The sequence below is a fragment of the Falco punctatus genome, assembly GCF_963210335.1.
Source record: "Falco punctatus genome assembly, chromosome: 5".
NCBI lineage: Eukaryota > Metazoa > Chordata > Aves > Falconiformes > Falconidae > Falco > Falco punctatus.
Genome location: NC_137584.1, coordinates 76,042,274 through 76,103,221, shown reverse-complemented (window position 1 = coordinate 76,103,221; position 60,948 = coordinate 76,042,274). Strand labels below are relative to the sequence as shown.

The window sequence follows — 60,948 nt, the reverse complement described above, 5'->3', positions numbered from 1 at the left end:
AACATATGAAAAGTATTTTTACTGTGAATTTATCTGAACTCTGGACTAAGTGGCCCAGAGAGGTTGGTGGAGTCTCCATCCTTGAAGATACTCAGAGGCTGACAAGACATGGCCCTGAGGAACGTGCTGAAGATGACAGTAAGGCAGATGGACTGAGCGACCTTGAGTCACCCTTTCCAATGTTAACTAGTCTGTGATTCTGTGAACCCTTTGGGCTCAGTCCAGTTGACCACACACATGACCTAACAGCTTTTGAGATAAATAAGGTATCCTGCCCAGCCTGTATGCACTTGTGTGGAGATGATGTGTTACATTTTCCAGTCTCACTCTGATTCCTTAGATACTCTAGTCCATAAATACATAAAACTGTGAAAAGAGCAGCTGCCTTGCATCTAGTTACATCTTGGTACCTGGGCCAATACAAGCCAATGTATTGGTGGCACATACACAAAAACTTTATCACCTTATAAAACTCAACTTCTGCATCTAAAGCCTTGGACTGGACATGTAATGGCAAGAGGATGAGTCCTGTTACTGTTATGACCTAGAGCTATCTAGTTTTCACAGGGTTTTTTTTTTGTTAATTAATGCATTTAACACAAATGTTAATGAACCACTGAGCTTTTGCCAATTGATATACAGTGTGAAGTCAGTAATAAAACTACACAGAAAATTACAAATGGTCAATAGAGAGCATATTAGTGGAATTGGACTCTCTGTGAATAAACTGCTGGAAATATGCCGAGATACTATCTCCTTACTTGGAAAATTTGGATCTGGGAAATAAGTGGAGAAAATTTCCCTTGAAAGTTGCTTGTGATGTGAAAATAAAAATGAAAGGCAAACAAACAACCCTTTATTTACCAGCAAAAATAATGTTGCACAATGAACTAGGGGAAAATGCATCAGGAAAACAGCTTAAAAAGCAAAATAACAATTTTGATTCAGATTGAAAGGGATTAGGATGAAGGTTCTCACCCTTTACCGCTATCAATGAAAACTGAAAGTAGAAATGCCATATGACAAAACCACTTTTGTAAACTGCATCAGAAGAATATAATGTTTCTGGTGGTACCAAGTGTTTTGAGTAAGCAAAAAATCCTCCATGCTTGCTTAATGAGCCCAGTATACTATGATAGCAAAAGAAGGTTCTGTGGATCCTGCCTTGTCATTTTGGAGCAGAATGAGGAGAGAAATGTGACTGACCTTTGCCTGTTTTATATTAATACCACAGCATTAGTTTTTAGTTCCCTTTAATCTGCCTTTCACTGAGCCCCTAAACATAACTACGACTTTGCACAGGTCTCTAAAATTAGACATAGAAGTCAGGTACCTATTTAGACCGGTTGTTTAGAGCATCTCCATTGACTGTAAAGGTAGACTAGTTTGACTAAATGCCTAACTTTTAATTAGAAAGGAAAAAAAAAAAAAAGGAAAAAAATACTAAACTCACCTTCAGTTAAAGTTAGAGAAACTTTTCATCACCATTAGTTCAGCTCAGAATTTAATTGGTGTCCTTGAAGAAAGGGTTGTAGCAATCACAGCTGTGGTCCATCCTGCCCTGTGGTTTTACAGGTTCAATTCATCCAACAGACTGGACAATATTTTCAATTGGTTACTCAGCTGGCATTACAGCCTATGCTCTAGGTTCTCAGCTGTTATTAACCTGCTTAGCTAGGTTCAAGGTTGTTGTCTTAAGAATCAAATCACCTCAAAAAAGGTCATTGCAGAGACACATGCAAGATTCTACACATGAAGAGTGTTCCTCATGACAACCAACAAGCCCCTGGCAAAACTACACCAGAGGGAAACCAAGAAATCACAGATAAAGTTCTGAATCATTTGGTTGGTTGGTTGGTTGGTTGGTTGGTTGGTTGGGTTTTTTTGCTTGGACTGATCTCCAGTCCTGAGGAAAACTGTCATGGTCTGGTCGTACCTGTACAATTCAACTTTAGCCACAAACCAGACAGCGAATGGTCCCTAGCCTGTGCTGGAAAGGTGTTTCCACCAAGTAACCAAGGAAGCGCTGGGTTCACTGCCGTATGGTGTTTCCTGCCAGACACACAGGCAGCAGGACCAGATGATCTAGATGCTCTTTCAGCTATTTCAAGCAACAAAAACAACATTTGGGGCAGTGAATATATTTCAGTCTATATTTATTGGTACGTGTTTGCAGCTTAGACATCATCTTATTAACTGCCTGTCAGAATTTTTGCTGGATTCTATTCAGTACTCATTAATTTAGGACAGTAGGAGAAGGTTTTTTACTATCCAGTCTCAGCTGTTGTTAATAACTACTGGGTAGCCTCTCTCAGAAGTCTGATCTCAGCTTTCATAAGCAGCTTCTTGCCACTTACCTACTACTTTATAAAGTATATGATTATGTTTCATTATATAAAATGTTCCTATCAGTTATTTCTGATGCATAGATAATCTCAAAACCTTGTGCAAAGTATAGTAAAAGACAGCCTGTTCTGAGGAAGATTATAAAAAACTTTCCATAAAATATCTGCACATAATTTAGATCAGACAAACATGCTACTGCCACTGTCAACCAGGATAATGGTAAGAGGGCAAAATATGAAGCCAAAGCCAGAAGAAACCAATGACTTATCAGCTTTTGAAGAAAACTACACATCTGTTCTATTTTATAATGCTAAAGTAAGTGTTACAGAACTATGATATGGATCTCCCGTAGGTTCTATGTCATATCTGTCAGCTCCATATTTCAGGGTTTCTTGCCAGGATTGAAGAAAACCTCAATGAGCTGGACATACCCAGGCTCCAAGGTGTTCATGTGGAAGGCCACATCTACTGGAGCTGACCCTAAGATCAAGGTCCCACCTCACAGAGAAACTAAATGTGTATATTATTCAAGTGGAGACAATGATTGTCAAGCAAGATGATCTGTTAAAAGACTAATCTAAAAATTAAAATAGTAATAGCAGTAGTAGTAGTAGTAATATACCGGGAAGACTATGGCCAATGTGTTTATATACAAAAATGCTAAAAGATTTCTTCTAATGATGAGGGATGAGAAACAAAAGTCTGATTTGCTAAATAACATTTAAAGATAATAATATAATGTGTGTCTATTATTTACAATGGGGGACAATGGGCTTTCTTTTACCTCCTTTAAATGCCAGTTCAAAGACAACCTCCTAGTTTCTTCCTTTCACCTAGATACAGAATACACCAAAAGCGAGATAATTCCTTTTATTTTCCAATATCACACTGCATCCTTGACTTCTGGTACTCAGTACCTTGGGGCTATTTTAGTGACCCTGTGCGGCCTTTACTTGAGTCAGTAACAAAACCCACGTTGACCTCAATAGTGCCAGGATTAATTCCAGACACCTCTGTTTATTAGCAATATTTTTACCCCTTATTCTGTAGGATTTCTTCTTGTACTCCCCACAAAGTGAAGTATGCAGACTCATACAGCCTGACTTTTTCCCTCCAAAAAGAGGTGGTTGCATCCAGACTGCATAATAGGAAAGGTCTCTGACATGTGCAACGCCATTTTCCCCCATGCTTGGGAGACTGCTACTTAGCCCAAGCCAAAATTTTGCCATGAGCTGTTCTGGCATTGTAAGAGATTACAAGGCAGTGCTCAAGCTGTTTACTGTCTTAATAGCCCTTCATGATTCCCCAAAATTCCCATTCTCAAAAGTGATGACCACAAAACTGGATTCTCTTCAGCCCCTGAAACCCACATGTGTATTCAATATCTCCCACCTCACCAAAAACCTGTCCTACAACCACACTGTATGACCACAACACTGAGCAGCACTCAGCCTCCTTCCAGGAGGAATACGGTGTTTCCCAATCATCCATATATAATTACTGATCCACCAATTTCCATTTGTAGCACTTGTACATTCAGATGTGTGTTATCCATGCAGAGTTTTCATGAGGGCTTATTTCTATATTTCACTTTTTGCTCTGCAGACAATGTGTAAGATCAGTATAAGTGATTATCCTGATTTCATATCCATGCTGAGGGGCCAAGGAATGGAAATGTTCCACAGTCTTCCAGGTGTTTTTTTTTTTCCTTACATCTAACACCTGTTCTCAGTACTCCATTTGAAATCATGGAAAGCCATGTTTGCATTTGACTTTTAGGGTCACAAAACTTGAAGAATAAGAAAAAAACCCTCCTGTTTGTTGTGTGATATTTTTCATTTTAAAGTTCTTAAAATTTCTTAAAAATAAGAACAAGAGGATAACTTTGTCTGTGGTTGCTCATTATATTAGAATATGACAATTTGAGGAGTTTTCAAAGAAATGATCAGCTGTCTGAAAAATAAGTCTTTCTTTGTTTATAATTTGTTGAAACACAGAAGCTAATTTGGTCCTAAAATTTTAAAAATATTAACTGAAAAATCCACATAAATAAATGCTTAACAGAATCCACATAAATAAATGCTTAACAGTCTGGTATCAGTTCTGTTCCCCCTAATGAATTATCCGACTGAGGACTCAATTAATGAAAAAAATTAAAGGAGGATAATATAATTAATACTAATCGATATGATTAGTGGCTGTCAAATGAACTTGTTTTTCTTCCTTTTAATGAGATTATAAATTTGATTGACTTCTAGAACACATTTAACTTGCAACCACAGGGATGTTGATTACAATTACAACAATTAGGCAAAATGCTAAATGCATTAAATGGATCTAAAGTTATCTATTTGAACCTGAAATGGATGTAGAAAAGACAATAATGACTAAGCATGTACATTCCTAATAGAGTTTCAGGTTTCAGTTCCTGCCCTGACATTAGTTTATATTCTCATCAATGAGAGTGTATAACATCACTGATGATAACATCTGTAAGTGGCTGAAAGATCATGGGAAAATCGAAAAGGAAAAATGTACCATGACCTGGATTGTTCAAGAAGCTGGATGTCAGCAAACAGCTTATTAATAGAGGGAAAACAAATTTGTATACCTAAGAAGAAAACACGTATCTTTTCCCTATGAGACGGTGGAGTCTGCTCTGGAAAGTGGTGACTCTGAAAGAAAATTGTTGGTCATAGGTGACAATCCACTAAGTATGAGCTTGAACTTGAGGGTAGAAGGGCAAGAGTGTCTTGTGTCTAAATAAACGAAAGGATATATAATGTACTTATTCATGAAGGTCATGTGGCATCTGCCACAGATGTGAAGTGATGGCAGGTGGAACATCATGCTCCTTTCTGATCTGTCCCTTTCAAGAAAGATGTTGGTAAACTGGATAAAGTGATGTGACATCAATGATGTCACGCCAAAGCATTGCCTGAAGCTTTGCAGAAAATGACCTAGGGCTCCTGGTAGACACCAAGTTGGAGGTCAGCCAACAATGTGCTCTTCCCACAAAAGTGGCAAAATGGTATCCTGGGCCACGTTAGGAGGAGTGTTGGAAGCAGGTGGGAGATGATCCTTCCCTTCTACTCAGCATGGGTGAGATCACACCTGGAGTGCTGTGTCCAGTTCTGGGCTCCCCAGTCCAAAACAGACATGAACATACTGGAGAGAGTCCAATGAAGGGCCACTGAATGAGTCTGGAGTATCTCCCATGGGGAAAGGCTGAAAGGGTTGTGACAGTTCAGCCTGGAGAAGAGAAGTCTCTGAGGGGGATCATATCAATGTATATAAATACCTGAAGGGAGGGTGCAAGGAGGATGGATCCAGGCTCTTTTCAGTGGTGCCCAGTGCCAGGACCAGAGGCCACAGGCACACACAGGAGGTTCCCTCTGGATGTCAGGAAACACTTTTTTTCTGTGGGGGTGGCCAAGCACTGGCACAGGTTGTCCAGGAAGGTTGTGTAGTCTCCCTCTCTGAAGATATTCAGAAGTCATCTGGACATGGTCCTGGGCAGCTGGGTCTTAGTGGCCCTGCATGAGGAGATGACCTCCAGAAGTCCCGTCCAATTTCAACCATTCCTGGATTCTGTGATTCTTTGAAGTATAAAATAATCTATCATATAATAAAAGACACAACAAGCTTAATTTATTCATCTTAATGACAAGGTGATGCAGAGAACTGAAAAGGGTTTACAGATACACCCAGCCAGAAGATTTTACTGGTTTAAGATTCAAGTTCAACAAAACCCAGAACAGGAAAACAGATTTGTATCTTTATCAGAGATAGTGATTAAGAAAGGAACAATTAATGAAGTTAGGCAAAGATTTTACATCCATGGCTTTAAAAAGTAAAACGAAGGCAGTATTATTAATTCTTCTACAAGGTACACTCCAGCTCATTCAAATTAATCCACGGAGATTTTCTGGCCCGTGTTCTGCAGTTAGTTACATTAACTGAGCAATTGCAGCTTTTGTTTCCATGAAGCTGTGACTGTCCCCCACTTCCTGGTCTATCTGTGGGTATTTTCATGACTTACACAAGACAGATCGGCTGCTCTACTTTATACTAATTCCATATTCAGAAAATGCACAAATTGAAACCCCTAGGGAATGAGAGAAGCTGACCAAACAGGCATCGCCATTCATCCGCACAAGAGATCCTACAGAGGGATTTTGATGAACCGGGGAACTTCGCTGAATGCTGTTCTTGCTGCTGCAACATTGATCCTTTTATTTTTTGTCAGCCAACCATCTTCCTGATGTTCACACCTCTAGGATGTGATCCGGTTCCTTTTAATTAATTGTGTGATAAGGGCTGATGATTAAAAGAGAACAAGGCAAGCCAGAACAGAGCTGCGGTAAAGAATCTGGTCTGGCCCAAGGTCATGCACATGGGAGCAATACAAGGAGGGCTGGGAGAGGGAACCATTCTGAATTCCAGTCACCTCTCCACTACACGAATTAAGGTCCCTTCTTTTACATCCCATGTGTTTTAAAGGATATTTCTGGGTTATGTTTTCATTGAAGTCTAACAGATTCATCATAAACTTAGAAACAACCCTAGTTATCAGATTTAAATATATACATTGATATATATGTCTTAAAACATGTTGAAACAAGGTTGGTCATTCAGGGAATGGTGAAACTGCTCTTCTGATTTCATCAGGTGATAAAACTCAGCCCCTGAAACAAAAGTAGGTGGAAACTTTTAATTTTATAGTTGAAGGTGAAAATTACCATGTGGAACTTCAGTAATGAAGACCAGGGTTGGCAAAATGGAGCAGCGATTCTGTGAGCCTTTTTTTATGGAACACTGTTATTACCTTTTTGGGAAGGTATTCTGAAACAAATCTGATTACCAAAGTGTGGGTACTTGAAAGTTTTTGCAACATAGGTTCCCTTCTGGTAGCCAAATCAAATGATTAGACATTAATTTCAAAACTCCAGGTGGGAGAGAGGCTAAAATTTGAATTTTCAACTTTCTTATTTTGATGTTGGAGAACAAAATGTTTAATTTCAGAGCTATTAAAACGATTCATTTACACCTGCTCATTCCCATGCCCTTTAGGAAGGAAACATTGATTTTTATTGTGTTTGTGCATTTATAATAATGAAAGCAATGATATACAATTACCTTAGGTTTACAACTCTAAATTGCATGTTAATATTAATATTAATATAATATTCTGTCTCCAGAATGAACATCACATGGAAAGCAGTGAGGATGCAGTTAACCTAATTCAAACAAGTTTGTGCCTAATTTTTTGGACTGTACCTGAACTACGTGGCATGAGTCTAACTGGCACAGAATAGCTTGTATCCATATTATTAAATCCCGTCTCTAAGCCAGGATGGTCACATCCAGTCTGCCTGCTGGGAATAGTGTCTGGTCTTTGCCGGCTCCCAAACTGTGCCTGGAAGCTGCCCAAATTTGCTGACATGGGCCAAAACCATGCCAGGATGCTGTGAACTGTGTATCAATAGGGAAACTGAGCATCCAGAAATGTCCCTTGTCACTGTTTTATTTATTAACCTAGGGGGAAGGGAAGGGAAGGGAAGGGAAGGGAAGGGAAGGGAAGGGAAGGGAAGGGAAGGGAAGGGAAGGGAAGGGAAGGGAAGGGAAGGGAAGGGAAGGGAAGGGAAGGGAAGGGAAGGGAAGGGAAGGGAAGGGAAGGGAAGGGAAGGGAAGGGAAGGGAAGGGAAGGGAAGGGAAGGGAAGGGAAGGGAAGGGAAGGGAAGGGAAGGGAAGGGAAGGGAAGGGAAGGGAAGGGAAAGACTTAAGCCCTTAAAACCACAATTAATGAGAATTGTAACTTTGGACCCCACTATTACTTGGGCTGAAGTCCCTGATGGCCACAGCACAGTATAGGAGCAAACTGAAGGAAGCATCCAGGGAATGGTGTGACTCTGCATATGTTATGAGTAATTTGGGGAGCCTGAAATACATTTCCCCTATAGATACAGTTTGCTCAATTCGCTATGTCTCCTTTCATGCACCCAGAATTCTTTTAACTCCCTAAAGCATTGCCTATGGTCGTATATCTGAGTGCCTACTGCCAGAAAGCAAATTAAGAGAGTGGAGGAATTAAAAAGAAAGGGAGGGAGGGTGATACTGGAGGGAAAAAAATATTCTCAAATCAGATAACATGCCAGATCTTTAATTCTTCTTCTCTTTCCTTAAAACTGATTAACTCTGTCCTGCCACAAAATTTAAATGCTCTATCTTGATCATAGATAATTTGCTCTACAGGCTGTGACTTAAAACCTGAGGAGTGCATTTCCTTGTGTAAATACAACTTAAAGATTATTTTTCAGCCAAATCACATTCAAACAATTTGTATCCACATAAACACAGCTGAATTAAATTAAATGAATAAAAATGGAATCTCCTAACCTTCTGTCGTATTAAGCATTCCATAAAACGGAGACCTCCCTTTAACGGCTGCAGTTTGCCTGTCCTTGATTATGTGACTCTGGTTAAATACAGGGGGCTTTGTTTGGGAATAGGAACAATAAAGAAATAAAAAGTATATGCTTTATTCACATGAACAGGCTGGTTCCAAATGTAAGCATCAATATTGCAGTTGAGGAAACTGAAAGATATCCTTATACATTTAGTTTGAAATTTTTAAGGACACAAGTTTAACAACCTTTCAGTGTGTTTTGTTTGGCTTCTAGGAGGAAGTGGGTTTAGAAAGGACTAATTCACTTTCAAAAGGTGGATGGAAGAGGAAGGATAATGCTGCAGCTGTGACAGCAACTCTCGGGACTCCCCAGACTCCCCTTCGTGTTACGAAGGATAAATCATCCAGTGGCAGATCGCTCCTAAAGACTTCAATGTTGCATCACCTAAGTCCTGCTTTTCCTGTCAATCATGGAAAGACATGAAGTTAGCACTCAGGATTCCTGTTTAAAAAGCAAAGGGAGTTTTGGGTCCTAAGACAAGGAGACACAAGCCAGGAATGTGGAGTAACCCAAGCTCATATGAAGGGATGGTAAGACATGAGCAAGCCTTTGCACTCCCTGCCTTAGGAAGCCAAGCACCTAATTAAAGTTCACTGCCCTTGTCTTAAGTTGAGCACCTACCTCAGACCAAATCAAAAATTAAGAGATAGTGGCATGATAAAAAAGGCCTGAAATGCTCTTCATTCCTATCCTTGGAGATCTGATCATCATTCCTGCTCTAAAGAGTTTGGAGCATGTAGAACAGTTCTGAAGAGGGGATGCCAAAGCTGCATCTAGGTGTTTGGTGAGGCATCCCACCACATTATTTCAAGGCCCATGTCCTTGTTGACATCGTGTACCCAGGTTTCTTGTGAAAAAACAGGTAATACAGAGGGATAAAACTCCGAGACATGAGTAGGGTACATAATTAAACTTGGATATCAGAGTTCTCCTCAGTATCGTAATACAGACAACACTTGGCAAGGGTCCCTTTTCCAAATAGCCTACAGGCTGTGCAAGGCTTAGTCTGGGAGAACTAGACTGGGAAAAACTGGACATGAGCCAGCAATGTGCAGTCACAACCTGGAGAGCCAACCGTATCCTGGGCTGTATAAATTGGGACTCCTGCTATCAAAGGCTGGTGGCTGAGTGAGTACCATAGATAGATGAGTGATAACTGACCTTATTTTTTGTCATGATTAGATGAATCAGTGTGTTCAGTTTTGGGCCCCTCACTCCAAGAAAGACATTGAGGTGCTTCAGTGTGTCCAGAGAAGGGCAATGAGGCTGGTGAAGGGTCTGGAGCACAAGGCTGATGAGGAGCGGCTGAGGGAACTGGGATTGTGAAAGGAGGTGGTAGCGAGGTGGGTGGTGGTCTTTTTTCCCAAAGTAACAAGTAACAGAACAAGAGGAAACAGCCTCAGGTTGTGCCAGGAGAGGTTTAGATTGGATATTAGGAAAAAAATTCTTCACTGAAAGGGTTATCAAGCATTGGAACAGGCTGCCCAGGGAGGTGGTGGACTCACCATCCCTAGAGGTATTTACAAGATGTGTAAATGTGGTGCTTAGGGACATGGTTTAGTGATGGACTTGGCACTGTTAGGTTTATGGTTGGACTTGATGATCTTAAGGGTCTTTTCCAGCCTAAATGATTCTATGATTCTATGAAATCCAAAACTTTAATTGTTTCACCAAACAGGGAACAGGGTTCTCCTCAACATGACTATCTTTCAGACTGTATCAGTGTGGCTCAGCTGGCTACGAGTGCATATATTTGTTATTACTAACTCAAAACAAACTTTGATGTTTTGTATCATGCTGTTTGATTTGGAGCTATCTGCTTCTTCATATTTGAGAATACTCTCATCCTAAAAAAAAATACCAAATTGCTGAGATGTTGTTTTTAAATTTCTTCTCTAGCCACCTACTCTTTTCTTTTAATTTTTCTCCTCTCTGCAATTTTCCAGCCGTTTGATGATTTCACAGTTGCTGCCAAAAATAAACAGCAGAGTGTCCTCTCTCTCTGCTGGAAATATTTACCAAGGGTGACTTCAGTGTCTCCTTGTGGTAAGGACTGAAATTTCTATAGGGTTGCCCCTGATTGTCCTAAATTCCTTGCTGTCACTCATCCCTTGCAATTCCTCACCATCCCAAGAGACCCAGATGCAGAAGGGAAAGACAAAGAGAAAACCCAAAGGTTTTCTGCAAAGGCAGCAGAAATACCCTCCAGAAAACAGACTAAATATCTTCAAACATACTAAGAATTACTTGCTAACAGGACCCAGGTCTTCCTAGAAAAAAGTTGTCTAAAGCATTCCTTGAGTTTAACAGACGTCATTATAAACATGCTCTTAAAAATGGGAGAGAGACAGAGGCAACAAGCTGGCTAGTGGGATTTCTGTTTGGTGACTCTTGGGTTGGTGGTTCATTGCTGAGGCTCTCTGCTGCAGGGCTTTTTTACTCTCTTCCTCTCATAGAAATGGTCAGGAATCACCGGGAAGACTCCACTTGACTTCAGGAAGATATTTCTGCCTCTTCTTTTCACAGGTGGGTGGTACGGATGGTTGAAACGGTCATGCCAGCCCTTTCTAGCCTGCTTGCTCCTACGCATGGTTACTAGGATGTTTCAGAGCCCTTCTTAGGGAAGGCTTTTCAGGTGGAGTTACTGTCTCTGCCCTGTCCTCTCTGGCTGCAAGCCATGGTGCTGGGACTTCAGCAGCCCCAGGGCAGTGGGAAGTGGGTCCTGATGCCCAGAGGTGACTCCTGCACCCTGATCCTGGCTTTGGGAACAGCCTGAAAGTGACTGTGGCAAAGGGTGTCCCAGGGAGGTCACCACTGATAGGAAAGCCTGCAGACTCTTCCCCACAATGCTATTAAATGTGGCAAACCGTTTGGGCCTGTCCATAGGGGCTCAGCACATGGTTGAGCTTTCCTGGCTTGCTACAAACTGCTCCTGGCATCTATGAGAGCAGGCAGCAGCAAGAGGGCTTGGTGACGTCCCTCTATGAAGAATGAGTACTTGTAGTTTTGGGAAAATGTGAAATGATAGGGACAGACTTTTTAACAGGGCCTATAGCAATAGGAGAAGGGGGAATGGTTTTAAACTGAAAGAAGGTAGATTCAGACTAGATATAAGGAAGAAATTTCTTATGATGAGGGTAGTGAAACAACTGGCACAGGTTGCCCAGAGAGGTGGGAGATGCCCCATCCCTGGGAACATTCAAGGTCAGGTTGGACGGGGATCTGAGCAACCAGATCTGTTGGAAGATGTCCCTGCTCGTTGCCAGGGGGGTTGGACTAGGTGACCTTTAAAGGTCCTTTCCAACCCAAACCGTTCTATGGAAAACCCTGGTTATGTCTGCAGATGTAATAGGGAAACTAGATTTTCCAGCAAACAATATAGGAAGCTGGATTTATTTTAAGAAATGAGTTTTGCTACTATCCAGAAAGAAAAGTTATAAAATGAAAGCAATGATTTTTGTAGAACCGTGAATAAATATTATTTATTTATTTATTTATTTAGCAAATTTTAAGCTACATTTTGAGATAACAGTGATGTTAGATGATTTGTTTTGCCGCCTGTGAATCAAAATGCAAAGAAGCTTCATAATAAAAAAATCCTGAATTCTGAAATACACGTGAGAACATATGTAAGAAAAGTGTCAGGGAAAAAAAAGAAAAAAAAATTTAAAAAAAAGGTAGCTGACAAGAAACGGTATCAAACGTCCAAAAGACTGCATTTTCCAGTTCCAAGTGCCAGCAAGCCGGCCTGCCATGCGGGCGAGCAGCGGGCAGCAGAGGGCGCTGGGATAAATGGGATTTATTTTAAACTCGAACGAGCGCTGGGTTTTCTGCGGGCTGGATGCAGAGGGGGGTATGCTTTATTATATAAACCACGCTGGGTTTGAAAGTCAGAGCCGGATTGAAAGCCCGTTTCCGAAAGCAGGATCTTGACTAGGTGCAGGCAAAGCTTAAAAAAAAAAAAAAAGAAAAACATCATCTAGGAAACATCGTATGACATGAGAGAAGCATAACTTGTTGAATTAAGATTGGGTTTGGGGCTGTGTTTTTTTCTGACTTCTCACCGAAGTGGCCATCACGGTGCTGCAGGTCCTCTCCCTCCCAGGGCCCTTAACAGCCAGCTCGTTGAGATGAGTCGGATGTTTCACCCAGGCTACAACACCGCCTTTAAAAGCGGTGGCTACCGGATTTGTTTTAATTATGGCGTGGAGGTTCAAACACTGAGCGGACTGTTGGGGAGGGGGGTATACAAAATCGGTGTAAATGAGAACCTGCTGCTTTATCCTACCGGCAGAAACACTGACACCGGCATCACCGCTAGCGGGGGCGGTGTGTGGCTGTGTGTACCCGCCCTGTGCCGGGGGAGGGGGGGGGGGGGGGGGGGGGGGCGGTGCGAAGGGAGCTGCTGCGGGAGGGCAGCCCCATCAGGGGGCGCCGCCGCCCCGCTCAACGCCGCCGCGGCCGCGGGGCCAGGGCCCGGCCCCGCTGCGGCTGCCCGGCGGGGGGCTCCCCCGGCACAGCCGGGCCGCGCTGGAAAGCTATCTTTTTTATCATTATTGCTATTAATATTCTTTTTTAAAAAACATAAAATATTCCTTTGCAATCGCGGCTGCCAGGCTGCCCCGCTCACCGCTGAAAACAACAAGGCTTTCGGGTTTTTCCCGTCCTTTTGCAATCTCCCAAACTGCCAAAAAACCTCTGCTTCCCCACCATACCACCTTTCTTTCTTTTTTTTTTTTTTTTTTTAATCTGTTTAGGTTTGAAAGTGTAGCTTGTAATGGTCAGTTCTGAGTATGCGCCTCGCATTTTTGGACCCCAGGGTTTATTGCACATTTCAGGTATAAATTGGTGCGAGGCTTCCTGTTAGAAATTACTAAATTGGACTTCAGGAGGCTGCGGGGGTGGGGGGTGCAAAACAAGCCCCCGGAACGCGAAGGACCTTTGTTCAGTTTAATTTCCTAAATGATCGCTTGAGACACGTTTTTCACGTTTCGCAAGTGCGAGCGAAACGCAGTAATAGTGGGATTTGAAAGTAAGAATTTACTGTCTATGCCATTCTGTTAGCAAAGAGTGTCTATGCCATTCTGTTAGCAAAGAGTCAGCGGTAGGCAAGTTTAATTTAGCTTTTTTTTCTTTTTCTTTTCTTTTTCCCCCCCTCCTCTCCCCTCCCCCAGCACAGAGAGCATATCTAATTCAGGGTGCCACGGAATTGTAAAGCATGAGCTGTCACGAAGCACATTCACTCTGCCCTGTGCCAGCCTCCCAGGACATGACTCAAAAGACTTTACTGATGGCAAAGTGTTTTTTTTCTAAGAGGGCCATACAGATTTTTAGGCTCATGAGAGTATGTGTGGGGTGGCTGCATGGGCATCTCTGCACCTCCACATGCAAACAGCATGCATCCTTTCTCCTTTTTCAGCGTTTTTTACACGAGTGCTTTGGTTGAAATCATCTATCCAACCCACTTAAAAGATGTGCCCTTTTCTGCTCCTCCTCTGCGCAGCGGTGTCTGTGATGAGAAAAAAAAAAACTCCTGTCTGCTTCAACAACTTCCAGCAAGACCGTTGTCCAGCTCCTGTTACAATATCTGGTTGTTATTTGTCTCTTGCCTTTCGAGGGTTGAATTTTTAGTAGAAGACGTACATTTTGGAAGGGGGGAGCTATAGAGGCTGAAGGGGAAAGGGATGAATTTATGCTTTCTGCTTTAATTTGAGGCCAAAGCGAACAGAAACAGAAAAGCCCACCCTTCCCACCAGCCAACCAAACACCACCAGAAGTGTCTTCTGATGAAGTTCGACCGTTTTCGAGATTGTGTATATATATATATGCGCCTTTACCTGTAGGACCCTTGAAAGTACAAAGGACAGTATGTATTTTCCCATAGGAGCCCATGCAGAATAACAAAGATTTGTAGGAAGCTTACAGTCAGAGCTTAAAATTTCCAGAGACAGGACCTTGAATTTAGAAACACCTTCTTTCTCTCTGTCTCTCTGCCTCAGTGTCTCTCTTTTTTTCCCTTCCACCCCACCCCCACCCCCCGGGTGCACCAGCTCACTGCAAAGCTCAGTTGTTTCTTTTCAAAGTCAGAGATGGGCTCTGCTCGCCTGCAGAATAGGTTGTCTCTTTGCGGTACAACGTGCTATAAAAAAAAAATAATAAAAAAAAAAAAAAGGACAATGCGAAGGAAGGTTTGCCTGGGGGAAAAAAAAAATAAAGGTTAAAAATGGTCCAACTCCTCCTCTCCCCTTCCAAACCAAGGGCTACCCGGGAAATGCACAAACCCAACTCTGTTTTCAACCCTTTTCAGAAAGTAGCTAATCGCTATTCAAACGTGTGCAGAGAAGGGTTTGCTAAACTCCTTTTTGTTTTTTTTCCTGGTCTTCTCTTTTCTTTTTTTTTTTTTTTTTTTCCCAGAGAAAGTGTTTCCAAGTTATAAAATATACAGTCCAAGTCTGAAACGTAAGGCTTTCAAATGGAAATCATTGATCTAAATTCACTCCTTTTAGATCTGCTTGAATGTGCTTGATGAGACGCTGTTTTGGTGTTTTACTGCATATGAGAGGATAATTTCTGGACATGTAAATAAAAGCATATTGCATGTGGGGAAAAGCGTAATATCTCGTTGTAAATGATGAATCGCCTAGTGCAGAGGCAACTTATTATTTATTTTAATATAAATACCATCGAAAAAATATTCATTAATTTCTCCATTCTATCTCTCTATCCATCCATCTATCCATCTACTAAAATAGCAGATATATGCACCACGTAAGACATGTGATCACTGTATAACCATATATATATGTGTAGATGTATAAATATATAGACAAATATGCATTTATATACATTGACCAGGTTTGTATGTATACATGTATATGTTACGTGTAGTATACATGTGCCTGCATAGGCAAGAATATAGGTAATTTACATACATAATTATGTCAATTTATATATACCTGTACATGGAAAAATGTTACATGTTCGAAGATATACATGTGTTTATGTGCATGCATATGTAGGTCTGTGTATGTGCAGTTGTGTGTATGTATATAGCTTTATATGCCTAAGTCTATATATGTGTGTATATGTATATATCTAGTCGCTTATATGACTGTAGATATATGTAACTATGTAACAGATAATGTTTTTTACTATCCGATTGAGGTAGACTTCGGCAGCCTATTGTTTCAGACAACAGATATAAGTTGCGATGGAAGAGGAACGTCGGATTTGGTGTCTGTCCCCCATTTCCAATTATAGATGGATCATTACAGACAGAGAAGTACTGAGAATCCAGACATCTGCTCTTCACATGAATGCACTCACCTCCTAGAGAACAGCCTGCCATCATGCTCTGGAAACTGGTTGAAAATGTCAAGTATGAAGATATCTATGAGGTGAGTATATAATATGCATATGAGTAAGAGAGTATATGTATATTTAAATATACATCTAGTATATAGATACAGGCATGACAATATAATACATATATAGCTCTACATATACATATAGGCAGAAATAGACACGCATACACCAACACACACAAGCATAGAGACGGGAAACCAAGAGTAAATGCTTAAATGCTTATTTATTTGTGTATTTGTATTCACTATGCCAAGCCCTAAACTTTTTTTTTTTTCATGGAAAAGCTGTTTGATGCGATTTAAAACATCAAAGAAATGATCTGGGGGTTGGAATGAGGCAACTTAAAGGCAAGAGTTTGATTGTTTAGACCTCAAATTGAATATAATTCGATTAAATATGGACAAACGTTAAGAAAAAAAAAGAGCTGAAAATTGAAGAGAAACAGCATCTGGTATTCAGGGACTGGATATATTTCTTTCTATTCTTTCCTTTCTTTTATTTTTTATTTTGCAATTCCAAGCTAAGTTCCACCAGAATTTGGAAATTTTTTTTCTTTTTCTTCTTTTCACAATCGGATACGTTTTTTATGACTTTTTATGCCTATATACCGATAGATAAGATGTGCACGTATACATATACTCGCATTAATTAAGCGGCACATACATTCTTGCACGTATGTGAGTACACACACCCGAACTGACACATTCAAAGGCAGCTCCGCAGAGTCCGCGGACACGAAAAGTTGTGGGCTTTATTCAGACTTCCGCGTTATTTTCGCGGTCAAAAAGCAGACCAAGGTGGGGGGTGGGGGGTGGGGTGGGGGGTTTGAAGGGGAAAAAAACCCACAGCGCAAACACCGCGAAACCTTTCCTAATTTTGCACGGTTTCCTCAGCCGGATCTTTCCCAAACGGGAGCCGCGACTGCATTTCTTGTAAGTTATCCAGCGTGCTGGATATGCTCCGAAAAGGGGGTGGGAGGGAAAGATGTGTGAGGAAAGGCTCTCTGCAAAATTATATTTTCATTTGTATTCTTTCGTTTTTTTAATTTGGGGCTGGCATTTGCACAGTGATAGCGGCGGGGAGATGGTTCAGAAGGGTGCAAGCCGCCAGCTCCAGCGCGGGGGCTGCTCCGTGGGCAGGGGACGGGCAGGGGCCAGTACCGGGCAGGGGGCGGGCGGGGGCTGGGTGCCGGGCAGGGGTCGGGCGGGAGCCGGTGCCGGGCAGGGGCTGGGTACCGTACAGGGGTCGGGCAGGGGCTGGTGACGGGCAGGGGCTGGTGCCGGGCAGGGGCCGGGGCCGGGCAGGGGCTGGGCAGGGGACAGACAGGGGCTGGGTACCGTGCAGGAGCCGGGTACCGGGTAGGGGTCGGGCAGGGCACGGTACCAGGCAGGGGCTGGGTACCGGGCAGGGGCTGGGTACCGGGCAGGGGCTGGGCAGTGGCCGGTCAGGGTCCGGTACCGGGCAGGGTTAAGGGCGGCCGGGAGCGCCGCCCGGTGAAGCGCCGTCGGGGCTCCGCCGGCCCCAGCCCCGCGGCGGCGCCGCAGCCCCCCTCGTCCGGGAGCTCGTTCGCACTTACAGCGGGGAAACTCCTGAGAAAAGCGGAGAAAGAGGCAGAAGGAGGGCACAGCTCCGGCTCTGCCCGGCCGGGGAAGGGACGGGACGGGACGGAGGGCAGTGGGGTGGGGATCCGCCGGCCGCACGGGAGAAATGTCTCCACTCCCAAAAGCTGCCGTCAAGCTAATTATCAACTGGCAAAACCCAGCATATGCAGAATAGGCACAGCCCGGCGTGTGTGTGTGCGTGTGTGTGCGCGTGTGTGTGCGTGTGTGTGTGTCCCGCCGGCGATCCCCAGCCCGCTGAGCCCTCGCTGCTTTTCCCTCCCCATCCCCAGGCGCAGCCCGGCCATTGTCTCTGCCCGCAGCAGCAGGCGACAAAACATCTCCCCTCCCTGGCCAGTGAGGTCGGGGATTTCTTTCTTTCTTTCTTTTTTTTTTTTTTGTCCACCCTCCTTTTGAAGGGGTTTTCTAAGCCGCTGTGCTTTTTACGGACACTCGTGTTTCCACATTGCCGTGGGAGAGAGGCAGACTTGGGGGAGAAGTTGGGTGGGATTTGGCCGCGGGCAGGGTATACCCTAACCGTGGGGTGCGCTCCAAGACGTTTTGTAACGTGTAGCCTTAAAAAAAAAAAAAAAAAAAAAAAAAAAGAGAGAGAGAAAAATTGTTGTTAATTTTTTAAAGAGCTGAAGCCCTCCAGATTTATCTTTAAAATATATATATATCGTTTTTCTCTCTTCTTTCCGAATTATAAATAACAACACATTAGTAGGGGCGTCTCAGCCACTTAAACTGAGTCTCTTCTTAAAACAAAAGTGTGTGTGTGTGCGCGCGCGCGGGGGTGGGGGGGGGGGGTGTGTGCTGCTCTGGGAAGTGTGAGTCTATTTAGGAAGGAACGTAAGTTGAACTTTAACAGAAATGGCAGACAGTCCAGTTGAACGGGTTCCTGCAACATCAAAAAGGTTTTATATCGCCCCTGGCTTTGCCTCAAAACTATAAATTTACTATCCTTTAAAATTCACTGCATACATTTTACATTTGGGTGAAAATCGGGAGATATATGTACATATATATTTATTCTTTTCATATTGGGCGGGAGGAACAGGGTTGAGAAAATGTGAACCCCAACTCAACGCAGATTCAAGTATTTATTTGGCTATTGCGATTAAATACGATCTGTAACATGCACCAGAAGGGCTTAATCTTCGCTGTAAATAGACGTATATTGTAGTGACTGCACATTTCTTCTTCCATTTCTTTTTTTTTTAAAAAAAAAAAAAGGAAAAGATTAGAAAAACCTCTTTTCCTTCATTATTTGTTTAAAAAAAAAAAAAAACAAAAAAAACAAAAAAAACACAAACCAACAACAAACGACTACAAGAACAAAAGCACCAAAGGCAATCAATTCCTCGTATTAGGATTGTATAATTAAATGTTAAAAAAAAAAAAGGAAATTTTTTTCTTCGCCTCTAGCATTGCTTCAACTCACTTCCTTGCTCCAGCTCAGCAGTGTCTACTTTCCGCATCTTCCTCCGCTCGAGTTAATTGAAGTTATGCCTCTTCCTTGCTAAACTTTTTCCCCCCTCTCCCTCTCCCCAAACTCTGCTTCTGCCAGCCCCCCTCGTCTGATTACATCTAGTAATTCTCCACTGAATGAACGTCATTTACAATAGTAGGGGAGCTCTCGAGCTGGCTGCCAGCTTCACGCTCCATTTGGTCCTGCATTCTCCCTTTAAAGTAGTCGTGTAATATTAATAGTCATGAATATCAATTATTATGAGGCGGTGTAGAGAAGGAAAGGGAGGAAGGGGTAGCGGAGCAGTCTGAGCCTAGCCTTGGGTTGAAGAGGATTGTATTTGGGAGCTCAAAGGAAAAAAAAAAAAGAAAAAAAAAGGGGGGGGGTAGGGGGGAACCCAGAGAGGGAGGGGTAAATCATATATGTAGATAGAGGTTTCCAGGCTCGGTTTTGGGGGCATTGGTCTTTTTTTTTTTTTTTTTTTTTTTTTTTTTTTTTTTTTTTCTTTGATGGATAGACTTCGAAATATCTCAAGCTGTTCTCCTGTGTCCAACACGTCCCTTTGCAGATCTCCTTGATATTTTTCCCTCCAATTATTAGTATTATCACCATTATTTTATTTTTAGCTATTACAAGACTTTTTTTATTTCCAGATGTTAGTCCACACCTATTCCGCCATGGTGAGTTTGGATCCATGTTGTACTAGAATTGCATGTTCTCTCTCTCTCGATCTGTTGTCTCTCTCTCTCCCTCTCTCTCTTTTTAAACGCCTTTGGCTTGGTAATTTAGCACAATAATTGGAGGAGGCTTGCAGCTGCTTCTCCCTTTTTGCATTGTGTGTTCTCGATTTGAGCTAGGGGAGTTTGGGGGGAGAGCAGGGGGGAAAAAAACTTTTTTTCTTTTTCTTTTTTTTTTTTTTCTAAATCATGTGTGCCATTGCTTGTGGGGGTTTGAACTACACTTTGTGGAACAGATATTTTTCTTGTTTACTTTAGCCTCGCAGCTTCAGCGCGGTGGAGTTCCACAAAACTCCTCTCCCACCTTTTCTCTGAAACCTACACACATACACACACACACACGTCGTCGTCCGTCCCCCCCCCACCCCAAAGACTTTTCATTACAATTAACCCCCACCCCATTCTCCGGAATATAATATTGGAAAAGGAGACAAAAGGCACTGGAAGTTGCTGCAGAAATTCATAGCGACTGGATTTGTTCAATACCTATGTTTCATTTTTACTTTATTTGATTTTTTAATATTTTTTTAATGGGGTGGATTCTCTTCATACAAAGAGACCCTGTGATTTTTATTTTGGTTTTTTTTTTCCCCAAGTCCCTTTTGGCACAACTTCTTACCTCGGAGTCCTCCGAGAAGTGCAACTTTCTTTTTGGTCTTTTCCACGTGAAGATGGGTTTCTGATTTTGAGTTTCAGGACTTCAGCAGGGGGAATAAACAGATGTTTGGAAACTTTAGGCAGCACAAGGGGTGGATTGTTTGGAAGGATGGGTGGTTTGGGGGTTCTTAATTTTTTTTATTTCTTTTTTTTTACCTTTGGTTTTATTTGGGGGGCTGCTGGAGGGGGAATCGTATTACTGGACTGAAGTCACAGATCATACACGCATATAGAGCACTAGTCCTACATTTTTAATTATGATAGTTAGCATTTCTCCCTCACACGCACCCCCACCCCACCCCCCCTTCCCCCTTCTTGATAGTTACTGGGAATACACACGACCTGGGGGCGAAACGCTGGAACATTTCTAATCCGCGGTAGGGGAAGGGGGCACGTCTCAACCCTACTTTACAACTGTTTACATTTGTATTTTATTTTGGGATGGGTTTGTGCGCCTTTTCCTTTTTATTTTTTTAAAGGTGCTCTTTTTTTGTTGTTTTTCTTTCATTCCGCTTGTAGGACCGGCATGATGGAGTGCCCAGCCACAGTTCCAGGCTGTCCCAGCTGGGATCCGTCTCCCAGGGACCCTACTCCAGCGCTCCTCCGCTCTCTCACACCCCATCCTCGGATTTCCAGCCGCCTTATTTCCCACCCCCCTACCAGCCTCTTCCTTACCACCAAAGCCAGGACCCTTACTCCCATGTCAATGACCCCTACTCCCTAAACCCCTTGCATCAACCCCAGCAGCACCCCTGGGGACAGAGGCAGAGGCAAGAGGTGGGATCAGAAACCGGGTCACTGCTGCCACAGCCTCGGGCCGCCCTGCCCCAGCTCTCGGGACTGGACCCCAGGCGGGACTACCACTCAGTACGGAGGCCAGATGTCCTCCTGCACTCAGCTCACCATGGCCTTGACTCCGGCATGGGGGACAGCCTTTCTCTGCATGGCATCGGACACCCAGGGATGGAGGAGGTCCAGGTAAGGCACAGCGGTTCTTTCTCCTGGGTAATGCCTTCCAGGCTGCAGACCCAGCCCTCGACTAGGAATTGTCAGTGAGGCTTTTACAGCAGTACTGGGGGCGGTGGGGGTGGTGGTTACCATCCTTTTTCCGCGCTGGGGTTATAACTGTGATACTCCCCCCTCTCTCCCCTTTCTTTTTTCTTTTTTTCTTTTTTTTTTTTTTTTTTCGCTAGGAGAATTTATTTCATCGCTGTCACGCACAGGCTGTGCTCTGTACAGCCTCCACTACACGGCAAGCCAGCAGAGTGCAAGGGGATGGCAGACATACTGCTCCAAATATTCCACGTGTTTCAAAAGCTGGCAGAGTTTAAGCCTGGCTTTTCAAATTCCAGTTATTTCCCATGCAATCTCAGCTCCCTTCGCCCCCACCCACCCCTCCCACCCCCCCAACCAATTTCCTGCAGTTCAGGGATTTTGATGAAACTGTCCAATTACTACATTTTTTTTATCCGGGAGGGAGGGAAAATGTAAACAAACCCAAACCAAAAGCAATAACCGGTGATCAGGAACAAGCTTCCCCCCCCCCCCTTTTTTTTTTTTAAAGTATAGTTGGTAGGGTAGCACTGATTTTAAATAGGCTTGTTCTCTCTTTTGGGTAACAAAGGAGTTTCACCGTGCTCAAAGGACAGTATTTCCCAGCCCTCTTCTATTCCACGCGAAACTCATCATCACGTGTTATTTCCTAAAAACAGAAAGGTCTTTAACAGCTTCTGTGCTGGGGTAGTTTGCACCTTGCTGGAGCAGGGCATGGCTAGCTGGTGGGGACCCCGGAGCCGGAGCCTCCAGGGTCCAGGTCCTGCATGGGGCTTTATTAGTCAGGATTTGGGGGTGTCCCCCCTCCCCCGTTCCTTTTTTTTCCGCCAAATTTAAGTATTACACATCCATATTTAGGCTTGGGATAAGTAAAGATATGGACCACTGGATGAGATACGGACTTCAAAGTTACAGAAAGGGGAAAGGGAAAGGAGAAAAGAGGAGGCCGAGAAGGAAAAAAAAAAAAAAAAAAAAAAGCCGTGAAAAAAGATCCTTCTGAACATTATAGGAATCAGGGACAGAGATGTGGCGGGGGGGGGGGGGGGGGGGGGGGGAAGCTGTATTGCATTGGCTTGAGGCTTGTCTTAGGGCTTCAGGGGAAAATCTCGGAGCTTTGCTGGGGTGAGTTGCTTTAGAAATAGGAAGGGATTTCTGTTTGGATTTGCCTCTGCCTCCAAGCTCAGTGGCCGTCGGGTGGCTGGTTTCTGCGGGTTTCCAAGCTGGTTTTGAGACCCGGGGGCAGCCCTTGACCCCCACGGGCGTGATGTGCAGGTCTCGTCTCGCATTCCTGGCTCACAGAAACTGGCTTGCAGGTCAAGGCGAGTTTTGCCCCTGTGAAGGCAGAAAGAGGATGGCGCTCCTTTCTCTCTACAACCGATAGGCGTTAAGTGCTGTTTGTGCTTTGATATTTACACTTTCCCCGAAGAAAACCTGGTAATTGTTGTGCTCCTGTGAGAAAGAAAGAAAGAAAGAGAAGGGAAGGGAAAGAGGTTAATAAAAAAACAAAAGGGAGAAAGATAAAAGGAGAAAGAGCGAAAGGAGAAAGAAAAAGGAGAGAGAGATAAAGAGAGAGAGAGAGGAGGAGAAAGAAAGAAGGAAAGGGAGAGAGGGAGAAAGTGAGAGAGAAAGGAAAAAAAGAGGAAAGAAGGAAAAGTCCTGCTCAGCTCAAATAAAGCAGGTCTCCCTCTCTTTTCCAATAAACCACCCCTGCTGCGGGCAGGGCACAGCACGGACGGAAAGTGCCTCCCCCCGACGGCTCCGAGCGCAGCGCTGCGCCCGCGGCCGCCCGGCCACCCGCTCGCCCGGGCCGGGGTCGGGTGGGGTGGGATGGGATGGGATGGGATGGGATGGGATGGGATGGAGATGGGTCGGAACAGACGAGGCTGTGGGCCAGCAGGGCTGGGGTTCTTGCTTTAGGGTGCTGAGGCCGTGGGAAATGGAACAGGCCTTTTATTTCTGAAAGTTTGGGCTCACGCTGAGGAGGAGGGGGAGAGAGAGAGGAGGGTATCCCAAGGAGAAACACGTGAAGGAAGAACTGCAAGTTAACACAGGCTGGAGGGAAAGCAGCCCAGCACTCGCTCCTACCGTTCAGCGGTTTCTATTCTTGCCCCACACCAGTGACAGCTGAAGTTGGGCAGTTTCCCACCTTGATTTTTAATATGGATTTATTCTAGATGCAAGGAGCTAGAGGGATTCCTGTTTAGGTGACATAAACATATTATCCACGAATACTACAGAGAATTTCCAGGAAGGGGCTCAAATAGCTTCAGAGTCTGGGTTTGTTTGTTTTTTTTTTTTTTTCCCAGTAGTCTAAAAAGTTGAACCGATATCTAGGTATATAGTTGTATAAAGATGGGTCCCTTTGGCTTATGCATATCTGATCAAATTCGTGCCATGAGAATGGGTTGGGCTGACAAGGGAGAATGAGGCAGAGGAAGAGAGTGCGTGACAGAAAGAAACGGTGGTTATTTTATAAACCCCAAATCCAGGCCATGTGTGAGCCATTGTCCGGAGCTAGAATTAAGTGATTGTAACGCGATAGTGCTCTGTTATTGTAAACAGGACGTATTGTATTGCTATGGCTGCCCCTTTCGAGAGGAATTTTAAATCTGCAATTTACAGCCCTCAGACAGGGCACAGAGAAGCCAAGACCTACTTATTGAAAACAAATTTGCATCATCTAATAGGGACTCTGAAAAAAAGAAAAAAAAAAAAAAAACCACACTGCAACCCCAGATATTACCCTCCCCCCACCCCACCCCGGCTAGGGAAAAATAGTGTTATACTAGTAAAATATACAATAAAGAAAATATGCAGGGGATAATTCCGGTTCTTTAGACTCTTTAAAGAGAAACAAAAAGATCAGTTTGATCAGTTTTTGAGGTTTTCTCTCAGACAGATCCATGGCTGTCGAATGTGGTGGATATCTATGGTATAGAGGCAGCTCCATGCTATCAGATTATTGGAGGAGGGGAGGGAGGGGAATCTTCCTCACTAGATTTTCCAAGTATATCTTGAAACTCATCACCTTTCCCCTCCCTGCACACACACCTCCACTCCTCCTACTACTCCTCCTCACTCACTCTGCCGTCCCCGCTCCTACGTGCTAGCTAGAGACACGGAAAGTTAAGTTGCACCAAAACACTCAAGTCTCTTATAAAGTAACCCCTGGTATCACTTTTAACTAAAGAAGTCTAGTAATTAAAAGTCTGAGTTGTTTTTCCACGTTTCCGCATGCAGTCCTAATTAAATCTTTACGATCCTCTCTGTGACTATTAACTGCCAGCATGCTGAGCGAATATCCTGTACAAAAACCCAGCAGGAGGGCGTAATTAGATAGAAAATCAGACAGGAGTCTTCTCATTAACTACAACAACTAACCCACGTTGCTGATGGAGCGAGCGGAGTGCACGCACACGCATAAAGCGTGGGCACAGACATCTACTCCAGAGATAAGGTGAGATAAGGAGGGCGGAAAAAAAAAAAAAAAAAAAAAAGGAAAAAAAAATTAAAGAGAACAGGAAAGATGGCGTTTCATATTTACCTGCAATTCTGTGCCATGGAGGTGCAGCACGATGCACTCCAGCGGGCTGCGGGATTTGCTCATCATCCCTCTTTGGGAGCTACTCAGGGAAAGGAGGGAAGACTTTGTAATTTTATTTTGTGCCCTTTAGGTATGTAGCCTATTGATTATGAGAGAGAGAGACACAGCCATGCACAAATACACAGTATAAGGAACCGCTCTGCGTGTGTGTGTGTGTGCGCCCCGTTTGAGTGTGTATTCCAGGAAAATGAAAGGAAAATATTGTTCCGTCACATTTTTGTGAGATGTAATTTTCTCTTAAATCATATTCCGCCTGGAACGTCTCTGCTGAGCAGAGAGAACCGGAGATAAGGGCTGGATCCGGATAAGCTCAGCCTTTCGCTGTAGCAAAGATAAAATAATAGCGAAGAAAATCATTGCTTTGCTGTAAAAGCGTTTTCCTTATCAGGGAAAAAATGTGACAACTCCCCAAATATGCAACAACCCGAAAAAACCCAAACCCTAAATAGTAATGAGAAAAATAAAATAATAAAAGCAAGAAGCCCACAGGTCCTCCCTTTCTCTGAAACCCAGAATTTACCCTAAACCGGCAGCTGTCCTAATTCTGCAATAAATTGCCCTTATGACACCTCTTCTCTTTGGGAAATGATTTTGCTGTGCCGACCGCAGATCCAGCGGTAATTTTTGGTTGGTTGGTTGGTTTTGGTAGAGTCCACTTTCTTGTTGAGAAATGAAACCCAACATTTGCTCTGTCCTCTGTGCCCGTCTTTGTTCTCTTCCCTGCTGGAGAAGTTAATGCCATAATAACAGGTGTGCTCCTAAGCCGGCTGAAAAAGCGAGAAAAGCAAGAAAACGGGGGGGGGGGGGGGGGGGGGGGAAGGCTTTGAAAGGGAAATGGGGAGACTTTTTCTAGGCAATCAGTTTAATAGTTCATCCTCGTGATAATGTATATTCCAGTTCCCCCTAACTCAGGACATGTAGGCAACCTCGGGAGCTGTAAATCTCTTTCTCCTTGTACCCTATACGATGTGGGCGTTGCGCTGCACTCCGAATTGCTCAGGCTTTAATTAAAAGTACATAATGTAAACTATTATATATAAAAAGTAAATGGCCCTTGAATTATTAAGATGGAGCAGGGTTAAACAAACAAACAAGCCAAAAAAAAAAAAAAAAGGGGGGGGGGTGGTGGTGGAAGGGAAGGGGGAGGGGGTGGGAATGTAAGGGGAGGGAGAATTTAAGTTGGTCTTAATCGTGTTCATTTATGTCATGCAATAGATCTTGCAGATGTTGCCAAATTGCCAGATTTTCAAAGGAAGAAATATAAAGCTTTATCGAATGCAAAGAAGTCTATGTGATATCTATGTTTTATAAGATAACAAAACCAGTATTGCACCCCATATGCTTCACACCTCTTTTTTTATTAGAAGACTATATAATTTGTAAGAATTTCATTTCCTTGTCGATTTGGGGGAATAATAATAACAATAATAACAACAACAACAAAACCGCCTCCTCCCCTAGTGAATTAATATAAATGGAAATAACAGAAACTCCAGTTTGGAATGACATGATTTATGTACGCGATTCTTTAATATCCAGTCAATTTGAATAGTGATGTTTTTATATCCACAGTCAGTTGAAGATGCCAATAACAGCGGTATGAACTTATTGGACCAGTCTGTCATTAAAAAAGGTATGCATTATTCCAACAAGCTAGACAAACTTTTACTGTGTAGCAATATCTTCATGATATATTTTTACTTTGGGGCAATTAATTTACCCGGGAAGCAGGCATACATGGCAGCAAGATGGATAGTTGATCGGAGGGACAGCTAGATGGAAGGGAAAAGGGAAGATACGCGAAAAGAAAAGTTTCTACCCCCTCCTCCCCCGGCCTTCGAAGGGTTTAATTACACAAATGCTCTCTAATGGAGCACCCCGTGCTCAAAAGCAGTTTCCATGGGTCCCCTCCTCTCCCCCCCCCCCCCGCCCGCTCCCCCATAGTCCTCGATGGGGACCCCTTGGCTTGTAATGGGGGAAGAGGGTTGATTCCCTTTGGGGCTTAAAGGCATTTCCCAGGCGAATGCAAACGTGAAGGGGAGAGAAAGCAATGCCTGTGGAAAGGCAGCCCCGATCTCCTTCCCCCCTTCCTCCAAGAATCCCCCCTTCCCCATGCCCATTTTTTAAATCTTTCTACATATGCGCACATGATTTAGTGTAACTGCAGAATCACCCCATACTGTTAAAGGGAATGTGATATTAACAAATGTTTGCAGTCTCTTGTACAGCTGTAAGCAAAATAATTAACTAATTAAACTAATTAAATGTAATTACAATAACTCATTTTGGGCGTATTGCAGCTGCTTAATTTTTTTACATTTCTCTGACAGTCACTCGAAGATGCTTGGCGATTAGTGTTGTGTTATGCTGATAGACATTAAACAGATCACACACTGCAAATGTAGGGAAAGCTATCTTTAATTATCTAAGGAGTTTCTATTTCTAGATTCAATTTTAAGTACCAGAGATGAGGCTTAGAAATGCTGTCCCTTATGCTTGCTATCAACAGCACTTATCTCCAGGACCTTATTATTTGTCAAATGCGCACAAATACTTTAATAGAGATGATCTTCTAGAACATAAAGCAAAATAACAGGGAGGGTGTTTATTTAAAATGTGTTCAAGGCAGCATGAGGTCCTTCCGTGTATTTATTGTTTTTTAATTTAAAGCCTCGTGTACAGTCTCTCTCTCACACACACGATCAAGGTCTAGTTATTTGAGGGAGGACAGATGAAAACTTGAAGACCGTTTAGCAGCATCATTTATGACCACCGGTTGAAAAGCCGAAGGTGTTTTTGAGAAGCAGAAAATTACTTAAAAAAAAAAAAAAAAAGTTGTTTCTCCTGTTTTAGTTCAGGTTGAACGTGTGGTAGGTTTTGTGCTCAGGGTCTGTAACCTGATGGTTTCTGGTTGTATTTTTCTCTTCCCCCCCCTCCTCCCCGCTCCTCCCCTCCCCATCCCCTCTTGACACCTCATACACGATGTTTCCTCTTGGGTGTATTTGATTAATTGGTGCTTGATTTGTGGGCGAGAGACTCCTTTCTAACGTTGCTCCGTGCTCGCATTTTCCTTTCCCAACCTGGATTTTTTTCGCAGAACACTCTTCTGTTGATCACTCGGCCCAAAATGCTCTTTTTTTAAGCCCCCTCCCCCCGGTGTCTCTCCCTCCTTCAGATGACGAGGACAGCAGAGACGTTTAACAGGCGGGCTGGGTGACACAGTTACGACCGCGCGTAGCACTACAATGGGAATGATAATAATTATGTGTATTAGGTATAGATTTAGGTGTGTTTATTGCGTATGGGCATTGCAACGGCCCCACGTCGAGCAGCTGCCACATAAAGAATCCCATATAGGTGGGAATACATGTGCCAGTTTGCAGCCATAAGAAGAGATGCTCTGATTTTATCCGTGATGAACAGATATATATGCACTTTGGAAATTAGGTTACTGAAAAAGATCCTGAGATCCCTCTGCAACTGTTTTAAAGTCACTGTAGCGGCATTTGCTTCCTAAGAAGTGATGCTGAGCTCCAAGAAACTTTGCAGCATAAAGGAATATCGTGAGCTCTGGTTCTTTTTGCACAGCGACTTTCCTGGGTGCGGAGGACGAGAAATGGGTAATAAATAGTAGGCCACATTTGTGGCCGACAATATTTAATCAGGACGAGAGAAGGAGCAACACAGAGAGGGTTCAGGATCAATTTTGCTTTGTTCCCTGCAGTTTGTAGCTGTGAGGATGTACTTTGAAGTAAGAATAAGTTATTTCAGCTCTGTAAGTCGTTATTGCAGGCGGATGGCATAGATAGATAGACAGGACACTACTGGCTGATTTTTGTGCAGAGGAGCACTCCCTGCGATGCATATTTGCTACACGAATGTTGAAGGGGGTCGATTTCACCCAAACCTAGCTTGGTGCCTAAAATGCTTTAATTACAACGGCATAGAAAAAAGCATAGGGGTGTGTGTGTGTGTGTGTGTGTATAGTCTAAACTTAATTGTATCATTCAGACTGCAAGTGTCTATTTCTTTATAGTCTTGGAGGCCTGCAGAGGGAATTGTCTATGCAAAAGGGTTGCCAAAATATTGAGGAATTCATACAGGGATTCACAGGCTGCTATCGATTTATCTCACGTATTGATCCCGCACGATAGATTACATATACCCTGTCTCTTGTTATGTTTGCTATCTGAGCTTACTTGACATTTCTGAAGTAATTTAGTTAAGAGGAAATGAGTTGTTCCCAGTAGAGAGAGCAAACGAGTGGAGTGAAGGTAGCCAGCGTGATAAATGGCTCTTTCATTTGGAGATCTCCAGAGCTCGTTTAAGGCTAATTTTCTGTATTAGCCCCCTTTGAGCTATTAATGCAATAGGCAGGGACCGTGGCCCCTCGTCTCTTAGCTGCCCCATTAGAGCGAGCATTAAGCTACCAAGCCTGAACTCTACTGTGGTGGGTGGTGGTGGCGGTGAAATAATGAAAGGTGCTTTTTAAACTCTCCTAATCTAAACTGGCAGAGGGTGGTTAATACGATTTGAAGGGGGCTGGTCAATGAACAATCAATAAACTAATAATGAGAAGGATGCGGTACATTAACAGTCTAAAAATGCAACGAGACATTAAAAAATCATCGTTAACTCCTAGTTCCATTAAGATTTGGGCGGTGGAAGTGGGAGGGAGGGAGCCAGATAAATCATCAAGATGATAATAATCACCAAGAGCATTAATATCAGATTTAACTCGGCTTTAAGAGCTTACCGGCTGCACGTTTGGAGGCCTTTCCCCCAATTTCTGCCGAAACGCAGGGAAGTTTTTCCTTGTGTCAGGAATAAAAAGATCGGGTCCCTATGTCAGCTGCTCATCTGAAATTTTCTTGGCACCGTCTGTGGCGAAAGTAGTTGTCCTCTTGCAAAATCCTGCGTGGCCCGAGTCCCAAGTTAATTTTTTGTGACTCTGGGGCACAGTCAGTGACCTTAAAATTATTCTGATGTATTTATTTACTTTCAGCTGTTTCTGACGATCGCCTGCACGCTCACGTCTGATGGAGCACGAAAGGCCATCTTAACCCCAACACCTTCGTTCATTGTCTCCTTGCAAACACGCTGTATTGTTCACACTGTTTTAAAGAAACATATGAAAGGAGGTGTCTTGGTTTTGTGGGTTTTTTTGTTTTCTGTTTTTTTGGTTTTGTTTTGGTTTTTTTTTTTTTTTTTTTTTTAACTCTTAACTAATACAGCATGAGATTCCTTCCCACCTCTTCTTGAAGTATACGGATAAATGATTAACTGAAAACCACCCTGGCCTCAGCTTTGCAGGTGATGGAGCTGGGAATCGGTGATGTTGCTTCGCTGCCACTCGGCTTCGTGCCTGTTCCTGGTTTACACGTTGAACCTTATGATCCCCTTTAATTGAATGCAAAACTATTTCGAGGGAATACATTTCACTTTGAAATTTAGCCCCGGCTTTCAGGGGAAAGGGACTGCAGTGGGGAAGGGGGGCGGGGGGGAAGAGGAGGAGACGGGGGGGACAGGAGGGAAGGGGACACGAACACACATTTGTTGCATTTGTTCGTTAAAATTGAAATAAGAAGCGGGTTGGGGCGGGTGGGTGGACAATGGGTGAGACACTGTCCCCGGACTTTCTAGGTTTGGCTACCAAGTCAGACGAAATCACTAGTTACAATAAAGTCCTGTTGTTATAAGGGACAAAGAACTTTCTACTCATTTCAGACCCGCTAGGTAGATTTAAAAGAAAATAAAGAGATTTGAAGGCAGCTTGGTAGCTGATTAGTAATAAGTTTGCCCATGACATTTGGTAGTAAGAAAAATTTCTTCTAATTGATTGATTGACTGAACGACTATCATATTATCCACCAGGTTTATTGCAACCATATCCATAGCTTACAGCCTTATTATTCAGCTATTTTCAGGACATAATTCTATTTATTTGTTGATATTTAGCATTGCTGAAATGCCCTTTTCTTTCAATTTCCTCTTGTGCGCCTGTATTTGTGCACATTTCCACGCGTTTGTGGAGAGCAACCCAACAGAGAACCACCACCAAGAAAAAAAAAAAAAACACCCAAAACCAAAAAACAACCCAACCACCAAACACAACCACCCAACTCCTAAGACTTAATGTATGCACAGAAAATTGTAAACATGTAAAGAACTGAAAGCTTCACACTGAGTTTCGCCATGCTCCATTTCCCCACCATTTCCTGCTGTCGTTTTAAAGCGATCTCACTCATCTAGAGATCCCGTTGCAGGAACAGTATGCTTATAATTACTAACAAATCAAGCGGCTACTGTTGCTCTCCCGGTTTATTGATAAGCTGAAGAGAAATGGAAGGGGGAGGAATGACAAAGAGGCTGGAAGTAACCACAGGAGAAGAGAGGGAGAGGAAAAAAGGGCTAGAAAAGGAGAACGGGGAGGAAAAAGAGAAAGAAAGAAAGAAAGAGAAAAGAAAGAAAGAAAAAAGAAAGAAAGAAAGAATGAAAAAGAAAGAAAGAAAGAGAAAGAAAGAAAAGAAAGAGTGGCAGAGATGTTGGAAGGGGGACTCGTGTTTGTGGGTGCTCACATGCACACAGCAAATAGAGTTCGGGAGTGAAAGAAAATGGAACGGTTTCTTCTGGGGATAACAAGGACTAAATGGGAAAAAGTTGAAGCAGAACTGGTGGGGACGCTGCGAGATGTACGTGTGTGTTACTCTGTATCATTTCAGCAGTTATGGCAATCCCAAACCAACTGAGAAAGTTGACATCGACTAAAAATACACCCTGCGTTATAGTTTATTTACATACACGCAGGGATTTGCCAGATGCAGCTGCACACGCGGACGTGCATCTCTCTTCACCCGCTAAAGCTGCCACGTTATATTATCTCTGGTAATGTCGGCTGTATCCGAAAAGCTATAGCCATGATAAACATATAGATATGATATAGATAGAGATAATTCATTCCATGGCAAACACTTTTTTTGAGGCAGCATTAGGTAATTTACAGAAGATATAGAGTCTAGATAGAATACATCTCTCTGAAGCTATGAAATTGCAATAGATATGCTTACACCGCCTGGTAAGCTTCTAAAATGGGTTTAGAGTTATTAGACTCCAACCGATGGGTATGTTCATATGGTCCTTGTCGGAGAGGCAGTGGTAGGAGGAAAAGCTGTGGAGCTCCCAGGATAGCAGGGAAGGGAGCCAGCCTGCTTCCCAAAAGCAATTTGCAAGGGGGTGGGGTGGGGGGGAATACTAAGCACGTGGAAATCCATATTTCAAAGGCTAACTAATGTAATGAGTGCTCCAAAAGGCCAAAGCGAGTGGGGTGAGGAACATTTAAGCATTGCACGGGTCTCTTTCTCTTTAGTGAGTTTGGACTAAGATCAGATGTTCGTGGAATTGCTGCCTCTTGTTTAATTTCTCAGTTCACTGGCCAGTGACCTGATAAACTGGTCACTAAAAATAGCCACTGCAAAGGTGTGCTCGAACCACGGAGCCCATGTGTTTGTCCGAGGAAAAAAATGTCAGTAATGAAAATCTGTCTGGTGGTACTGCTTTAATCTAACCCTTTTTAAAACAAACAAACTTTTTCTTGATGCCTTACTTGAATAATGTTGCAGAACATCGTGCATGAAATAAGAGATATATGTATGTATCGTGGTGGGGAGAGATTTGTTCTTTTTCTGCCAGCATTACCTCTGATACTCAAAACGAGTCTTTTCCTATAGAATCAATGGAAAAAAAAATCCTATTAATAGCAACTAAAGCAGAAGCGGGCCTCTAACTCTTTTATAACTGTTTCTGTGCCGTTCTCAAACTATTTGAAACCACCTTTATGAGCTGCATAAAGTGCCTAACTAAAATAATAGAGAAATAGGAATCCATTCCACTTCCCGATTCCCTGAAGTAAAGCTACTCAAAATAATTTGTTTATACTGGAGACTATATACAAGGCATACGAAGCAATATGTATATCTAAAATCGACATGCCTTTTGGTTTTTAGCTGTTATAGAGCTTTTATTGTGGGGGTCTGGTCTGGCAGTAGGAAATGATCTGTAATAAAAACAGTGAAACACGGTTGTGTCTATTCCATACACTGAGGTTATAAAATTGGCAATTGCCCAGTAGTTAGCACTTGGTAATATATTAGGATACCCGATCTTATTGTTTAGCAGCTCCAGACGACTTAAATATCCCCTCAACCCTAATGGTTTGATTCTCCAGATACGTTGCAAATAAACAGGGGTTTTATGACTTAACTGACATGTATTATAACTACCTAAATAGCTGGCATATGTGCATAATAGAACCCTATTATTTGCCGAATTGGTTTTGCAATTGATTGAGTGGAAATGGGAGACTGTGAAGTAGGATCTGCTCGGCGAGGGTGTGTAATCAATTAGTCTTCTCCTCTGAAACATGCCCGCTGGACTGCCAGGACTCTACCACCAGCAAACCCCCCAGTTTCGGAGTATATTTTCTATAAGGAAACGCGTGTTGCCGCGATTCCGAGAGGAAGCAGCAGTAGCAGCTGTCAGCTCTTATTAACTCCTGCATAAAACATACCTTAAGTACGGTTTGTTATCAATTACTTGCAGAAATGAAACAACTGGGAAAATGCAGCGAGGCTCCCTATAAATTAAAGTGATTGATTGATTGATTAGAGCACCTGCTGTAAATCATAACAGTTACACACAATTATGAGGCAGCTATTTAAGTTCATTTGTAAACAAAATTCATGTCACGGGGGAATTGCGCTCATTTTTACTTTAGCCAATTTTGTTTTGTTTTGTTTATTTCTCAGTGTGTCTGGTTGCTATTACAGGAATCTGTTGGTTATAATCCCCTTGGTTACTCTTAAAATAACCTCACTAGTTTCTCAGAGAAAAGAAATGTTTTGGTTTATCGTGGACAGAATAACGCGGGTTTATTTTGGTTAGTTTCACTTTATTGCTTTGTTTTGACACCCCCCAACTACCTTTAAATTTGTGTTACAGTAACTAGACCAGCTTTATTTAGGGTTGGGAGAGTTCCTACTACTTCACGGACAGCACAATATGGCCAAGGTGGCGAATGCCATGGCTAGACCAGATTATTATTTTTTTTTCCTGGTGTTCATTTTTCTGCAGGAAAAGACTCATTTTATTTCATAAACCAGACTTAATAAAAACACAAAGCAATAACAGAGCTGTCTTCTGGTTGCTGTATCCTCCAGCCTTGATACTTATTTAAGACAGCGACTCCCTTCGTGTAGTGAATTTATTCCTGGCTCAGCTTGGCAGTAATGGAAACATTAGCAAAAAAAAGTAAAATTTCCTTTTTTTTTTCCCCTCCAGAAAGGCGCTGTCCGTTGTACAAAAGGCATCGGGGGGCTCTGGGTGAGACACAGGCTCAAACCCGAAAGTTGCCAGGTGCTTGCCAATATGTATTTTATTTCCCAATGATCAAACCCTGCATAGAGGCTGTACTGCACCACCCTTCTCTCCATCCATCATTCGTGGAGCAGTTTTCTAGAGGTTGGGGGAGCAGCACCCTTTAGGTTGCTGGAGGTAGCCGGAGGTTCAAAATTCCCTTTCATTTTGCTATTCTGTGCATGTCAGAGAGACTGTGGTTATCCTGTGCTCCTTCATGGCATGATGGTTTCTCTCCCCTCTCTTCCCCTCTTCTTTCCTCAGTTCCAGTTCCTCCAAAATCTGTTACTTCTTTGATGATGAATAAAGATGGCTTCCTGGGTGGAATATCAGTCAATACCGGAGAGGTGTTTTGCTCGGTACCTGGCCGCTTGTCTTTGCTTAGTTCAACTTCAAAGTACAAAGTAACTGTGGGAGAAGTTCAAAGACGCCTTTCTCCTCCTGAGTGTCTGAATGCATCCCTCCTAGGAGGAGTACTTAGAAGGTAAGAGGCTGGGCTGAGTGCATGACCATGCCCATGTGTGGGCATCCATGCATGCACCAGAAATATTTGGGCAACGGTAAAGATGATTGCAAATCCGCATTGATCTTCTCGCCATAGCATGTGCGGTTAATTTTCAGGGTAAGGTCAAAACCATGCTGTATTCAGAAGCGAAAGAGAACATATGGAGGCTAGAGAAGATCTGGCCTCGTACAGTTCCTATCAAAGAATCCCAAAATGAAGGAACTGAAACAAGAGTATTTTCACTCTTGTACATGCACGCAGCTTCTATTTTTCCTCTTTCTCCCCACACTTCTCACTTAGAAAATGGACAAAACAAAATGCCCCGATGGACTTGTTGCAATTATGAATTGGGTGTATTTCAGGACCTGATGTATTCCTAGGGATTTCCTAGATAAATCCATGAGGCTTCCTCTATAAGGCGATTAATATAGTGTCATATAAGACATTGAAATTGTCAGGGGATTAATAGGCAATCAGTAAGGTAGGTAAGTACCTGACTAAAGAAAAGCCATCAACAGATAGTTTGAATGTCAGAGGCTTAGTGTTTCATCTAGAGAAGGTTGCAAGAAGAATTACTCACAGATAGTCTTCAGATCTTTGCTTTTTAACATTTAACATTTGTGCAGATCACCCACTTATGTCCTTGTGGATTTTCTTGAAGATCTCAAAACAGTTAACATTGTGGTACTGAGGAAAACGAGGAGCAAGGGATAGCCTGGAGGTCTGGTTGCCACCGCATCATATCAAGTGCGAGGTTGTGCATTTAGGTACCAGCAACAGGGATTTAAGCTCCGAGGTCACTAACTGGAAAGACTAACAGGAGAAAGGCTTTTGTTTTTCTTGGCAGTGACTGAAGGACTGTGAATAGTCAGTACGACTTGTCTGTAGGAAAGGTGAGCTAAGGCTCCGTCTCCGGTCAGAGCAGGGAAGAAGTCACGATGTGGTATGAGATACCAGTTCACTCTAGCCAGTGGAAGGCTGAGAGGGGATAAGACTTCATTTTCTACATGTGAGGTACAAGCCAGACTGGAAAACAAAGCTTAACTTCGAGACAGAAACAAATTCAATTAATTTAACCCTGAATAAATATCGGCTCATGTTTAAAAGTTGGTGCTTGTCTTAGAGGAGGAAGTATCTTGCCAAGCCCTGTAGCAGCAATTGGGCAATGTTGACTGTAAGGTGTTTTAAAATGAAGTTGTTTGGTTTTGGTGTTTTTGGTGCTTTTTTTTTTTTTTTTTTTTTTTTTTTTGTGTGTGTGTATGTGTGTTTTTTTTGGGTTTTTTTGCCCCTTTTTTGTTTTTCCCCTCCACGCGAAAATTTCTGTGATGAATTTCAGGGGCTTCAGCTCCGTGTCTGGAGAGGAGGGGGAAATTCCTGCTACATGCAGTCAATCACCCAAAAATACACGTGAGAATCAGAGTCTCCTAAAATAGATGCTGTTCCACGTGAATGTCTGTAATCATTGCTCAGCTGTGATCCTTGCCAGTGAGAGCAGCAGAGATTTTTACTTACAGATGCTAACCTGCCTGCTCATTCTGTACAACTACAAATGGAACAGGGAGAACATCTGAGAGAGACATTGTATAAAATACAATTATCAAGGTAAAGAAACATCATTATTGAACTTCAGTGGATTTCTGGAGATGGCCCAAGCCGTAATCATTGGCTGCTGCTGACTTCAGTTCCTATCTCGAATCTAAATTTTAGACAAGCTTTTGGTTCAGAGCAGATGAAACATATAAAGCTGTTGCAATTCTGCTATCTAGCCCTATTTACTTTGATATAAGATCGTGGGAAGCCAGTCTGGCTTCTCTGTCATTTCTGGTTTCCTTTCGTTAAGCGTGACTGCTAATTCTTAAACAATTTTTAAGTAAGAACTAAGAGATAATTGGGATAGACTTTGATCTCAGGTGCCAAAACTCTCCCTGATTTCGCAGGTGGCAAGATTTTATCCCTGGGGATTTACATATGTATAGGCGTCCGAACAATAGCTCTGTCTTTCCCGCCTATAGCTCACTCATCCTTTTATTGTCCTTATCAGTAACCTCCGACAGACATTCAAATCTTCCTCCAGGCAACCAATTCCCTCTCTATAACGCACCCTGCCTTCAGGTGAGCTCTCCCTCTCAGCATCGCCTTTCCGCGCAAGGACACGCTCACACACACGCACCCAGTGGTTTAATAAATATTTTTCTTTCTTTTCTATTTATCCACAGGCCCGCGCATTCTCCCCTTAGAACCTCCCAGGTTGTTGTTGTTCCTTCCCCCCACCCCCCCCTCCCTTCCCATTAAGGCTCTTTCTTGGTATAAATGAGGATTTAATTCTCCTTCTCTACCTTTGTACCGATCTCTTCATCTTAATACAGTTCCCGTCGCACTATAGGAACCCGTTTGCTCTTTAGATCAGAATCCTGTACATTAATTATTGCTATCTGGCATTATTTGATTTCCCTGGATAAAACAGGGAGAAAAGTGGGTTCATCCCCACTCCCACCCCTGGGGAGAAATGAAGCAAATCTCAGCAAACCCAAGCAGAAATCAACACCTCCCCCCCAAGTCCTTAACGTCGAGGGAAAACCCTCCCAGGCTCCACTGACTGCACAGACTAAACGTTTCTTCCAGGAACACTGCGGGGTTAATCACGATGTTAATTTCTTTGCAATTCTAGAGCCAAATCGAAAAACGGGGGCAGATCTTTGCGAGAAAGGCTAGAAAAAATCGGTTTGAATTTACCAGCCGGCAGGCGTAAGGCCGCAAATGTCACTTTACTCACCTCCCTGGTGGAAGGTAAGCCGAGGGTCGCAGCTCTCTTCACATCCCTGCCTGCTTCCGACTCCTGCCTAACATTCCAAGAACCACCACCACCCCCCTCCCCCCCCCCCCCCCCCAAAGAAAAAAAAAACCTAAAAAAAACCACCCATAAAAATTAGCTTTGGGGATCAGGTAGGAAAACCCTTGCAGATGTGACATTCAGGGCGGGTGAGGATGGACACTGCCACGGTTAAGGATCCCACTCCCCAAAATGAACTCACTGGCTGGAGGGTCGTTGATCCCCCTTGGTGGCAAGAATGAGGTTGGGTGTGTGCCTACACGTGGGTGTATGTGCGTGTGTGACCCTGCAGGGCTGTCCCTCCTTGCTATGGATTTCCAGCCTGTGCTCTCCGACTCCACGTCTGCTCCATCCTCCCGTTAATTCGCTCCTCCCGAGCTTCTTTACGGCCACTACAGGACGCTCAAGTGAGGACAAATAATACAGAACAGATCTTTTCTTAAAGAAATCAGAACAATTCCAGAGTCGCAGAGGGCGGTGTACCTGGAGGTGGCTGGGACTGCGCAAAGACAGGCTGTTGCCGAGAAAGGAGGGAGGGGAGGATGAAGTTTCCCCTCATTACAAGTCAGCTAACATAATTTCGGTGGTCGGCGTGCTTCTTTGATTTATTGTTACTGTATCGAAAAGTAAAATTTAGAGCCACTAATATGTTTAGGATATGTGCGTGTTTATGCTAAGAGAAGTTGGACCTTCTCCAAAAAACATAACGGGAATAGTATGGATGCAATTATGAGTTATGTGTATCTGCATTACACATGCACACCGAGAGGCGTATAAATAATCCACTTATCTCTTCTGCATATAACCATGCATAAACATTTGTGCTAGATATTAACTTTTCCACTCCTTTGATTGAGTTGTGCGAGCGATAAGACCTTACCGCATGCAGGGCTGAAGGCAGGAGCGCAAAAAGACGGGGGCTGATAGGAAGGAGCTTCTCCTGGTACCTGCATACGGGTTATACCGGGTGTGCGAAGCACGGTGTAGGTTACGGGATATAGGGTCGCGCTAATAGGCGACGTGAAGCATTTCGGGTGTGACAACTGCCCTTTAACACCGGGGTTAGTGCAGCTTCATCCCTGTTGCCTGTGCGAAGACCTGCGCATCCTACTCCCAGCAGGATCAGCCCCTCCCCGAAGCTGGTCTGAGGTTCGAAAGGCTGCGTGGCTGTGTAGTGATGCTGAGGTTTGCGTCAAGCGTGTAGTAAGGTGTACATTATCCTCCTCTCCCCTGATTTCCTTACAAATCAACAGTTTACCTTGAAAGAGCTCCCTCCTTTCGGAAGAAGCTGCACCCGCTGAATTTATTTTCTTTTTCCCTCCCCCCTGCTATCAGTCAGGCTTCAGCTGTGGCATCGCCCGGAGCGCAGCGCTGCGGCCACCCCCGGGCGCTGCCCGCCCGGAGCCCGTCCGGCGGGGACACCACCCCATCCCCGCTTTCATTAACGCTTTGGTGATTAGCGACAAGCCTTGGAAAGAAGAAGATGACGTTGGAAAAGCAACTCCTGATCGTTAAAAATAATGTGGTCCTGGAGTTATTAGACATACCCGTTTTGCGTGTTGGAAATCTTCCCCCCTGGTCCCTCAGGCGGTGCTTTAAAGGTTTTAATGCTTTATTCTAGAGGGTCTGAGCTATAATCTGGTGGAATCCCCCTAGAGTCTGAGGGTTCCCCCCCTTCCCCCCCCCCCCCCCCCCCCTTCCTCCTTTCTGCAGCTACTGTCTTCTTGTGGCATGAAGTACATCAGTAGGAGCTGGATGACACGAACCTCTGGAGGCAAGAAACCTGAAACCAGGCAGGCAGGAAAAGTGACAATTAGAATTAGAGTTAGAATAATTATTATTTTTCACAGAACAGGTTGCCATTCCTTGCTGTCTTTCCACTGAGAAGAGTTCCTGTTGCATGATGGTCGGTTAAAAAATCAGATTAATAATTTCCATCGGACGAAACGCGGTTATCTCCATCATTTGACAGATGTGACGATAATTGTGATAACGATATGAGTAACTCCGTGTGCATGTATAAATAAGTGTGTATATAATGCCCCACAAGGAATTTACATTAGTATTAAACGCTATGTCCACATCTGTAAAATTTTGGACAGCGATCTGGTGTCCAACAGGAATGGTTTCTCTGCTCTTGAGAGAAGTTTGGGTCTTTCTGTCTTTCGGAATTTAACTAGTTTCCCCTGGTTGGTTGGGGTTTTTGGCCCAGTTAGTATGAAAGTGAGTGTGTGTGTGTGTGTGTATGTGTATGCGTGTGTCCCCTTTTCCCACAGTCATGGGTACACACCACCACAAGCGCATCATAACAGAGACAAACCTACTGAAAATTTGTCCCAGCAACTTACTTCTGCCACCAAAACGGGGCTTATGGAGGAAAAACCTGTACGTGGAGCCCGGCCTTGGCTCCAAAGGGGGCTCCAAAGGGGCCCGGGGGGAGTGGGGTGGGCGGCTCGGAGCCGGCCCGGAGGTGTTAATGCCCCTCTCCGTCCCCTTCAGGTGAGGCCGTTCATTTAGCTCGGGATTTTGGGTACATCTGCGAAACGGAGTTCCCAGCCAAAGCTGTTTCGGAGTACCTGAACAGACAGCACACGGACCCCAGCGACCTCCACTCCAGGAAAAACATGCTGCTTGCTACAAAGTGAGTGCCGAATTAACTACCCCCCTCTTTCTGCCTTCCCCCGAGAGAATCCTCCCTGTCCTTAAACCCTTCCCCGGAGCTTGTTTGGAAAGCAGACGGAATTTCCAGTCCCTAAGTTACAACGTCCCCGCGGGGGGTGGTGGGGTGGGGGTGGGGGTGGGGAGAGGGTGCTTGTATCGCCCTATGGGCAGGTTAGACCCTATAGCCTCTGCGTCCCTCTGCAGCGTGGGACAGGCTGTCCCTATAAAGCGTGTAAGTGACTGTTCCCTAGCTACTGTACAGCGTTTCCAGGCCACCCCCAGTTAAAAAATCTCTATGGAAAAGGGACCAAAAATCTATGCTTTGCTTCCACAGCATGTATGTCTGTCTGTCCCTTTAGCTGCTCACACACAGCTGTTTGTCTGCTACCAAATTACATCTTTTCCATACAATGTAATAAATTTGAAAAAAGGAAAAAAAAAAAAAAGACACACACACACACACACACACACACAGACACTACCATATATTGCTAATGATCCTCAGTTTGGTCCTCCCCACCCATCTATCTCCCTTGGGATTATCTCGGTGGATGTGCTGTATGTGGTGATTTATACTTGACTGTGCCTCCCAGGCTGCTAACCGGGTGCTTCATAGTTTGCTCAGGGCCTCAGCAGTGGGTGCTGTCTCCACACATCTTTATCTATCTGGCCAAAAAAGGGGGGGAAATAAAAAAGAGAAAGAAAGGAAAAAAAAAAAAAAGCACCCAGCCCAAACAGCTCTCATTCATTTCATGCTCTGGGATGTGGCTTGTCTCTGATGACAGTGTAATTTAAAGAAATATATGGAGGGTTGAAAAATCATTTGCTCAAATTTGTCCAGATGTTTTTTAGACGTGATTGGAATTTGATTGCCCTTTTCCGCAGGGTCAGAAGATATTAATGTCCCAGAACCTTAATTGCTCGCAGACCCTGCTTTGCTCTTTGAAGATGTAAAATGTTGGACTCATTACTGTTTGTTCTCCAAATTCAAAGTTTCCTCTCTTGCACTTTCTTAATGGATAATGCACATAGAAGTAGACCTTTATCTTTCCCCACCCTCTGAAACCTTTAACCCACTGGGAATTTCAGAGAATTTCAGAGGATGAGCACTGAATGTCTTTTTTAAGGGTTTCTTTTTAAATTTTTTTCTTTTTCTTATCTTTTTTTTTAATTCCAACCCTTTTTTCTCCAGTCCCTGGGTAGACATCTGTCTCAAAGATACTGTTCCTTTGGGAACCCCACCAGCTCCCAGGGTTTCTATGTTGCCTGGGTACCTGTTGACTTTGAAGGCCTTTTGGACCAGAGCAATGCAAAAGGAAGTGTGTGTGTGTGTGAATTCATTAGAAAAATCAAATCTAATTTTTCAAAGGTGTGAGCAAGCAAACAAAAGCCAGGTGTCACCCCTGATGTGTTAACTGGAGTGCTACCACCCAAAAATGAAGTAAGAAGTGCTTGCTTTGCTGCTCATACAATGAATAAGCCAGCATGGAGTCCCAGAGTCCTGATCTTTCTTGACAAGGTGGCCCAGCCTGAGCAGCCTCAGAGGAGGCTCCGTTTTGGCCCTTCCCTGCACCACGTCCCCGTGCCACCCAGTAGCTCTTGTTGCGTGCTTGTGCTTTCCTCCAGGAACAACACTGATGGGAGCTGTTTAGAGCCAGGGTCAGGCCTCCAGGAACGTGGGTGGTTGGCAAACCCATGGCACCTCTCCCTTTCAGCCTGGTTATTTTGAGAGCTGCCAAGCAGGACGGGGTTTTCACAGTGCTTGCAGCTGTTGGAGAGATTTCTGTCTCCAGACCTGGTGTTAACCTGCAGTTGTGGAAATCTTTCTCCTGAAGAGCATCATTTGGAGCAGGGAGCTGTTGGCTCACCGTGACCGGTCCCCAAGCACTGTTGGGGGGGGAAAAGAAGGTGGCAAAAAGGTCCTATCTTGGCTGTTGGGATCAGCTCTGGCCTGAATCTGCCCCTTCAACCTTGGTTGTCTAGGAGAAGTGTGGGATGAGCCTAACCATTGCTTTTTTTTCCTCTCTCTTTTCCTCTCTTTGCTTTTCTCTCTTCCGTGCAGGCAACTTTGTAAAGAATTTACAGATCTCTTGGCCCAGGACAGGACGCCCATTGGAAACAGCCGGCCCACCCCTATTTTGGAACCGGGCATTCAGAGCTGCTTGACTCACTTCAGCCTCATCACTCACGGCTTTGGGGCCCCCGCTATCTGCGCTGCCCTCACGGCCCTTCAGAACTACCTGACTGAAGCTCTCAAAGGCATGGACAAGATGTTCTTGAACAACAACACTGCTAACAGGCACACATCTGGCGAAGGACCAGGTAGTAAAACTGGAGACAAGGAAGAGAAACACAGAAAATGAGAGAGAGAGAGAGAGAGAGAGAGGGGAAAAAAAAAAAAGACAGGAAAAGAAAAAAGTTAAGTAAATAAAAGGAGAAAAGAGAGAGATAATCTTTTAAAACAAAACCGTCTTAATTTTAGCTTTAAAAATACTGGATTGGGCTTTGGAAGAATTCTATTAGGTAGGACAAAATAATAATAATAATAATAAAATCATAAAAGAAAGACAATAATTTAAGATCAGAGGAGCACAATGGCGCAAGACCAGTGGTTCAGAGTCTCTTGCCAGGAACATGTGAAGACAACCACCAGGATTTTTTTCCCACTTCTGTTCTTTCACATTTTTTAAATAATGATTTGGGGGGGAGGGAAATATAATAATAATTATTATTAATAATAATAAAAAAGACATGAATAACTTATTGGAAGAAATCGGAGAAACATTTTTGGTGTCAGTGCTTTGATTTCTTGAGCTGCACAGTCTGTCTTGCTATTATTTTTATTTTGTTCTCTTTTATTTTTTTCAATTGAATGATGTCCTGTCTCCACCCTAGCTAAAATGATCTTCCAGAGCGTTCCTTTCTGAGCAACCCCATTGCCTCATTCACCTCAGCTCTCCCCATCTCATCTCACCACCCTGGTTCTGTCTAGACGAGGAAAGGAGGGGAGGCGAGCACCCAGACCTCTCACAAAGTCATCAACACCAGCCAGTTCAAGCTGCGTTTGTGGCAGCATCTTAACGTTAGATGCCATTAGATAGGAAGTTTCAAGTCATCATAGCTCGGTTGAATTAGCTAACTCTATTTTTTAAGATTTTTTTTATTTTTCCTGGTCTAGACAGACTCTGTTTAGATTACCAGCGTTTACAGGTGTGTATGGGCGTGTGTGTGCCTATGTGTGTGCATATGTGTATGCACATACATAACTTGATAGGATGCGTGTGTATCCTATGTATGTTTGTATATATATATGAATATATATGGATATATACATATATATATAAAATATGTGTGCGCAGTCACACATATTCATGCATGCAAACATACCTTTGTAATTTAGTACTTTGACAGTAAAATGCCTTGTTTATAATGGGTTGCAAAATTTGAAAGTAAGGTCTGGTAAAATGTCAACACTATCTGAGTTCTTAATTTTCTGAGGTCTCCTCTTTTTCTCTAGGGAGTTTTATATTCCTAACTATGCCAATGTTTCAGTCCTTAATTTCCTTGAGTAATGTGTGTGTGAGAGATATCTTCCCCTATTTTTAAAGAACTGTTAACAACGACAAAAAATGAGTGATATGAGTATGTAATTCTTTCTCAGGAGTATGCACTATTTTATTTTCTTCTGTTTCCTAAAGCTTTGCCCGCTTGGCTTATGAGCTTCTTCAAAGAGGACTAGAGATCCCTACACAATATATCAGGTACAGAGAAAAAAAATCCACAGTTCTGATATTCTGATACTTTTCTTTTTTTTTTTTTGCTTTTTCAAATCAAAGCCAGTTGTTTCCGAATTCTGTAGGTGCACTTCTTTAAAGAAGCTCAAAGGGAATAATTTGAATGAGATAAAAATATAAGTTGAAATCCAGGTGTAAAACTGCAAAGAAAATAAGAGCTGTGTTGAATGTTATCGCACTTGCTTGGCACTAGGGTTTTGTACCCAGGGAGGAAAGGGCTGCCATGTGAGCTGGCTCCTCGTGATGGGAGTGGGGAGGGCTTGCCAGGGAATATCCTGATTTCTGAGCTCAGTCAGAGGAAATCTGTTTCTCTTAGAAAGCTTTTTTAAAAAAATGTCTTGTGACTCTTGCTTTAGAACAAGTCAGTGTGGTAGGGGGAAAAAACTTCTGAACTCCAATGTTTTTCTCAGTGGTTTGGTGCCTGACAGGATGTCTTATGCATATGATTCAGCAGGGGGTGGAGGGGAAGTCTGATGTCTTTCCTTTTTTTTTTTTTAACATATATTTCTTTGTCTTCTATGGTAAAAACAATGCTGAAGTGTAAGGATATGAATTTCTGTTTGGATTCTGCCATATTGGGTAATTGCATGTGTTTCTCAGTGGGGTAGGGTTCGTGCACTAACACATCTTTTTGCTTATGTCAGAACAGTTACTGGGTGTGGGTAAATCTCTCCTGGAGTGGCTGGCAAAACTCCAGTGGGGTCAGGCCTCCCCCCAGGATGCCTGTTAAAGCTGCAGGACTCAATCCCACCAACCCAAGCAGGCACACCTGAACTCAAAGCAAGGGAGACAGAGAGAAATAAAAGAGAAGCTTTAGCCTTGTTTTAATTCCTAGATACTTTGCAAAGTGGATGGTGGGGAGTAATAACTCAGTAATACTTTCAACATCCCCCAACAATTTTTTTGGGAAAGAAAAAAAGTAAATGAGCCTCTTGACTGTCACCTTAGTGTCCTTAGCTATCTGAGAACTGGCCTGCTCTGCTTTTCAAATCTTTGTGCAGCAAGCAAAGGTTGGCTTTTGTTCCCTACATGTGTGCTGGACACGCATGTGGCAATAGAAATCCAGGAATCACCCAGCCCCAAGGAGCACTGACCCCTCTGGAACTGCTCCTCATTCACATACCTTTGGTGCTTCTGGGGCAGAGTGCTGTGGGGCAGAGTGTCACATGAAAAAAGGGGGAAACTGAAGCAGGCAGCCTTCTCCATGGGCTGCTGGGATGAGCTGGAGGCAGTCTTCTACCCTGGCAGTGGGTTTGGTAACTGGCATGCCCCTGCAGAGGTCACCAGAGAAGGTGTGGATCCCTGGGTAATGTAGATCTCATGGATCCCTCACCAGTATACAGGGGACCCCCAGATTGAAAAGCAGCCCCCAGGCAGGCCCTGGACCTCCAAAGTCTACCCTTTGCCAACCATTTCCAATTTCAGCAGGCCCCTGGGCAAGGACCACCCAAGCTCCAGCACAGGGCATACCCCAGCAGTGATGTGTGGGAAAGGGAAGGAGTACATGTGTGTGTGTGTGTGTATCTGGGGAGGAATGACTGGTACCACCTGCAAGCACATCTCCCTTCTCTGCCTGATGAGAACCTTCTCTTTATTGAAGCAGAGCACAAAGCATTGACAGTTGCTTTGTCTGGCCTCTGCTTTTGCCTTGGTGAGGAGCCGGTGGGTCCAGCCTCCCCACATCACCCAGCCCAGTGGGGGCTGCTGCGGATGGGGAGACCCCAAGTTAGCTCTGTCTTCCACCTCCCGAGCTGCACATGCAGGGACATGGGGTCCTGCTCCCTGCCACCCCAAGAGCTTCCAGCTGAAGGCTTGGCAGGGGTGGGGGTGTTGGGGATGCTCCTTCCTTGTCTGTGGGGGAATGCTGGGGATGCTCCTTTTAACTGCAGAAGACAGTATCCCACCACCGTTGTGTGTGAATGAGGAGAGGGAACCACTTGCAACTTCTTGGGGAAAGACCTGTACACACGCGCACATGTTCATGCATGTGTGAGGGCCCAATCCTGCTTCTGCTGTTGCTGAAAATCTCCCTTAGGCACAGGTTTGGTCACCTGGACCAGGACCTAAACCTTGAGAAAGTTGAGGGAAGAGTTTCAGCTTACTCCTGGCAACTTTGGATCTGCCCCTCGTGCCTTCTACCTGGAAGAGACAGACTGCAAATGCCAGACTGGGCTTCGCTCAGGCAAAATAAAGCCAATTAAGATTCCCATTGATTTCAGTGGGATGCCCCCCATTTGCTCCCCAACGTATGGAGACAAAATTCCATAAGGTTTCTGATTTAAATGCAAACAGGGAGAAAACATGGCACAGGAGTGTATCCATCTCTGTTCTTCCCCCTAGTCTAGTGCTGGTCACAGAGGGAAATATCCATTCCTGGGTGGCTCCTAGCAGTGCGGAGGACTGAGGTCCCCCCAAAACTAAGCCCAGCCTCCCACTGGAAGGTGTTTTCCTGCTCCCCTGAACTTTCCCAACCCGACTACTTGTGTCGGCGGGGCACCTCAGACATTTATCTGATAATTGAGTTATTAAAAGATTTGGTTTCCTCGGGATCATAAATCAATAAACAGGAGGATTAACACGGCAGCTTTTCTTTTTAACTCAAGGGAAAAGTTTGAGGAGAGACCATGAAAAGTTTGTTTTCAAACCAAACAGGTGGGTTGCTGTAAATTTTATTTCATTTTCAGTCTCACTTTTTTTTTTTTTTTAATAACAATTCTCTATTTTCCGTTGGAAAGATCTTTGGTTTTGTATGTTCCCTGACTTTTTTGTTTGTTTTGTTTTTCTCCCTGGTTGTTATTCACACAAGGTGTGAAGGAAACAAGAAGCCAGTTTGATGGGAATCCTTTTAGAACCCGATGATTTCTTTAAAATTGGGTTGTGTTTTGTCCCACCTAATAGAAATTCTCTGTGAGAAGCTGTTACAAGTCCCGTTGCATCCCAGACCAACCTCCCCCAAAACCCCCAAATTTGCATTTGGGGCTGGGAGGGAGGGGGGGGAGGATGGTTTTAAGACCTTTAGCTGTGCCCAAAGGGCTTATTCCCTTCCCTTGCTCATCTCTTTCTGACCAGTTTATCAGCAGACCTGTTCAGCTCTGTTTTAATACGTTTCTCGGAGAATTTGGTGCTCGTTTCAGCTGCCGTAAGCATTGCCAGATCGATCCGGCTAACCCCCCTGCCCCCTCCGGCTTCCCTGGGTGAGAGACCGTAGGCTTTTTACAAATAGTATATTTTCTTATACAAAGGGAAGAAGTAAAAGAAAATATCCCCAACCACACTGGCAAACGCCTGAACATTTCGAGAGAGACAAAACATTGTGTGTCAGCGAGAAATAAAGGAAAAAAAAAACCCAACAAAACAACCAAATGAAACCCAAACAAATGCAAAGCTCTGAAAAAGCGAATGAGAAACTGGAAAGATGAAAGAAAAAAAATAATTCTCCTTTTATACCCCAAACTATCCCTTTCACCCCCTCTTCTTGAAAAATCTGACCATGCAGTGAGAAATATCAGTTTATCGACTCTTCCTGAGAAGAAATGCGGAGAGGCATTCAGTATTGAGTTTGTATATATTTATTTATGCTTAATTTAACGGGAATGTGTAAATATGGCGAGCAAGTAGTTTTTGGGTTATTTATCTGTGAATCTATACCTCTGTGAACGGGTGGGGGAATTTAAAAAGAAAAAGTAAAAAAAAAAAACAAATAAAAAAGAAAAAAACAAAACCAACAAAAAAAAATCCCGCTTGACTAGATAGTATCCTATCTGAATCTTTTCTGTTCTTTATAGACAAGCTGTTATGGTAATGGGTAGAAATTGGTTTCTTGTCCAGTGATGACCTGATTTACATAAATAATAAGAATAAGAATAAAAAAAAAGAGATTGTTGTGTTTTGTTGTATTTTCCTCTTCAGTTTTTTTGAATGTTGGTGCTGCTTCGATTCTGCAGACGGATTTACTTATAACACCAAGAAGTCTTTATTTTCCCAGTCTAGGCTTTGGGGAAATTCAGGACATGTCTCTACAGTAAAAAAAAAAAAAAAAAAAAAAAAAAGAAGACAATAAATATTGCTTCTCAGAAATGTTGGTATTTTATTTCTGTCTGACTCAAAAGTGTCCATATTTTTACCACTCTTACCTCTTCATTCTAAGCAGACCTATAATAAACCTCATGTCATGTGAACGTGAGCTTTTGTTTCATTTTGCTTTTACCAGCTGAATTAGCAGCAAATCCTTTTTTCTTTTCAAAGTATTAGCCATTAATGTTATGTAAGCCTTCAGTATCAGGAAACATTCCCCCTCCCGCCCCCCGCTGTGTTACTGTTACTATATGTTTCCCTTATGTATTCATGGATGTGAGTGTGTGTGTGCTCTTCTGTACAGATGGGGAGTGATGCTCGTATTCACAACGCGGGATTATTTTCTACCTTTAGGTCTACAGTTGCAGCACCGCTAATTAGCAAAAGGAAATATTCAAACCAAAACAACTTTTTTTTCCCTTCCACCTCCCCTTCCCTCCGTTCCCAAATCGCCTTTATTTAGGTTTGTAATCGACACTCGTGAAACAGAGCTGAGAGGAGATCCGGATCCCCTGGGCTAAGCCGGAGCCACTCCGGAGTGACTCGGGGTTTGCCCTGCGAGTGGGTGAAGGAGGAGAGGGGGAAGATTAGGGCCTCAGGATTATTAATAATTTTTTCAATGTTGTTATAGAATGAACCTTTTTTTTTTTTTTTTTTTTGTTTTGTTCTTCTTCTTCTTCTTCTTCTTCTCCCCCCCGTAAATCAGAGGCTGGAAAGGGACTGTCAATATAACCGTCCGCACAGTCACCCTGAAAACAAACACACACGTGTGCTCTAACAGGGAACCCGGAGGGTGGAAACCGGTTTAAAGCATTTCCTTTACTGCGGTGAACTGTTTTAGCTGAATACCCGCTCTGAAGACTTTCTGGGTTGGGTTTTATCCTTTGGTTTTTGGAGACAGCGGTGGTTTAAGAGGACAGGTGGGGAGATGCAGGAGCTGTAACAGGCAGTGGATCGGTTTTTGCAACTTAACATTTATCTCGAAGGGGGTGGGGGAACAGCAAAAAATAAATCCACTCCCACCTCCATCTCCCAAACTACCTCCCTTCTCCCTCTCCTTCCAGCTTGGACTACAGGAACCGACTCAGCTGATCGTCCAAGGTGTCCAAAATAAATCATCATCATCATCATCATCATAAAAAAGCCCCAACAACGTTGCAAACGAGGACCCCAAAGTCTGTTTTATGGGGAAGCTTTGGAGGCTCGGCTGCCTCGGCTTCAGCCAGGCTTGGACTCAGCCGTGACCTACTTTCCCTCCGTGGTGTGATGGCAAAACCGCCCGGAGCAAGTTCGGGGGGCCCGGGATGGAGGGAGCGGGTGGGGATGGTGGGGGGGAGCGGAACGGTGGCAGCAGCGCCCGAGGTCCGAGCAGGGGGAAATTGACGTGGGGGGAGCAGCCGAGCTGTAAGCAAAAGAAAAAAGGGAATCCCTCCACCCCCCGCCCTTTCCTCTTTTTTACCGGGGCTTTGCAGGGCAAGGAGTGGGGACCCCCAAACCTCCCCCAGCCCCCCTGACCCAGCTGCGGGCAGGGGTGGGGGGAAGGTGCCGGTGGGCAGGGAGTGCTGGGAAGCCCAGCGACACCGGAGCTGATTTCCAAAAGCCAGGGTGCATGCCATGCTTTTTGAGTTTGTTTTGTTTTCTTTTGTTTTAATCGCACCGATGACATTATTTTTAGTACAGCATACGTTTTGCATGAAACCTTTCAACGCAGCTCTCGCAGTTCCCGGCGGAGACTGAGAGGGTTGTTTGGGGGACGAGGAGGGAATCAGGAAGTTTCTCTGTTGTCCCAGAACTGTGCAACAGTTATGTAAAAAGAGGATTAAAAAAAAAATTGCACCAGGGAAAGCTCTTTTGTAACTCGGCAGAAACACCCGCTTGTGGAAACCGAGGGCTCCCTTTAAAACGGGACCCGACGAGACGAGGAAGGTCTCACCCCGAGTTTCCCAGGCTTCCGGCGACAGTGTCAAGGTTGCAAATTCAAGGCACATATATGTATATATTTATGATAAACTACAACCAGCAGCTCCGGGAGGCTGCCGGTGAGCCCTGCCTCCCCCGGGGCCGGGCTCTCCTCCTGCTCCCCCCGCGGGCAGGTAGCGGTGCTGGGGTGGGGGGCACACCGGCGGGGCTGCAGGGGTAGTGGCAGCGAAGGAGAAATATTCCTGCTGATCTCTGCTCCACCGCACTTCCCCAACGGTCTTCAACAAGCCAAGATCAGATACTCGCTTTCTTTTCCTTTTCTTTCTTTCCTTCTTCCCTTTTTTCTTTTCCTTTTATTTCCTTCTTTCTTCCCTTCCTTCTTTCCTTCTCTCCTGCTTTCCTTCTTCCTTCGTTCTTTCCTCCTTTTTCTCTTCTCTTTCTTTCTTTCTTTCTCTCTTTCTTTCTCTTCTTCTTTCTTTCTTTCTCTCTTTCTTTCTTTCTTTCTTTCTTTCTCTCTTTCTTTCTCTCTCTCTTTCTTTCTCTCTTTCTTTCTTTCTTTCTTTCTTTCTTTCTTTCTTTCTTTCTTTCTCTATTTCTTCCCCTTCTTATTTTTCTTTCTCTTTCTTCTCTTTCTACCTCCTGGTCATTCTCCTCTTCTAGCTTTTCCCCCAACTAAGGTTAAAAAAAAAATGAATAGCAGCAGTAACCTGGCTCATCGAAACTTCCCCTCCCCACCGCTCTGATGCTATGATCTGCTTTCCCAGTCATGACCAGCAGGGACCTTCTCTCCGGCTCTCCTGCCTTGCCCCATTCTCTTTTTCAAACTCTAGGTAGTTCTACTTTCCATTACGAAACTTCACCTTGATTTATATAGTCATAAACATAATTTTTGTCTTTCATCCCTTTGGGGTGAACTCCTTTTTCTTTCTTCCTTTTGCCTTTTCTTTTTTCTTCCTTTTTTCTTTTTCCCTTTTCCCTCCCCACCTGCATGGTATGGCCCACATTTATATGAGACCTCATAAATAACATCTGGTGTCCCTATGATGGAACTAGTCAAATGTCTTAAATAACCCCCAGTACCAATATATTCACTGAATTCCTTTGTTTTCTCTGTCTGTCTCGCAAACAGGCACCCACACATATTTCCCCCCGTAGCTGTATGTGTGTCCGTGCACAGCCGGCCTAGGACACTGTGTGTCACAACCTCACGTCGCTCCGCTTCGTCGTGCGGAGCCGGCCCCATCCCCACACCGCTACTGACTTGGATCAGTTAAGGGAAAAGAAAAATACTCTTGGGTTTTGCCTTCGGAATGAAACCCTTGCAACGTGCTCCAGCCGCGGCCAAGGGCTGGTCCTGCCCGGCGCGCTGCCCCCAGCCCGGAGCTCTGCCCTCCGTGCCCCCCCCCCCGCGGAGCCCCCTCTTCCCCGCCCGGCCGGGCCTGATCTTGCTCCCCGGGGCAGCGGGGAAGGTCTGCCCCCACCTCCCTGCCAGCCAGCCACCCCTCTGCTGGGGGACACGTTCGGAGCAGGGGAGAAGGGAGTCACTGGGGATTCACAAGTTAATAGTGTCTTTATACTCTGTCTTTAATATGAAGGCGAAAAAAACCCCAGAATCTTACGCAATTACTTCTGGGCTTCCTCAAAACAACACTCGGATGAAAGGAGTGTGTGTGCGTGTGCCTTTGCGTGTGTATTTTTCACCCGAATTTTCACAGACTATGATCCTTTTACCATCCAGATCTGCCCGGGATGGGGCAAATGAAAAAATCCCCACAAAAACAAACAAACAAAAAACCCCAGAAAACCCAACAACAACAAAAACTCCAAACAAAAACCCCTCCAACCCAAAAATCAAGAAAAAACCAACAACCAACCACCCCAACAACAATCCAAACAACAAAACCGGGTGTAACGCTTGGCAAGGTGTTTTGAAAGCAAACACCATCCTGAGCGGTCCCCGGTGCGGTGGGACCTCCCGGGGGTGCTATGACGGTGGTTGTTAGTGCTATTAAATAAACAGTGGCGTCTGACGCCAGGCGAGGAGGGGGCTTTCCTCAGGTCGAGAAGAACATGTCCTTTAAAGCAGAAACGTTTAGTTCTTTTCAGGTGATAAATTAGTGCGTGTTGAGCTTTACAAAGAGCATTGGGTACAGTTGTAGTTACATCCGTAGTTTTTACTCGATTAAAACGCCGAGGTGAATGAAACGCGTGTGGATATTTCTCCCCCTTGCAAAAATCCATCAAAGTACCAGGAAGAAACCAGCTCAAACAATAGTTTATCTGGCTCTTGGTGCACAGAGCATCACCTGACAGCCTTTGCTCCTGTAAAACTCCCAGTGAATCCACCGAAAGCTGTTTGCAGCTCTTTCCCAGAGCTGGGAGCAGCATCGGGATGACAGTAAGCCCCGGTCTGCCCCATCCTCGGCTTTATTTCAGTGCAGAGTGGATCCTGTTTTGGCTGGGAAAAAGGGAATCCGTTTCCAGCTCTGCATAGAAAAATCACAGTCCAGTAACTGGTAACGATGGGAAGGGTGGGTTGGTGGTGGAAGAGCTGCGAATTTTTATCCAAAAATGCTTTTCATGGAAATTGGCTGGATTTTAAAATCTCTTTAAAACTGGTCTAAAGCGAGCGGGAAATATTTAAAAACGAAAAGTTCTGGGATTTAATATCAACATTTGGAGGTGAATGTGGGAGATGGTTTTGTTTGACAAGCAAAGCATACAGCGGCGCTAACCTGCCCCGGGGAGCCGCCCTCGCCAAACGCTGCAGGCAAGACGAGTGAGGAAGGCTGAGGAAGGGAAGGAGAGCATCCTCAGAGCCCCTCTGGTCCTGCTCTCCCGGGACCTTGCCATGGCAGGACCCCGGAGCCTTTCCCTGTGCTCGGAGTGGGGGGACACGGGGCGCTGGCCGAGGCGGACAGGGACCTTCTCCCTCCCTGTGCTCCAGAGGTTTCTTTAACATGAGACAAGCCAAAGTAACTGAGCCCCGACATGTAAACTCGTATTTTGGGATCAGCGAGGTTTCCTCACCCGCACCTCCCCCCCCGCCTCCTTTGTATTTATTTATTTATTTATTTATTTATTTATTTCCCCCCTCGCCTCCCTCCTTGCTCTGGGCTCGGCTGGAAAAGCTGGGGGTTGTTTGGAAAGTTTGGACAGAATAATCATTTAAACAAACCCCTGAGTTGGTTACGCAGAGTTTCCCTTCTGGGAGAAAAAAGGTGGTAATGCGAGCGGGTTTCTCGATGGAGCAATACCCCCACACAACCCCTCACTACCCCCCCCAACCCCCACCCCCCCCACCCCCCGGCTGGGTGCTGAGCAGTTCTGGAGGGTGAGTGTGAAAGCCAAGCAGGGCTTTCCCCCCCTCCTCCAGCTGTGCAAACCGTGCGTGTGTGTTTGTGTACATATATACGTGCTTGTGCTACTGACCTGCGGGAAATATTTTACAGCTACTTATCTCTCCCGGTGCAGAAAATGAAGACTACGGGGGTGTTTTCTCCTTGCTGCATCGCTTTCTCCAGTTCTCTGTTTATACGCTGTTGCCCCATCCCGTGCAAATTTGCCAAAACCACCTGACACACGGCTCCGGGAGGCTCTTGCTGCGGGCTGGGCTACGACCCCTGCCAGGAGGGATGGCCCAGCTCGGGACCGCGCTTGGAGGAGGCTGCTGCGGGGCGAGGCTTGACACTGATGCGGGGGCGGGGAAGGGGGGGGGGAGGGGAGAGAAATGTTGGGTTAACCCCAGCGATAGCCAGGGTCAAGGTAAGCCACTGCTGAAGTAACCCCCTGCTGAAGCTGGGAGTGAGGAAAACCTAGAGGGGAGCCCATCCTTCCCCCCACCGAGTCCCTTCAGCTCTTCTACCCACTCCCCCTCCTAGTGAGGGTCCGCACGGCCCCAGACTGGCCCCTTCTCCCCTCCGTGCGGGGTGATAAGGACCTTGCCCTGCCCGCTTTGCTTCCCCGACCTCCCCCCTTCCCCTCTCCCCCTCCCCAACATCCTGTCAAGCAATAGGCTGTAAAATAGTTACCCAGCCCAGCACACAGGCAAGTGCCGTTTGAGAGTAATTTCTGCCCCCAGCATTTGGCCAGGGGCAAAGCAAGCGTGCTCTCTAACTGATCAACCTGGATATTTCATTATTCATTAATTTACTGTTTAACCAAATCCCACTCATTATCAGAGGCAACGCTTGGCAGAGCCCAGCGAACAGTAGCAGTTGGTGTCAGGCGTGGAGAATTGGCCCATTTGATCCTGGGCTGTTTTATTATTCAACACCACTGACTGAGAAAAAGGCCCATGAATAATAAAGAGCCAAAGCGTGTTTGAACTGAGAAGCATGACACAGCCTTACAAAACAGCAGTTAGGAAATTAAAGGCGAGGTGGCCCAGGCTTTGCATTTTTTATTCTCACTGTGGGCGCAGGCATTGGGATCCCACATTTTTGTTGCTCCTGTGTTTATTGTTGTCACTATTACTATTTTCCCACAAGCTGTTTGAGAGGTGTAAGCCCAAAATCTTAATTGGGATCTTTTTATTGTAAAGTTTCTCTCTGATCTATCCTGATTATCATTTTGATTTTAATAATGGCACAGATAGTGCTGCTGGCTTTTTTCCCCCTGCTTTTACTCCATAGGAAATGAACCCACCACAAACATCAGGTCTGGATCATTTTGGGTGTAAATCCACAAAAACACTCACAAGAGAAGGTTAAGTGAGCACTGGGATGCCGATGGTGCCACAGGAACTCTGCTGAGACCCTGAGGGACCCTCAGGGCTGGGACTGGTCCATCGGGATCAGGACTACAGAAAACCACTACTTGGAACGCATTTTTCATATTTTGACACCACCTTCATCTCTAGCACTGACTGATCACCAGCTGAAGACTACACGTCCTAGGTGGTGACACCATTCAAACTATTTTTCATGTTAGTAGCAAATGACATAATAGTAATCCTTCTTGTCATCATCATGCTTTTCACTCCTCTGAACCCAGCCCTTTGCTTTTTCACCCTAATCCTTCCCTTGTGTATGACAGAAACTCACAGGTGTTATTTCAGTTACATCAGGATCAAACTGCATTTTCCCAAATGCCTCCATTTTTGCAGGGTAGGTGAGACTGTCCTATGAAATGGTGACATTTTGCATGTCTTCTAAGGAAAGGTTTCCTTCTCCAAGATGGTTAAAATATGGGGTCCTGAAAATAATGAGGAGCAAGAAGTCAATAGCAGCTTTGAAAAATGTTGACCAAAAGGTCTCTGACTTATGAAAGTCATCCAAGACCAGTGGAGCAAAATAACTTACCTGCAGCCACAATAATCACATAAGTGAACCTGGGAGTATTCACAGCAGCCTAGCCCTAACCTCATCCCCTTCAAATAGGAAAATTTTGCAAGACTTTTAGTCAAAATATTCTTTCTGTGTTGCCCTTTTAGTCTTTGTTGACTGCTGTGGTGAAATACCTTCCAATTTCCTTGTGTTGTGTTATAGTTTCCTTTAGAAAGAATGTCTTTAATGTCATCAGGTTGCAGCAAAGATCTGGCTTTTAATCTTTCCACGAATGAACCGTAGGATGCATTTTGCCCTTCTTAACTTTCCTAAGCCCCTCCTGTCAACTTTGCCAAGAATTACGGTAGGAGCAGTCATGGTATTTTAGCTCTCCCTGCATGCAACACTGGGTACAACACATGGTGGTAGGCACAGAATGGGGGTGCCAGCCCCATAACACTGAGACTGGTCCCCCCAAGTCTTTGTCATTTGTATCTGTTCAGATTCAGACACTGCTTAAGATGCTTGGATGGTGAAAAGAGATTGTTCCTCCTCTCTGTGTCCCTCCCTATCTTCTCTCTCATCTCCTCTCCTGCCTCCTTGAGATACACAGAAGTGGGATTTCTGACGGGTGGTAGCTGTGCAGGGAATGGTAATTATTAGACCAAGTGCAAGTCTTTATCTGCACGTATTAGTTCTGGTCAGGATCAACAAAGACCTCCTAAATGATTTAGAGTTACTTGATTTGGATCAATTGTTTATTTAATAAAAAAGTGGCCAATTCAACCCCACACCACATGTCTTGTTTTATTTGTGGCCTGGCTCCCTGCAAAGGCATCTTTGAACAGGCCATATGTATCCTATTGTGGCGGCCGGCACTTATCCATAGAGTCTGTCTTATCCTGCAGGGTATTTTTTTAGGTTTGGGTGGTTTTGGTTTTGTTATTTTTATTTTTATTTTCTTCTTTCTCTATCCCACCGCCCATCCCTTTACCTGCCATTCTTTCTAGAAGAACTGGTGTGACTCTCATTTTATGTCTTGATTAAGAAAACCCAAGTCCAAGTGCCTGTCAGGAATGCGCAACTGGAAAATTGGCTTCTTAGTCAGAGCTTTGCCTTATCCTTTTAAATGAAAACCTGCTTTAGAAATTAATTCAGATTATCAGAGCTTCCTCTAAGTCTGGTTCAGACTGACTGTGGCTTTTAAATACGGGAAAAAATAAAGATGTCTGTGCATCTGGGTGCACATGGGTTGGTACAGATAATGCTTGCTTTGTTTGCACCTCTAAAGTGTCTATGCACAATATTTTTTCTGTTCTCTGTTTTTTCTGATCTTATATTAATGGTGATGACTATGGTTAGTGTTCCTGAAATTAAATTTATCTGGTGAAAACAGTCCCATAGCAGCCCAGATTTCTTGTTAGCATTTGTGTGGGCTTTACACACCTCTGTGGTGGATCTTATCATCAGGAAGACCTGACAGGTCACTGAAACAACCTTTTTGTTGACGTTAGAAGAAGGATTTCACCTGCACATTGCCATTAGCAAACTGCAAAAGATGGCCATGCGGTCATGCAGAAGAGACTATACATACAGATTGTCTCAGGCGACTGCAGGCTGCTTGGACAGCGAGTCACTGCAGTGGTGAGTAGTTGGCCACGTGTTAAGGAACATCAGTAATTTGCTTTTATAACATCTCCATAAATCCAACAGGGCATTGAGTAGGTAACCTTCATATTCCTCCGTAAGAAACTCTTGTCATTTTCTCCAGCTGATAGATACAGCCTAATCTCTTTAGGGTTGGAACTGTCTTTTGTTTCAAGTGCCCGGCATTTTGTGAAATGGCACCTTGATTTCAATTCCTACTAGGTACTAAAATAAACCCAACCATAGCATACATTCTTCAGGAGGTATAAAATAAGGGCTCAAAGTGATTTTCTGGGATGCATAGGACTGGGAGATTATTATGTTCCTCGGTAAGAAGTGAGTGGTGTTTGTGTTGCTGAAAGAAAAAGTAAAACCCACTCTACTGTCACAATGAAAGAAGAAATCTGGTGTTTCCATGCGTGCATGAATGTGACGAGCAGACGTGCATCCCAGGGAAGGCTGTTGAGCATAACTGGATGCGAACACCAGTGAAGGATTATACCGTAGGTGCAGAATTGCAGCTTTAATCACATGTGATTATAATTGAGTGTGGGGGGAGGTGGGCAGCACTGATGGTGTAACTGGATGTGGAGTGTGAGGGTGTGATTGTAATTAAGTGTGGGTGTAACACTCTAAGCATAACCAAATGTGAGTGCCAGAAGTTGGGTATGTAACCAAATGTGAAAGTGTCTGGGTGAGTATATGTTAGTGGAGAGAAGAGGGCATGATTGAAGCTGAAGGTGAGTGTGGCTGAGTGTGCATGCAGTGGAGCTGGTGTGCAGTTGGACTCGCAGAAAGCAGGGCAGCAGCAGTAGGACTGCAAGAGATCAGTTGAAAGCCTGTTTTTGAAGCAAGGCGTGTGAGAGGTGAGCGTGTGGGGTGTAATCAAAATGCAGCCTGGCTTTTCTAAACTGTGGTGTTAGCTGGGGTGGCCCTTCTGCTGGTGTGCTCAAAGTCACAAGCAATCCCGTTGACTTTACTGCAGCTGAACATGCATGAGTAAGTGCTCAGTACCAGGAACAAGGACTACAAAATTAGTGGATGCAGTTAATGAACCCAATAGTGAATGGTGCTGGGCTAGTCTACAAAACACTGACTACTTGCTCACATAAAATCCTATACATATTTTCTGCTGTGTTCATGCTCCCAGTGAATTAATTTTTTTACATGCAGTTTAGCCTTCAAGTTTACTGCAGGAAAGTTTGTACAAACGAGGAATTTCCAATCAGTGTTAGAGGATATTTGTGGCAAAGGTATTTGAAAATACCTTTTTCACATGTAACACGTGTTTCTAAGAACTAAATTAACCCAATCAAGGCAAAGAACTAACACATCATAAACTATGCATCTAATCAAAACTAATTAGCCCAGCTTGATTTTCATATATCAAACATATACAATGAACAACTCATAGGCTTGAGACCAAGATGCCTCAAAGAAATTATTTGGAATGAGAGTTCAAATAATGACTAAATTGTAACCTTAAAGACCACGTGTGAATCTAAAAAGAAGTTGAATTAATTCAATCCTTCTTTCCCCCTCTAAACTAGTTGTACAGCTCTAGTTGTTTGTGTGCCAGAATGATTTAAAATGATGCTACCAGCAACACTCTCATTGCCATTTACCAATATAAGCAAGTTTCTTATTATTTTCACCTTCCTTTTAACAGCTTCTCATTGAGACAGGCACACACTTCTCTTCACATGCCTTAGGGCTTCTCGACACTTCAGAATTTACCAGAATAGCTATTCCAGAATTCTGGAATAAAATTGGCTACATGGGGGCTTTAATTAAACAACTACTTGGGAACCATTATCCAGAAATAGTAAATTTCCAGGAGTAGAAAACCGTTAGAGAAACAACATGGCTCAGTGAGTAGAGGCATGGCATGGGAGTGAGGGGGAAAGTGCAGTATTTTCTCAGCTCTGCTGGAACAGCTGCTCTATCCCTCATTTTTTATATATATAAATGGGGAAAGAGAGCCATATTCTGGTTGTTTACTAAGAGACTGAAGTTAATCTCACTAGATTTTACTTGTTGATAGGGTAGACACCTGTTTAAGTTGCAGAGGTTCCCTCTATGCGGATAGAGAGAGTGTCTTCCAGCAGCTGCCTTGCGCCGTCCTGACACACGTATCTAGATGGCCTGGATGAACATCATCCGTATGTCTTTGTGTCTCGATGGACAGGGATGACAGGCACTAAGAGGACTCAAAGGAGATGTTGAGTTGCTTTTTATGCTTAGTGATATGCTGAATGAACTAAGAAGGCACGTCTGACACAGTTGCTAAATTAGCCACAAATAAGTGGTAAAAAGATGATCGTTGCTACTTGTTTTATGCTGAGAAGCACTTTGAGGTCTTCAGATTCTGCACTTCCCCAGAAGTCTCTGTAGACATTACTCCTTCCTTGTCTTGTGCTTCTTTGCCTAAGCGGATTTAAATTGTAGCATGTTTGACCTAGGAGGATTCAGCCTTTGAGGGCTATATCGGTAAGGCATGAGTTCAGCTTTCACAGTATCTTTAGAGTCACAGAGGTGCTCACCATGTCCACTTTGCTCTGACACGGTCTCAGGTCCTTGGTCATGCTCTGCTTGGATTTGTAGGCTTTGATAGGAGGAATGCAATGTTTACTGATAGCAGAAGGTCTTTGAATGTAGTCTCCACATTTAACATGTGCCACCATTTGTGATATGGAGGCAGGTCTAGGATGCAAAATCACTATCTGAAGGGAAATCATACTCCCTCCTATTTCCTCATTCTTGGTTTCACAGTAGCGTAATCACAGCATGAGGGAGCGAGACTTTTTTCTATTTTTTTTTCTTTCATCTTTTTCTAAAATAGCCTGGTGTTTTAAGGGACTTTGTTGGGAGACAGGGGCCTGAAATCTTTCAAGAGGAGCAGGACGCTAACCTTAAATCTTCTTCCTGGGCAAAAGCAGCTCCTGCTTCATGGAATCACAGAATGGTCAGGGTTGGAAGGGACCTCTGGAGATCATTTAGTCCAACTCTCTGCTAAAGCAGGTTCTCCTAGAGCAGGTTGCACAGTCACATCCAGGTGGGTTTTGTATGTCTTCAGAGAAGGAGACTCCACCAGCTCTCTGGGAAGCCTGTTCTGGTGCTTCATCACCCTCAAAAAACCAAGTTCTACCTCATATTCCAATGGAGCTCCCTGTGCTGCAGTTTGTGCCCGTTGCCCTTTGTCCTGTTGCTGGGCACCACTGAAAAGAGCCTGGCTCCACCCCCTCGACACCCACCCTTGAGATATTTGTAGATGTTGACAAGGTCCACTCTCAGCCTTCTCCTCTCCAGGCTAAACAGGCCCAGCTCTCTCAGCCTTTCCTCATCAGAGAGACACCCCTGTCCCCCTAATCATCTTCATAGCCCATTCAGCTACACTCTGAATAAAAATGGTCATGAACTGGAAGTGACACCCCTTGTTGCTCACCCACCTTGCTCAGGTCAGAGCACACTTACTGGACTGGCCCCCCTCGTGGTGCTCAGGAGCACCCCACTTGTGAGCCTCAGGCAGGTGGCATGT

General features: G+C 44.1%; 1 protein-coding gene across 7 annotated transcripts; it reads left to right on the top strand.

Moving 5' to 3' along the window:
* The first annotated feature begins 8,083 nt into the window (after positions 1 to 8,083).
* On the top strand, positions 8,084 to 52,516 carry TFAP2B (transcription factor AP-2 beta). 7 transcript variants are annotated; one of them, XM_080388113.1, is made up of 10 exons: positions 19,463 to 19,479; positions 19,904 to 19,930; positions 21,164 to 21,622; positions 26,874 to 26,934; positions 34,638 to 34,712; positions 34,977 to 35,196; positions 37,886 to 38,004; positions 40,547 to 40,688; positions 42,771 to 43,030; positions 49,641 to 52,516. In XM_080388113.1, exons 2-10 carry the CDS (start codon positions 19,904 to 19,906, stop codon positions 49,688 to 49,690), a joined length of 1,413 nt encoding a protein of 470 aa, XP_080244239.1. In that variant the 5' UTR covers positions 19,463 to 19,479; the 3' UTR covers positions 49,691 to 52,516. The 7 variants fall into 7 exon arrangements, with proteins under 7 accessions (XP_080244237.1, XP_080244238.1, XP_080244240.1 ...); XM_080388111.1 differs by lacking the exons at positions 19,463 to 19,479; positions 19,904 to 19,930 and adding an exon at positions 8,084 to 16,213; XM_080388112.1 differs by lacking the exons at positions 19,463 to 19,479; positions 19,904 to 19,930 and adding an exon at positions 8,084 to 16,213 and having other exon boundaries at positions 44,407 to 52,516.
* Positions 52,517 to 60,948: the final 8,432 nt, after the last annotated feature.

Excerpts from the sequence above, each read along its gene's own strand:
- TFAP2B (XM_080388111.1), top strand. The coding sequence starts at position 16,133 with ATGCACTCACCTCCTAGAGAACAGCCTGCCATCATGCTCTGGAAACTG. Across the intron at positions 34,713-34,976 it reads TCAAACCCGAAAGTTGCCAG|TTCCAGTTCCTCCAAAATCT; the intron begins GTGCTTGCCAAT and ends TTCTTTCCTCAG. Across the intron at positions 35,197-37,885 it reads CTAGGAGGAGTACTTAGAAG|AGCCAAATCGAAAAACGGGG; the intron begins GTAAGAGGCTGG and ends TTGCAATTCTAG.